The sequence below is a fragment of the Lontra canadensis genome, unplaced genomic scaffold (assembly GCF_010015895.1).
Source record: "Lontra canadensis isolate GAN:19392208 unplaced genomic scaffold, GSC_riverotter_1.0 scaffold3, whole genome shotgun sequence".
Taxonomy (NCBI): Eukaryota; Metazoa; Chordata; class Mammalia; order Carnivora; family Mustelidae; genus Lontra; species Lontra canadensis.
In genome coordinates, this window is record NW_022630997.1 from 53,510,957 (window position 1) to 53,583,045 (window position 72,089).

Below are 72,089 nucleotides of genomic sequence, written 5' to 3' on the forward strand. Positions count from 1 at the left end.
TCAGAGAGGGATCATGACCTGGGCTGAAGGCAGACGCTTACCTGACTGAGCCACCCAGGTGTTCCCTGAAGGTTTTTTTTTTAAAGATTTTATTTATTCGAGAGAACACAGTGGGGAGAGGAGTAGATGGAGGGGGGAGGCAGACTCCCCACTGAGCAAGGAGCCTGACACGGAGCTCAATCCCAAAACCCTGAGATCATGACCTGAATCAAAGTCCAGACGCTTAATCGACTGAGTCATGCAGGTGCCTCTCTTCTGTAGTTTTTAAAATATCTTAAAAACTTGAAATTTACTCTAAGGTGCAAGATTAAAATATCTTCTTTTGTTTCCCAACACCCCATTAAACTTCACCAAATGAATTAAAATTACAATGCTTGCCAATACCATTACTACCCCACCTTTGCCTTCTCTTAGATGTTACTTTTAAGTCGGAAATACCTCTCCCTCTTCAAGGTATTTTACTTTTTATCCCTCCATCCTTCCCTTTTCCTTTTGTTATTTAATACTCTATCCATTTTGGCCCAAACCTATTTAAACAATGTCCACTATTCTCTTCACTCCACACATCTTCCCTGCTGTCTCTGTTCCATCCACATGCCAAATGTCTCCATGATCCTATGGAACCCCACTGACTCTAGTTTTAATGTGGCAGTTACTTAAGAGATGGGCCTGAGTCTGATACTATTATAAAGTACAGTTTGCTAAAGGCACCAATGTAAAAAGTTTGTTCCATACAACAGAATTTCCCAGTTAAAAATTACTTTCTAATTAAAAATTATTTAAGCCTATTCAATCCAAGTCCCCAAAAGACCTCTTATTGGGACATTAACTCAACTCTAAAATACTCTCATTTTTTTCCAAAACATTAAATTTATATATGTCATGTCCCAAAGATTTTATTATACATTATGTATTAACCTCTGTATTAACTGCTTATATATTTAAACTTAAAAAGTTAAAAAAAAAAAAAACTTCTGTAAAGACTGGGGACAATGCTAACATATGGCAATTGTCACAGTGCTATGCTCAAGTATATGAAAATCTTACACTGGTGACAAAATACATAGCCATTTCCCCTCACTAAAGAGTACAGAGTGAAACAGAAATAGAACAAGTTAAAGATACTGCACGATGTGATGAAGTTTTAAGACAAATAAAACTAGATGTAGGTTCAAATTTGTTAAACTCAGCACCGACTGATAACTGGCATTAGAATTAGTTTGGGAAACTTCTAAAAAAGTTTCCTGGAACACATTTCCCAGTTTCAACTTCAGGATTGTTCATGGTAAGACTAGAATTAGTCTCAGGTATTTCTAGTGTACAACAGATTTAAGAACTATTGGCCCAGAGACACGCTCCATTTTAAAATTAATCAGAAGCACCATAGCACAAGCCAATTAAAAAATATGCATAAGGGGCACCTGGGTGGCTCAGGTGGTTGAGCGACTGCCTTTGGCTCGGGTCACGATCCTGGAGTCCCGGGATCGAGTCCCACATCGGGCTCCCTGCTCAGAAGGGAGTCTGCCTTCTCCCGCTGACCTCTCTTCTGTCATGCTCTCTCTCTCCCAAATAAATAAATAAAATCTTTAAAAAAAAAAAAAAATGCATGAGATGAAGGAAGACCCAGTTCAGTAGCTTTCCACCCAGCCATGGAAGTTGACGTGAACACTTTCACCGGATTCCACAAATAAACAGGACTCTCATTGTTGCAGTCGATCACGCTGTTGTACCATATCATTTCCCTGGTCCACAAAGTAGGTTCTAATTGACAGCTTATTGACCTTTCAAACTATTAGGCTCCATGGAGCAATCACAGTGAGGTTGCATGCTGCTTCTACCAAATCCACAAAGCCCCAAACATTTGTAATCTTCATGTATCTATACATTACTGAAACCGAAGTACAAAGAAATAATTGTAGGATATACAATGAGTTTCTGGTCTACATTGGGGAATGTCATGATTAATACTAGTTCTGGACCACTATAGGATTGCAATCCACAATTTGAAAAACAGAGCCAGTTCAACATTTCACTTTGTAGGTAAGAAAACTCTAGTCTGTAGGTACGGCATTTCACCATCTCAATTAAATCTTTTGTGTGACCTTTCATTTACCAAATTCCCACCATGACATCTTAACTCTTTACAATGTGACCTCAAACAACTTCCATTTCTAGGTTCTGCATTCTCTTACTGCAAGCTGGCTTCTACCAAAGGACCTAGAACAAGGCCACCAAACTTTTCATCTTACAAATCCCATTGCCAAAGAAAATAACCCATACTTTCTCTTGCAGAGTGCAAAAACTCCAAGATAATATAGATTATGTAGATCACACATTACATATGCAACCAATTGGGAAGAAAAACAGATGGTTATGGTTAGACGACAGACAGATGTACACTAAAAAAGATAAAAACTTCTCATAGACATTTCTCTTGGCTATAATGATTTAAATTAGGTTCCTTATAGATAGGAATCACAACAAGCAGCATTATTAATTTAACAATTCCTAAAGCTAGTGATTTTAGCTAGATACTTGTGTATTAGAACCTTCTAAGGCTATTAAAAGGCAAAATTATGTCAAAATTTGCAAATAGATTCGAAGTCAGATTTGAAAGCCAAGATGAGCAACTCCTTTTTCTGATTATTACCTCTGACCAAGGCCTAAGAATCCACTCAGACAAATAGCTTTCATAACCTACCTAAAAATAGGCTAGTTCATAAATTTTCTAAACTATTCTTCCCTGCTGTGAGCAGCCCTTGATCTCAGACTATAAAACTTAGCAAACTCTGGCATGCTCTAATGTTAGTTTTATAAGTTACTGAAAACCTCTATAAATTTAGCATCATTTCTCAAATCTGGATAGTTTTCTCATTCTGAATGCTTCAACATTTAGGTCACAAATTGAAATACCAGCAGAAAAAAACTCATCTTTAGGCAGGTTGAACAGTTACCAGTTGGCAAGAAACTGACAAAATTCAAACATTCAGAGCATCAGAACACTTCAAAGCTTTATGAACTTTGAACGTAGCACACTTTCCTAAACTTTAGTGGTTCCAACTACAGGAAAACCAGACTCTAACGTTTGAGAGGATTTAAACTAACTCAAAATTTTTGCAATTCCTGACATCAATACTAGATTTATAGTTTTACTACGGTAACAAATAGCTGTCAGTGAGACCTATAAACATATACAGAATTATTATATTTAAATTCATATAGAACAATATTTACATTTTTAAGTTACACTTTTGAAATCAGAAGATGAAGTACAGCTTAAGTTTACAACAAAGAAAAGAAAAATACACAAAACAAAAACAGACAAAGTTAACAGTAAAAATACAACTATCTGTTCTTGATAGGTGAAAACTCTTTGTCAGAAAGCTACATCTTCTTAATCTGATTGTCCAAATCATTAAAATAAGGATGATTCAGTGCCATTTTGCCAGAAATTCGTTTGGCAGGATCATAGACTAACATTTTCTGGGTGGGGGGGGGAGGGGGAGATAAAAAGAAAAAAAAGGTTTTTATTTATTTAAGAAATGAACCATAAAAAAATTTCCATAAAGCCTTAATTTTTCTACAAATAAGCCATAGCTAATAATGTTAATAAAAAACTACTAAATGAACATTTCCATCAGTTCAATACCAAACCACATAAATGCCTCATCCTCCGTACTTCACCCTCTAGCTCTAAAATAACCTATTCCTTAAATTATGGATATCTCAATAACCTTTCTGCTACAAATTATGCTTTAAGACACAAGCATTCAGAGATAGCTTTAAAACCAGGACATAAATTTAAGAAAGATATCTAGTTAATTATATGTACTTTGAGAATTAAATGGCCATCTGAGTTATTTACAACATTCTTGAAATGGCGGCAATTAACTCTAGTGGTTTCTAATATAGCTTCCAGCAAGTTCCAAACAAAAACAAAACTAGAGCACAATGTGTTATAAAGATAGTTAAAATGAGTCAGTAAATGAATTACAGTCAGACAATCTAGTATTAAAGTTTTAATTCACACATCACCAGAAAGACTGCATATTGTTTAATATTGATCTTAAATTTTATCTTAAACATCAATCTTAAAGAAAACCAAATCAATAAGCAGACTAGATATACTTTTAGTATCTAGTAACCCCTTGAGCTCTTATCATGTATCAAGCACTATATTAAGTGGCTGGCACATCCAATGTTACTTAATCCTCACAACAAATGCTAAGTACTGGTCCCATTTTACAATGAGGACACTGAGGCTCAGAGGTTAAGTAACTTGCCACAAGTTCTTACAACTAAGGAGTTTAAATTTGAAATCAAGTCTGAGGATTTACAGCAGTGGTTCTCATCTGGGTGAGACTTGGCCTATCAGGGGACATTTGACAGTGTCTGGAGACATTTTGGGTTGTCACAACTGAGAGGAATATGATCCTGTACCTATGGGGCAGAGGACTGGGATGCTGTTAAATGTCTTGCAATGTACAGGACAGCCCCTACTCTCAAAACATGATCCAGTCCAAGAGGTCAATACCAGCTAGACTAAGGAACCATGATTTACAGTGTTTGATTTTTGTTTCGTTGACTGAAGTGAAAGTCTTTGTGTTCAAGAATTATAGATGTTAAACAAGACAGACTGGGCCCAGGATACAGAAGACTTTCTAAGTCAAATCAACAACACTGATATATAACATATCTCAATGACAGATAAAGGACTTTGGACTTCAAGTATTTGGAAATCTGAGCTGAATTTGGTGGAATAATGATTTATAAATTCTGAAAGGAGCCCAAAAACCAATTAGAAGTTTTATAGGATAATAGAGCAATATATTCTTTTGTTCAGTAACCTACCCAAACCTTTTCTTTTATAATTACATTAGCAGAGATTAAAAAAATTAGTTCCGTCTAAAAGCTTAATATTTAACTACTGTTCTAAAACAATTTTCTTAAAGCAGGCCTACCTAGGACAATTTATACTCTATCCTAATAGATTTTTTTTATCTTGCTTTTAAAGAAAACAACTGTTAGTTGGGAATGGCAATGTAGTAAAGGGGAAAGATTTTTAAGAACTATGTTATTCCTTCTCCTCTCTTTCTGATGTACAAATGAGGCACAAAGTGAGAAATTATAGTTCATGCAGTAAAAGGCTTTAATACCTAAAAATATCAAGCAATAAGGAAAACACCTATGTCTCAGATAAACTAGAAAGTAGTAAACACAGAGACAAAAAGTTAGAAAGGAAGGCCACTATGAACCAGCTACTTAAAAACAATAAAGAAGTATTAACCCTGCATTTTCCTTCACAGAGCATCTATAGCTACCGCAGATTAAAAAAAAAAAATCAAACAAAAAACTAATGCTAAAACCTCCTCTCAAAACCACTCATGTTTCTTGGTATCTAAAATGGAGCTAGTAATACTATAAATATAACAGGCATAATAGTTATATGCCTAGCTCAATATATATTGGTTTTCTATCTCCCAGGTAAAGGAAATGAATTGAGTACATTCAGAATCAATGAGGTTGAAGTCAGTATAAATTGTCTCCTTACCGAGAGCAGATCCAAGCCATTTTCATCCAAGTTTTTAACATGGGATGCCAGACTTCCTGGTTTCCACTTGGGAAATGTATTCTTATAGTCCTGTAAAGATTCCACTTCTGGCCACACTTCATTATTGGGAGTACCCAAAGCTCTAAAAGGGTAGAGCAAAACTATTAAATTATTAGTTTAAGTGTAACTATAATCTTAATATTACTTACATGTTGCCTCTATTATTATTTCACTTGAAATTTTAAAGTTCTTAAAAAGATAAAAATACCTGAAAATTCTGAAGAGTTGATCAATTTCTGAATCCCCGTGGAAAAGTGGTTTTTTGGTTGCTAATTCTGCAAATATGGTGCCTATACTCCAAATGTCAACTGGAGTCGAGTAGCGAGCTGACCCCAGCAATACTTCCGGAGATCTGTACCAGAGTGTTACCACCTATTACAGAGCAAATTTTTACACTGAATAAACGTAGTGCATATTTATGCATAAATATGCTTAAATACAAACATATTTCAGTAGCACTGTCCTTTAGAAGGTCCCATGGTTGCCTCTGATAATACTGTTTGAAAGTCAATTAACAATACACAAGATAATAAATGGAAGATAAATATTTCATTTGTAAGTTCTAGTCATGAGGGGGTTAAGGAAAAAACAAAACAAACAAACATCAGATAAAAGCACACAAGCTCTTTTCTTGCTTTTAAATCATTAAAGTGCAAGAATCAAAATAGTCATGACAACAATCACTTTTAAAAAAAAGCCACTGAAAACAGATTTGGTCATGACACTGTACAACGCATGTACATATACTGCTCACATGCTAAGAACATGAATAAGTAAATAACAATTTATTAGTGGTCTAGAGGCTGATCTACTATTTTAGTATCTATAAATTATCACGATGGTAAAAATACCATCTCTAAGTTAATGAGATCAGCAGTATCTATTTAAGCCAATGGGAACCAAATAATCTTTACTTTTTTATAAAGCCATGGGAAAAATGATGAAAAGAAGCCAATACATCTGACCAAATAAACAATGTTGTAAGTTCTCATCTGGAGATAGTCTTTGGGCTCAGGGATAGACAACGCCATAGAAAACCATCAACCAGAAGTCCTTTACTATAGAAGTCAACACTCCCTTTTCCCTCTGGAAGTAACAAATGAAATGCCAAGTCATCTGTAGAACATGGACAAAACTTGATTATATTTAGTAGTTTCTAAATATATACGAAACAGTAACCCATAAGCAACAAAACCTCTCTTTTACAAATTTTATTGTGTACCAATCAGGAGACAGAAACCACATGGTGATTTGCTTGGGGAAAGTTTACTAAGAAGGATTATTAAATAATAGGGGGTTAGGAAAAGAGAATAATTAATAAGGAATAAGTCTTAAAACTGTAGCAAGGAAAACCCCTTACTTCCGTAGTCCCTCTCCTGCCCCTTCTACTGCCATCACACCTGCTGGCAAAGAAAAAAATATTTAAAGGTCTCCGTTAGATTTTCACACAGCATGAAATGAAGAATGAGTTTGGAATTGAGAGGCATTAAATTCATGCTAGCAGGACGGAAGTCTTTCTTACTGGGTGTTTCTTGACTCAATGAACAAATACAGAAAACAAACCAGCAATCACACATATTCAAAAGCACCAAAACACACTAGTCTACATACCTCATGTGTGTATACTCTAATAGGTATTCCAAAAGCTCTGGCAAGGCCAAAATCAGCCAGTTTAATTGTTCCTTTGTCATCAATCAATAGATTTTGAGGTTTTAAGTCTCTGTGCAGAACTCTTCTGGAGTGGCAAAACACAATCCCTTGTAGGATTTGGTACAAATAACTCTGGAAGAAGGAAATAAGTCAGAAACTTAACAGTCCCACACAATGATTTTCTAACTAATCTTGATGCGTTTGTCTCTAAGATATAAGAAATTATAATGCAGGGAAATAATTTAACTGCCACAAAAACTTTCAGGCATTTGAGACTAACAAGCAGCATTTGGGGGTGGGAAGCCCATTGATATACAGTATCATGTTGGTATACCCGAGACAAAGATATTTTCCTTATGGATACATCCATATCCATATGAACTCATTTAGTCTTCTATTATTTTTTTCTCCCCAATTCTGAATTCCTAAGTTCTGTACAGTTTTTTTTATTTTATTTTAAAGATTTTACTTATTTATTTGAGAGAGAGAGAAAGAGACAGAGCACAAGTGGAGGGGGAGGGGCAGGTGGAGAGGGAGAAGCAGACTCCCCACCGAGCAGGCAGCTGGACAGAGGGCTCAATCCTAGGACCCTGAGATCATGACCTGAGCCACAGGCAGATGCTTAACCTACTGAGCCACCCAGCGGGCCCAGACTGTTTATAAACTTTTGTCTATATACTTATAGTAACTTTTTATTTTGAATAAGGTTGGTCCATTTCTATTTCTTATTATTATATATTAATTTCGTCTTTGGAAACATTGGTTACAGATTCTAAAAGAAATGACAAATATGATACTGATTATATATTTAAATAAAGGCAATTATCATAACATGCAACTTAGTAGTTCAGAGAAAAATATCATACAAGATAGGTGTTGCCAAGACAATGTAATTGTCATTTGAAGTAACATGGGTATTACAGAAATATAAGGTATACATAGTATTGACTTATGAAGCTCCAAATTATAAAATAATACATAAAATCAACTGTTAGAACAACAACAACAAAAAAGACTATGTATTAACTGGGGCATCTGGCTGGCCCAGTCAGAACAGGGTGCGACTCTTGATCTCGATCTTGGGGTTTGAGCCCCACATTGGATGTACAGATTATTTAAATAATACTATTTTAAAAAAGAATTATGTATAGGCTTATAAATAGCCAAAAATGAAAAATTATTAGATGAGATACAAAGTACACTTTTTTCACATAAGAGACTGAAAAATATTTACAAGATTGATAGAAGTAGGTGCTAAAAAAATAACTGTCATATACCATGATGAGTAAACTGCTACTATTGTTTGGAAGGCAATTGGCATTATCAAGATTTTAAATGTAAATAAACATCTTCAAACCGCTGATTAAAATTATAAGAATTTATTCTAGGGCACCTAGGTGACTCTTGGTTGCACCTCAGGTCAAGATCTCAGGGTTGTGAGACTTAGCCCCAAATCCAGCTCTGCGTACAGCAGAGTCTGCTTGTCCCTTTCCCTCTGCTCTTCCCCACCACTCTCATGCACTCGCTGATACTCTCTCTCTTAAATAAATAAAATCTAAAAAAAAAAAAAAAAAAAAAAAAGAATTTATTCTTTAAGGATTCACTGGGGCATGGTTCATGAGAGCACGAATCACGGAGCTGGAAAACAACTTCAATGTCTATCAGTATGGAATTGGTTTAAATAATTAGATCAGGGACACCTGGGTGACTCAGTTCGTTAAGCGTCTGCCTCTGGTTCAGGGCTCAGGTCATGATCTCAGGATCCTGGGTTTGAGCCATGCCTTGGGGTGTCTGCTCAATAGGAGTCTGTTTCTCCCTCTCCCCGTGCCCCTACCCCAAGCTCGTGCTCACTCTCAAATAAATAAATTAATTAAATATTTAAAAATAAATAAATAAATAATTAGATCAAGTATTTAGACAGGCAAACCTATATGTGGAAGGTCTCACAGAAAAAAGGTTTTACAACAGTGTGTTTATATACACAAAGGTAACATACAAGTATCTATAAGACTACTAAAAAACTAATCATTGGCTACCTAACCCTGAGGACTGGTTCGGTACTGGTAGAGTTAAAGACACATCTACTTTATATAGACTTCAATGCTTTTAAAAAAATTATACATTTATAATTTAACTGAAATATAATATCAATAATAAATTAAACATTCAAAACCAGAATAAAATAAAACCACTTCCTGTCATTACCCTACCAAGCTTTTGTTACATTGTTTTACACATATCTGACTGCCAAATAAAGACCAAAATATCCTAGTTTCCAACAATGGAATACATACTTAATGGTTTTTGGTTTTTTTTTAAAGATTTATTTATTAACTTGTTAGAGAGAGAGAGAGAGAGAGCATGAGCACAGACAGACAGAGTGGTAGGCAGAGGCAGAGGGAGAAGCAGGCTCCCCGCCGAGCAAGGAGCCCGATGTGGGACTCGATCCCAGGACGCTGGGATCATGACCTGAGCCGAAGGCAGCCGCTTAACCAACTGAGCCACCCAGGCGTCCCATACTTAATGGTTTTATGTTATCCCAGGCACTACTTTTCACTTTATAACAAGAAGCACTATCTAATAATAAAAGGGGTAACTTTAATCTATAGACTATGGGAGAAAAACAAAATATTCTTTTCCTCCTCATTCTACTAACATTTTTTCTAAGCCTATTCCCCAAAATACAGAACTTCGATGCAATAGACCCTTAACATTTAGTGGATACATACTAATACAATTAAGTAAGATAAGTACTAATGCATTTAGTACGTGGATAAATACTAACAAAATTAAATAAGCTTCTTACCTTAACAAGTGAAGAATCCATGAACTGACCAGGAGGGATGGAATCTAAGTATTTCTTAAGATCCATGGAAAGGAATTCAAAAATGAGATATAACCTGGAATCCTGCATAAGCACATCTTGAAGACTAGAGAATAAAATACTCATGTGAAAAAAAAATCTACCACTTTTGACCTCTCATAAAATAAAACTTCCATAAATTAAAAAATGGCGATCATAAAAAGTGGGACTATAAGAAATTTTCTGTAACAAAAAATACATACTGTTTTGGGAAAGAAAAGATGGCAGCTTCCCTAGTAGTGAAAACCTCAGTACTAAAATAGAATTTAGGAAAGGAAATTCAGGGCAGCAAATGAAAATTAAGTCGTATTATGCTGAAGGTGCTAACAAACCACTTACATATCAAAAGAACATTTCTTTAAAAAAAAAAAAAAGACATTTAGAACATTTCTATGTTGACTACTTGTTGCACAGAGCTTGTCTTTTCAGTGGAGTAAATTATAGGAATAAATATTAAAATTTACTAGGAACCCGTAACAGTAGCTATCTCCAGCCCCAGAAAAATGCAATTAAATCCTAACTTGGATTATTAGGAAACAAACCCCTCAAACACTAGTCCAAATACTTAGAGAAAGAAAAAAAAATCTTTTTCTTTTTCATCTGACCTAGCTACCCAACTGTGATTAAGGGGTCTTCAAGGACCAGAGCTCAGATTGGTGTAGGTGATAAAGGTCTGTGAAAAAGGATTTCCTTTTCTCCCTTGCCCAGTTTACCTTGATTTTCCAGCCCCCAATACTAATCTCTTATTACCAAGCTCCTCTAACTCTGTTCCTGCTTTAAATCTATTCTTCCTATGCCTGGCACTCCAACTTCACAAAAATAATAGAGTTCTATTCCGCTCAGCAAAGTTAGACCAGATATTAAGCAAATGTAAAAATTTCCACATTGAAATTCACATTTGAAATAGTATGCGGAAAATGGTTTAAATTCAGATATACCATACCTGACTATATTTGGATGACGAAGTTCTTTTAATAGAGAAATTTCCCGAATTGCAGTACTAGGAACCCCTTCCTCTTCACTTTCTAGTCTGATTTTCTTCATGGCTACCACTTGACCTGTAGTTTTGTGTCTACCCTTATACACAACTCCATAGGTACCTGAAATAGACAAAGTAAATGTCTACTATATGACACCCTCCACAAACTAAGATTTCAAAAAAGGACTGAATCCCATGAAGTGTCACGTGATAGAAATGTCTACTGTGACCAGATAGGAAGTGTCTTACTCAAAATTATACCCTCATCACTTCCAAAAAGAAATTGAGGGTAACTACAACCTATGATGTCTATAGAAATAAAATTCATGTAGTTGTCACAATTCTCCCATACATTTAAATTACCAGTAATTTCCCAGCACATTTTAGAGAAGAAAATGATGGCTCCTTTGCCAATTGGAATTTATCTTCTTTCAAATATTCAACCCAACAATAAAGCAGGCATAAAATATAGGGTGAAGATGATTTGGGCTGAAGAATTATTAACAGGAGCCACTGTGACACTTTCAGAAAACTGTACAGAGTGCTTTATGCATTTCAAATAGTCAATCCTCATCTAGGAAAATCATGGGGCTAAAATATTTTACTATCTGGTAAATCTATTAAAGTTCAAAATATCTATTTATAGTATAAAAGTCTCACACCCATTTGGAAGTTAACAGGAACATGGATTCTGATATATAAGCTTCAGATAATGAGCAACAATGTCAACAGAAGGGATCATGGGCAGGAGGAGGGTGGATACAGAGAACAGAAGCAGCAATATTAAGGGAGATGAACTAGTCAATTTAAAAAGTTCATGTACAGGGTGCCTGGGTGGCTTAGTTGGTTAAGGTCTGCCTGAGACTCAGGTCATGATCCCAGGACCCTGACAGCAAGCCCCCCATAGGGCTCCTTGATCAGCAGGAAGCCTGCTTTTCCTTCTGCCTGCCACTCCCCTTGCTTGTATGCTTGCTTGTGGCCCCCATCTCTAGACAAATAAATAAATAAATAAATCTTAAATTTTTAAAAAAATTCATAAACAGGACACACTTAGTCCCCAGATAGGTGCTCTTTTAACGGTGGTTGGAAGGGTGCCTGGCTGGCTCAGTAGGCAGAGCATGACCTTGATCTCAGGGTCAGGAGGTTAATTAAGCCCCATGTTGGGTGTGGAGCCTACTTAAAAAAATAAATAAAATCTTAAATAAACAAATACATAAAATTTTTAAATTCAGTTTGGAAAATATAGGAAGATCTTGAACCTCCTGACTCTATATAAAATTTTGAATAACCTGCTATTTTTCTGTAACAATGGTTTAACTTTAGAAGTGATTAGAGTGCATTTTTCTAAGGAGACCCATTCTAAAGCTTTTATCAGTTTCTCTGAAGGTAGCAGTATTTCAAAAAAGGCTAAGAACTACTATCAAATTATCTCCTGGCTTAATTAGAATATTAAGGATGGTTTGGTGATGTTAAATAAACTTGGTTCTAAGTTTGTTTTAAACAGAGAAATTCTATACAATTGTGTCTTCCTAAATACTGGTATCATTTTAAAGACATAAATGACCTAAGAGCCATTTTACATTATTTTGATTAAATTTGGATTAGGGGCACCTGGGTGGCTCAGTGGGTTGAGCCTCTGCCTTCGGCTCAGGTCATGATCTCAGGGTCCTGGGATCGAGCCCCACATATGGCTCTCTGCTCAGTGGGAAGCCTGCTTCCGCCTCTCTCTCTGACTGCCTCTCTGCCTACTTGTGATCTCTGTCAAATAAATAAAGTCTTAAAAAAACAAACAAACAAACAAACAAACAAACAAACAAACACAAAAGTAGGTAAGTCAGTAGCACAATTACCGGGCACACTGTTAAAGCAAACTCAAGATTCATCAACTGCATAATGTAGTCTAATCAGTTAACTAATTTTTCCCCCTACTATTCCTCTCTCCTTCAAGTGTACAATCTCATCTGGGCCTAAAATTTACTCATAACAATAAACTAACTTATACCTAACACTTAGTATTTATTCAATTTTAGACATCACAAGTGCTGTCTCTTTTCTGACTCTTTGAACCATTATCACTCATAACTACTAGGATAGAGCTCTAGTTAAACAAAGCAGAATGATTCTACTGGTTAAGCACTAAAAATTATTTATGAAATGCATAGTATATACTCTGAAATAAACTACACATTATTATTTTTTTAAGATTTTATTTATTTATTTGACAGAGAGAAAGCACAAGCAGGGAGAGCAGCAGGAGAGGGAGAAGGAGAAGCAGTTCCCACTGAGCAGGGAGCCTGATGCGGGGCTCTATGCCAGGACCCTCGGATCATGACCTGAGCCAAAGGCAGATGTTTAACCAACTGAGCCACCCAACTGTCTTGAACTACACTTTATTAAGTTTAAACAATAATAATGTTAGCTATGGTCATGTTCTGGAGACTCTGAATGTTAAGCACAAAAACTTAAATCAAATGTTTATTGAGTGAATAAAGGCCAAGTTAGGTCCTCCATCATAGATATAGGTACTCTCTATGATCGAAAAAGACGTTTTCTTAAGACAGAATGTAACACTCAGATATTTGTAATTTAGAAGAAACCAGAGAACACCTTTGTAATAACTGAAACAAGAAAAGTCTAGATGTATTTAAGAAATGAATCAGGTTGTGGGGCACCTGGGTGGCTCAGTGGGTTAAAGCCTCTGCCTTCGGCTCAGGTCATGATCCCAGGGTCCTGGGATCAAGCCCCACATCGGGTCTTTGCTCCGTAGGGAGCCTGCTTCCTCCTCTCTCTCTGCCTGCCTCTCTGCCTACTTGTGATCTCTGTCTGTCAAGTAAATAAATAAAATCTTAAAAAAAAAAAAAAAAAAAAAAGAAAGAAATGAATCAGGTTGTCAAAAAACTCAAGTATCAAGGTGGAAAAGTCAGGAGGACTATTCTTTTTTTTTTTTTATTAATTTTATTTTTTATAAACATATATTTTTATCCCCAGGGGTAACAGGTCTGTGAATCGCCAGGTTTACATACTTCACAGCACTCACCATAGCACATACCCTCCCCAATGTCCATAACCCCACCCCCCCAATCCCCCTCCCCCCATCAACCCTCAGTTTGTTTTGTGAGATTAAGAGTCACTTATGGTTTGTCTCCCTCCCAATCCCCTCTTGTTTCATTTACTCTTCTCCTACCCTCTTAACCCCCCATGTTGCATCTCCTCTCCCTCATATCAGGGAGATCATGATAGTTGTCTTTCTCCGATTGACTTATTTCGCTAAGCATGATACCCTCTAGTTCCATCCACGCAGGAGGACTATTCTTAATTAGAAAAAGGTTAAGGAGATATTAGTCACCAAATGCAATGCATGACATTGGCTAGTTCTCAAGAAGATACATGCAGAAGTATTTTGAAGTAAAGCACATCACTACAACTTACTTTACATGGGTCAAAAGAAAAACAAAATGCTAAACACACACACACACACACACACACACACACACACAGATAATAAAGCAAATGTGACATAATTAACATCTTGGTAAAAAGTATTATAGGTCGGGCACCTGGGTGGCTCAGTGGGTTAAGCCGCTGCCTTCGGCTCAGGTCATGATCTCAGGGTCCTGGGATCGAGTCTCGCATCGGGCTCTCTGCTCAGCAGGGAGCCTGCTTCCCTCTCTCTCTCTCTGCCTGCCTCTCTGTCTACTTGTGATCTCTCTCTGTCAAATCAATAAATAAAATCTTTAAAAAAAAAAAAGTATTATAGGTTCATTGAATTTATCTTTCAACTTAGCTGTTTGGAAATAATCCAAATAAAGTTGAGGGAAAGAAATTTAACTTTTCAAATTGGTATTTTAATGCTAGAATTTGACCAGGTATCTGGCAAATCAAAAGAAAATACTGTGTGAAAGGCCTTAATTATTCACACAATTTATTTTTTCAAAAACAATGTTCACCACAAAATTCAAAACAGCCAGGCACTGGAGTAGTCAAGACAATACAAGCCAGAAAAAAGAAACAGAGGAAAACAGATAATGTTACCATCAAACATATGAATATCTCCCGTGGTGCTAGACACTACTGCCAAGCCCTGTTCAAACACTTATGAACAAGACAAAATACCAAACTTCAGAAAGCTTACATACAGTGTAGTAAAGAAAAAGGATATTAAGGATAACAAAAAGGGAACTATAAAATGCACTTGGACTAGAACAATGAGATGAAAGTGAAGGCAGCAGAGTGGTTAACAAGGTGACAGAGCACCCATTGCCAAAAGCCCAAGGATCAACAAATAGGGAATATGAAAGGAAATTGTGTAGTAGAACAGGAGTCTTTTAACTCCAGGAAGTAAGACCACATTTGAAATTATACTCTTTACTGATTGATTTCAACTAGAGTACTTTTCTCAAGAGTCAAATCTGTTGTCTCTTGCATGTTTGGAGTTCAGAGTTTTAAAGAAAAACACACTGAGGGCGCTTGGGTGGCTCAGTTGGCTTAGCGACTGCCTTTGGCTCAGGTCATGATCCTGGAGTCCCAGAATCAAGTTCCAGCATCAGGCTCCCAGCTCCACGGGGAGTCTGCTTCTCCCTCTGACCTTCTCCCCTCTCATGCTCTCTTTCTCACTCTCTCTCTCTCAAATGGATAAATAAAATCTTTAAAAAAAAAAAAAAAGTCGGGGCGCCTGGGTGGCTCAGTGGGTTAAAGCCTCTACCTTCGGCTCAGGTCGTGATCCCAGGGTCCTGGGATCGAGCCCCACATTGGGCTCTCTGCTTGGCTGGGAGCCTGCTTCCCTTCCTCTCTCTCTGCCTGCCTCTCTGCCTACCTGTGATCTCTGTCAAATAAATAAATAAAATAAAATCTTTTTAAAAAATAAATAAATAAAAATTAAATAAATAAATAAATAAATAAAAGTCACTATAGTGGAATGATTAAAATAAATGTTTAAAAAAAGAGAGAGAGAAACACATTTACGCTGTAAGAATAACTTTTTATTCCAAACTAAAAATCAGCACTCATTTAATTCTCTGGGGATTAAGAAAAACTCAAAGCAGAAGACAGTAGATTTGTAAATCAAACTTATTTTCAACTCAGAAACAAAATTAGCTTAGATGAGCGGGTTTAATAGAGTATTTTTTGGAAAAAAAAAAGTCATATATTTGTAAGTTAAGAAAAAGAACAGATCCCTAAACCAATCATCACCTAAACTTATCATTACTATCTTACTAAATTCTTTCCAGTACTCCACCCCTGGACTTTTAGTAGTATTCCTTATACAAGCATGGTTTGGGAACACACTAAAAATATACTAGTCAGAAATGCCCCTCAAACAGAACCTACATATATTGGACTCTAATAGCAAATTACTTTGTACAAGTTGTACCATTTGTTCCTAGAGTGTACAATATAAATACCAACTCTTATATAGAAACTTAGATATTCTGTTGGGGAAAAAAAGGCAAAGGGATATTTTTACTCTTCCACTTATGCCATATAAACATTTAAAAATTTTAAGTACTCTGAAAGGAAATGAATGATCATATACAAGAGTTACTGGTTTTAGATTTGCTTAAACATGTACACATGACAGGTCACTTAAATCTAGGGAAACTTAATAAAAATTTATTTAAATTAGTTTAATAGTCTCTTGTACTAGTTCACAAAGTTTAGGTAAAAATACTGCTCTTAAAAATAATTGTATGAAACTAAAAATACACTATTTTTTTTTTAAAGATTTTATTTATTTATGTGAGAGAGAGAGACAGAGAGAGCAAGCGAGCATGAAAGGGAAGGTCAGAGGGAGAAGCAGAGTCCTTGCTAAGCAGGGAGCCTGATGCGGGACTCGATCCCGGGACTCCAGGATCATGACCTGAGCTGAAGACAGTGGCTTAACCAACTGAGCCACCCAGGGACCCTAAAAGTACACTATAAAACTTAACATAATTCTACTGCCCTAACCTCTCCCCACCAACACACATACAAGATTATCAATAGTCTTCTCAAAATATAAATACTGTTAAGTGTTTAGTATTTTTAAAAATGTAAGATTATTAGGGGGATGGAGAGGGTTGGCAGTGAATCATATCAGAATAATTTCAATTTTCTTAAAATCTGAACATTTTTGTTACCATATAAAGAACATATAATTAATGCGTATTAGCACAGGATACCTTAAAGATTGGATTTTAATAAATATTTACATGTTTTCATGTCCCAGACTTATAGCATTACTAAATTATTTTTTAAAAGCTTTTTTTTATTACGAAAACCACTCACCTTCTCCAATTTTCTCTATTTTGGTATAATCTTCCATAGTTAATCAGCAGACTTGGTAGATCCTAAAATGAGAGGAAAAGCTGATTTGATCTCATGCCACTAACTCAAAAGGTGGTTTTAAGTTTTTAATGAGATACAATACATAAAGCATTTTCCAGTGTCTAGTGCAGTATTAATTTTCCTTAAGTATTAGTTATGTTAAAACAACATTTACAAAGGAAAGAACTTCTGCAATAAGATTTTTCTACCTTTCTTAGCTCTTAAAACATTGGATTTGTATATCTTAGCCAATGTAACATTTAGCTTCTTCCAATCAAATTAACTCTCAAATTCAGCTATCAATTCTTCTATCCTTCCCAAACAAAACCCAGAAGTATGTTTTATGTAACACTTCTAAGGAGTACCAATGTGTGTCAGTTATACCCAAACATTTCTACAAATAATGTTATTTGACTGAATTTGTACTTTATGATTTCTTTTTGAAAATTCAAAAGGAAAAAATTTTAAAGACACAAATGGAGAGCTAATGTAGACACACTGCTCAACCATTAGCCAAGATTGCTCAAATATCAGTTGAAATGCTGACAATAAGACATTTCAAGACTTCCTCAGCTGAGAAGTGTGCCAATGAAACGGAACTTCAGAAGCCCAAAGCATAATTACCTTGATTTTCTGACACACTAATCACTGATAAGATCATATATAAAGGTCACTCTGAGTAATTGACACTTAGTTCATTCTTCACAATCATTCCAGAAGTAGAGACAAATCTTTTTAAATGAACAAAATTGCACTACACTGGCTATACGTGCCAATCTTAAATATTTTTTTAATTTTACAAAATGGCAACAATTAGAATAATCTATTTAATATCGATTTTTTTCCTACAATATCCAGATTTAATATGCCTAAAGAACAATAAAATTGTTGAGCTCTACAATATCCAGATTTTTACAATATCCATACTATTGACAATATCCAGATTCTACAATATCCATTTAAAATGCCCAAAGAACAATAAAATTGTTGAGCTCTACAATATCCAGATTTTTACAATAAGCAGATTATTTACAATACTCGGATTCTACAATATCCAGATTTAATATGCCTCATTTAATATGTTGAGCTCACTTTTAACAATAACTTAATTTCCAAGCTGGGTTTCATTACCCTCTCTCCATTTTCCTGTTCTAACAATTCAAAATAAAGGATGCAGCTTTAAAATGTCTTTTGAATGCCTTCTGGGGCTCTGTACTACCAGCAGCAGGATGTAAAACACCAATAGCTTCATCTCCTAACCAGAGACCTTCAGGTCTTTAAAGGAAGCAAGACGTGCACCTTGGTAACCCTAGTACTAAACAAAAATTAAGGGGTACTCCAACACACATATCTCTCGGCATTTCTTAGCTTTCTACCTTGGGCCAACTGCATAGTGTATAACAGCTACCAAGCGCCAAGTAAAAACAAACAAATCCAGATTCCCTCTGGTTTTATCCTTGGCCAAGCGTTCTTAAAAGCTCTGGGAGCACAAGGACCTTGGGCACGGAGGGAAGCCCGAGAAGGCCCACAAGTTGGTTCATCCGATCGGTGTTCCGGGACGACCTGGCTTTGGGAACTGGCGCGGGTACCTGGCCCAAGTGCGCTCTGGCTTTCCGCCGCCACGGAGGCTAGAGCAGGGCGCACGCGGGACAGGCCGGAGCCTCAGGGCCTAGAACGGAGCCTGGCAATCCGCGTCGTCGAACCAATACAAGGGTTTTCCTCAGCCAGGCCAGCGGCCTCTTCGCAAGATCTGTCGACCGCGACCCCAGACTGCAACTCCGAGGCCAGGGCAGACCCTGCCCTCCCCACAGTACGCCCGCGGGATCTGGGCTCCCGCGAGCCTTCCTGGAAAGGCGGGCTCCGGCGTCGCTCACACGCCCAGGCCCCGGGGCCCGAGTGAAGGCGCGGCCTAGCCTCCAGAGGCCCGGCCTGGCCCCGCGCAGACCCCTGCTGCCCAGCCCGGCCTCCTAACACCACCCGGTTCCTCAATACTTCTTCTCCGGGGCCTCCGAGCCGGCCCCGCCGAGCAGACGCCCCGTAGGCATGACCCTGACCTCAGCAACTCTACCCGGCTTATTATCCCGCGACGAAAGCGGCGGCGGCTACCACGTCGGCGTCGCTCTGGCCTTAACTTCCAAGACCCAGCTTTGAAGCTAAGTGCGAGCTGTTTCAAACTCACCGCGCTAAAGGGCCCGGGACCCACCAATCAGATAGTCCGTAGACTTTCAAAGGAGCCAATCGGAGCCCAGCGACGCTTGGGGCTGGGCTTCCCGGGTAGCTAAAGCGCGAAAGAGAGTGGAAACGGCGGCTGGAGAAAAAGCAGGAGGGCGGGCGCCAACTGAGTCTGAGCGCAGGCGCTTTCTTTCATCGCAGGACAACGTCGTCCTACTGTTTCTGCTCGTCGGAAATCTACTGTTCCTCCTAGGTCGGGATATCCCCCCTCCTCCACCCCGGCCAGTATTGGCACAATTAGAACTTACTGCACTCAATCTCATCACAACAGTGATACTACATTGACATTCAAATTCCATTATTTTCACTTTTAATACTTAAAACTACTGTATATTTATGTTTTTCTCTAAGTGGGTGATTTTCCCGCTCTGCCAAAGGAGCACATTTCACAAGTATACACATATATTTTTACCTTACTTTTTAAAATTTTTAACGTTTTATTTGAAATTCTATTTATTTAAAAATTAAAAACAAAATTTTACATTTTTTAGTTTTAAATCACTTTCACATCAGAATTTTAGTTGTTTTTTAAAAACGCAAAAATTCCCAATTCCATGAGAGGAAGAAAAAGAGATCTAAATTATACTTTAAATAATACAGTATCGGGCGCCTGGGTGGCTCAGTGGGTTGAGCCGCTGCCTTCGGCTCGGGTCATGATCTCAGGGTCCTGGGATCGAGTCCCGCATCGGGCTCTCTGCTCAGCAGGGAGCCTGCTTCTCTCTCTCTCTCTCTCTCTGCCTGCCTCTCTGTCTACTTGTGATCTCTCTCTGTCAAATAAATAAATAAAATCTTTAAAACAAAAATAAATAAATAAATAAATAATACAGTATCAAAAACTCTCTCTCTCTCTCTCTCATTGCCTCCACCATAACCTTAGAGAGATGTCTGTTCTTGAACATCATTCTTTAAGTATCTAAGAAAATAAGAGTGAAATAGAAGTGGTGGTAAGAAGAGTCCCCTAATAAGGGCTTGTCTTTTCACTATCTTAATGGGATGTAGGACAAGGACTGATTACCATGAACGTTGCAAAATACATATTAGAAGACCCAGATTAGGTGCTCACTTGGGCAGCACAATTGGTGAAATTGGAATGATACAGAGATTAGCCTGGTCCTTATGCAGGGGTGACATAAATTGGTGAAACGTTCCATATTAAAAAAAAAAAAATGACCCAGATTAGGATAAAGAATGGAGCTGGTATATCACATGTATTTAAGTGTTTAGTACCTTCTTACACAGTGAGTAGCATCTGTCATCTGAAACTATTTGTGGCACAAACACATGGCCTTAACAATTTTATGCTCCTAGGTGACAGAACATTTGGGATTCGCATTGGAGGTAGGGGGTTCTGAAATCTCTAGTTGGACCTAAGGACAAAACTTACTTTTAAAACCTCCAGTTCCCATTTTATTTTTATTATTTTTTAAAGATTTTATTTACTTATTTGACACAGAGAGAGAGAGATCACAGGTAGGCAGAGAGGCAGGCAGAGACAGAGGGAGAAAGAGGCTCCCTGCCAAGCAGAGAGCCCGACGTGGGGCTCGATTCCAGGACCCTGAGACCATGACCTGCAGTGGCTTAACCCACTGAGCCATCCAGGCGCCCCCACAGTTCACATTTTAAGTGAAAACTGACTGCTCCAAAGAAGTGCTCTAGGGAAGAAGGCTGTTCTCTGCCAGCTCAGGGTACTGATTTTAATGAGTACATATATATCTCTCCAGGAGGCATTCATTTTATAGCATCTAAAAACAGCTAGTAAATCATTATACCCATTTTACATTTTACATTCAACATAAAGAAGACCACTAACTTCCACAGCTGTGATGCTAGATTTTTCAATTTATCTCAATTATCTTTGTTTTTAAACTTTCAGGGGTTTTTATAAGTTCATGCTACTATCTTCCCAAATACAGTTTTTTAATTCTTTGGGCCAACTTGAATTTAGTGTCTCTAAAGTACTTTATAGACACAAAATTAATCAGATACAATTCTGATCTGTAGGTGATGGGGGCAGGAGAACACATGATACTTAGGATTTTATTCTGGCATTTACATTGTAACTTATGCTGTAAAGTGAAATGAGAACATAGGGGGCAAATTACAAATTCGAACAAACATTGGAGAAAGAATTGTGGGGTGTGGTTTCCAAACAGAGGAAATTCCATGAGGTAAGCATTTAAAGTCTGCCCAAAACATGCAGGGTGCCGCCATTGTAGGGTGTGGGGCATGTGCAGGTGCACTGCCATTGTGGGGAGTAGTGTGTCCCCCAGTGTTAAGCAACAAAGAGTTTGGAACAAGAATCTTAAAGAGTCCTAAGGGGTTGCACAGGAGAGGTGTAGAACTATTTTAAAACTATTCTCTAAGTGCTATGAAAAATCAACGGAGGACGAGAGGATGGAAAGGCACGTGCTACAAAAAATGTTATATTTATATTTTGGTAAGCTCCATTTAGAAAAAAAAAAAGAGTGGGTGTCACTGCAAACAAGTTTGCTTCATTATATAGCCTTCACTATGGGATTAGTGCTCTTATTAGAAGAAAAACTAGAGAACAGGGTCACTCTCTCTCCTCCTTGTGAGGACACAGCAGGAAGGTGCCATGTATAAACTTGAAGCCTCACCAGACCTCACCATGTGGGCTCCTTGGTCTCAGACTTCCAGCCTCCAGAATTGTGAGGAAATACATTTCTGATGTATAAGTCACCCATTTTGTGCTATTTTGTTATGACAGCCCAGGCAGACTAAAACAGGTATTTTTTCAGATAAAAAGGTTAAGAAACACTTGTCTGTAAACACATAAAATAGCCTAGAAGGAAATGCTACAAATAATAGTGTGCCTGGAGGAAGAGTGCCTGGGGCACAGAGGTGGGGAGGGAGACTGTTGTATCTTTTGAAGTGTTCACTGTGTGAATATATTACCTAGCGTAAAAATGGATGGGTGGATGGATGGATGGATGGATGAGGCCAAAGACTCTTTTCTGTTACTGGATAAAATTCTTGGAAGTTGCTGCAAAATTTACTCAAAAGGAGAAGACTGATCTCCCTTGACATAATTCAGAAAGTAAAGTGGTTGAAAAAAGCAAGACATGAAGTTCCAAGATCTTTTCATCACAGCTGAAAATATGGAACTATCTCGGCTGTTCCTGAGTTAGGCATTTTTGAATTATAAAAGTAAGGTGGTTTTTTTTGTAAAATGTTCAAACAATTCCATAATAAAAGTCTGTCATATATAATCTCTAAGCTCCCATCCTCATTCCTCCAACTAAAGAGACAGAAAGAGAAATCACGGGTAAGCTTTTGGCATCCATACTTTAAATCCACATGTGTCAACTTATCTCAATCTTTCACTGGAAATTTGAGAACTGAGGATGGGGTAGAGAGGAGAAATTCATTCATCAACCAATGAGGATCAAAGACAACAGGTGAACAGATATGTGTCTTCCCGTATAGGTGCAAAGCAAATGTTTACAGTGCAGTAAGTGAGGCTGTTCTGTGCAGAACATGCTGGTTACTAGTAGCTGTGAGTGTGGTGGAGGGCAGAGCAGTCAGGCAAGGCTTCACAGCAGAGGCAAATTCTAAACTCAGTCCCGAGGAATGAAGAATTTGCCAAGCAGACACATGCATGAGGAGAGATTTCTAGTCCACTGAGAAGAAATAATAAGGCATCTTTGATGGACTGAAATTAATTCAGTATTCCTGGAACATAAATGGAGTTTAGGGGGGCTAGAGAAAGGATCAAAGAAATGATGTTATGCAGTAAGGCAATACCCATGCCTGAGAAGGCCTTTCAGGGTCCTCGCAAAGGATTTGGATGAAGGGTGGAATTGGGAAAAAAAAAAAAAAGTTGTAGTGGGTGACGTAGTCAGATGTGGGGTTAGGAGGGAAAAGTCAACTGAAGAGGAGATCTGAGGAGGGACAATGAGGTAGCATCAGAGCCAGGAGACCAGTGGAGGGCTCTGCTTCTATCCCAGCAGAGGCCGAACTGGGGGAGTGGTAGTCAGTTTGAAGAGGAGGAAATGATGATGAGTTCAAACTATAAGGTCTGAGGCGTGGATTTGGTGTGTGACTAAGGGAGAAAGCGTCATCAGGGATGACTAGGATATATGTTTGACAGTGGATGGATGCCACTACACTTCTGGAGAGAAACTGAGGGATACTTATGGTTGGAGGGGGAGGGTAGGGGGGGAGGTGTTGGGGGGAGTGCTGATTTGGGCATGTTGATTATGAGGTGCCAATATAATATCCATGTGTCCTCAGATGGACAAAAGCAGATGTAGGATCCACGAGGCCTGAAGTATCTACCATTTGGGGGCCGTTTTAAAGTAAAAGGATGCTGGATTTGGTGTGATAGGGAATATATTTTGAGAATAAGAAATTGTAAAATTACAAAATTTTAAAAGTTGAAAAGTACCATAAAATCACAAAATTCATAGAAAATTCTATTTTTATTAATTGTCTGACATATCCTTATAATGCTTTTTGTCCTACATTTCTGGGGAGCAACAACTTTTGGAATCCATATTCTAAACGCTTATTCATCCTTCCAACTGGCAAATTCTTTATCTTTGTCTCGTTATATGAAACACAATTTTGTAATATTTACTATGAAGAGAAAAAAGATAATTCAGTCTTCCCTTTAACATGGTTAATCCGAATTGGCTTTTTATGATTAATTATTCCAAAAAAGTTTTTATGACTTCTTACCCCCTTATTGATAACATCATGTAGATTGTTTAGACTTTCTATCAAATTTGAGAAAATATTTATCAAGTTTCTTTCACATATGAGCTGCTTTTAAGACTGGTCTAAGCTTATACCTTACAAACACAGGTATTATGCTAAATTCTTATTTGCATGATTCTAAAGTTTCCAGATTCCAAAGATTTTCTGATGCATTTATCGTTGTTCATGCTGTGTTAATAAGTGCATTCCTGACACAAGAGAATTTCGGTTTTGGATGAGGTAATGATAAGCATTTTACACATCTGCTAATTGGAAGAATTTCCCACAGGTTAGCTTCTCCTCTATTACCCACTTACTTCCAGTTCAGATAAGACCTCAGACCCTACACCTTCATTTTCATATGCCAGGAGCATTCACAGAATGGGTAGAAGGAGTATTTCCAGGAGCTGTTGCTATATTAGGACTGCTGGCAATGACTTGGAAGCGTTGGGGATGAATAACTAGATACCACTAATCCTCAACTAAATGTATCCTCAGCTCAACTTCCCCTGAGCTGAATCCCCCACTATGTTCTGGTCCTGCCAGTACCACTGGGCAGATGGGGAAGTTTGACTAGTGGGGAGTTGAACTGGAAAGAAACAACCACCTTAAAGACCTGTGGCTAACCTACCCTAGTGTATGTATTTATCAAAAACCTATGATTATGGGAACACCCCTGTCAGAGCCCAGGAAGGGGCCTGTGCTAAGTAAGGCAGGATCTTGACACTTCAGCTTCATGAGATTCATGGTAAGTCTAAGTGTTAAACTGTAGATGATTTTAAACATAATCGGGGCCAGGAGAAGTGAGCAGCACTGCCGAGATGATCAGGGTTCTTGTTTTAGTTGAATCTCTGAGGTGTTTTTGATAATCTTTTATGGACTTCTTCGATTTTATGACAATACTCTTTATGCCTAAAATAGGCCCTTCTGCTAGAACTAAAAATTGAGAGGGAGAAGTAGTTCTTTAAATCCTGATCTTTGTAAAGTTGTCCCAGGGCAATGGATTATGGATGAGTAAGTTAAGGAATTAATATAAAAGTTTATTTTCTAATGGTGTTAAACAAAGGAAGTTCTAATTTAACTCAATACACTGTCATCTAGAATGATACAGGCCTGGGGTTTCACCTGCAATATTCTGCTTCTTTTTAAATTTTTACTATAATTGACAGATTCCAAAGAGCAGAGTGGCAAAAACACACTCCTCCTGTTAAAATGATAGAGATGAAACATAATTTACTCTTTCTTAAAAAAATGAGACAGGCACTTTCAGGTATGACAGGAAATTAAACTCTTTCAGTTCCACTCATCAAATATATGAGTGTTTTCTGTTCTCTTGGCATTATTTGGGGGACACTAAAGATACAAAGATGAATTAGACTTCCTGTCCTCCTTGACTTGAAAGGAGGAGCCAAGGTAAGAAAAATACATCAAATGATTACACTTCTTTTAAGGTCACTAGTTAAATATCTTCCTTTAGCTGATAGCTTACATCAAATACTAAGGGAATACAAAGTATAGTGATGTGGTACCCAGATAAGACAAAAAGGAAAAAATACCTGCTGTTTTCAACATTTGGTCACTATATGGAGCCTTTATTATGTCCCAAGTGCGGGCTTAAATAATGGGTATACAAACAAGAATCAGACCCAAGCCTGCCCTTCAAAGCTTCAGGGTCCAGATGGAGAAAAAAGTACAAAAGAAAAAAAAATTTTAAAGATGAAACAAGAACTTCTTCCTACTCCAGGGATCCTGCATGAGTCTTTCCACAGCCTAACCCTAACTACAGACTCAAAATGTAAGGTAGGGCCCTCAACTCTCTGGTCAACTAATCTTTAAGAAAGCAGGAAAGAATATCCAATAGAGAAAAGTCAGTCTCTTCAACAAATGGTGTTAGGAAAATAAGACAGCAGCATGCAGAATGAAACTGGACCATTTTCTTACACCACATACAAAAATAGACTCAAAATGGATGAAAGACCTCAATGCGAGCCAGGAATCCATCAAAATCCTAGAGGAGAACACAGGGAGCAACCTCTGTGACCTCAGCCGCAGCAACTTCTTGCTAGACACATCTCCAAAGGCAAGGGAAACAAAGGCAAAAATGAACAATTAGGACTTCATCAAGATAAACAGCTTTTGCACAGCAAAGGAAACAGTCAACAAAACCAAAGACAACAGAATGGGAGAAGATATTTGCAAATGACTTATCAGATAAAGGGCTAGTATCCAAAATCTATAAAGAACTTATCAAACTCAACACCCAAAGAAAAAATAATTCAATCAAGCAATAGGCAGAAGACATGAACAGATTTTAAAAAATGTGAGGCAGGAGGAGAAATGTTGAAGCTGTGCTGTCCCAACAAAAGCCCTCCAGGAATGGCTGTAGTTAGAAGTTCAGGATTGTTGGGGCACCTGGATGGCTCAGTTGGTTAAGCAGCCAACTCTTGATTTCAGCACAGGTCATGATCTCAGGGTGCTGTGATTGAGCCCCACCCACATCAGGCTCCCGGCTCAGACTGCTTCAGATTCTCTCCCTCTGGCCTTCCCCATGCTTGTGTGCTCATTCTGTCTCTAAAAAAAAAAAAAGTTCAGGATCAAGACTGCATGGCCTCAAATCCTTTCAACTCCTGGTTCTCCCCCTTAATTTATCTGTGGCTTTGAGCAAATCACTTTATTTCTTTGTGCCTCATTTACTCAAATGAAGATATGAATAGTACCTGGTTGTATCTTTTTGAGTATAAAATGAGGTCATCCATCTACTATTTCCTTAGATCAATGCCTAACCCACAGTAAGCACTTCACAGGTGTGATTTATCACTGTCTATCTCTCACAAAAATTGCTCTGGTGGTGAGTGATGGAATACGCTGCTATGGGGTCATAGGAGAGGGGGAAATAGACTCTGGGGGAGGCAGATAAGGCTTCATTAATGCTGTGACCCTTGCTTTGGGTCAGATAGGAAAGCTGATATTATCCGTTTAAATGGGAATGAGGGAGAGGAGCCGGCCCGGAACATCTGGGAAGGAAACAGCATATGCAGCAGACAGCTCAGCGTCAAAAAGGCACCTGGCGTGCAAGGGATTGATGAAGGGAGCTGGGTAAAGCTGAACAAAGAGTGCATTTGAACTAATTCTTGAAATATAAGACCAACTTTGGCAAAGAGAAATGGAAGAAGGATATTGGCAGGAATGATCAGGTGGGAGACATTCTAGGCAGAAAGAAGAAAAACAGGGGCCAGGTTTGGAGAACATCCAGCAGTGGGATTTGGCTGGAGGGTAAAGTGGGATAGGAGGTAGAGACAGAAGAGGGGAAAGAAGAGTTAGATTCTTATCATGAAGGGTTTTAGAAGTCACTGCAGGGAAGTTTACCTACAGCGCTTCAAACAATGCAAAGGGAAAGACTAAAAGGTTTTTTTATTTGATTGAGCAGGGAGTGACAGGATCACATTTTGTATTTAAACAGATTAATCTGGCAGTACTATACAGAGAGGACGAGTGTGGGAAGGAGAGATGCAAGATTGCCAGCAGAAAGGTAATTCCCTCCAGGAGTTTATCATATCTAACTCTGTGATGCTGAAATTGACAAAACTCTGTATACATGGTATATTAGTAATCTGGAGGCAATGCTGTGAGGATATTATGACTATGATTCCACTAGAGGGTAGTAGAGACAAATTGGTAAAATAGATGAAGCCACTCTCATCCCTACCAGCTACAAACCAAGTTATATCTTTTCTTATCTATATTTTGTAAAGGTTGCGGCTTAATTCAGTTATCCCATGACTGAGGAAAATATGACAAGTACATTTAGTGGGTTGTAGCTCTAGACAATTTAATAAATTCAACGTATCCATCTTCAAACAGCAATAAAGCTGAACTGGCCAGACCAGGAAACTAGTTGGGATTTAACCTTTTGACAATAACCAATATCTCATAATGGCCTTGAGTGGAAACTCTCCTTTTAAATTGAATCCCAAATAGTACATCCAAGTCTCTTAATTGATTGTGCTTTTTTAAAAAAAGGTGACAATGACGAAGAAGACAAAAGTATGATTGGTCAAGTTAACTTCAACATGTAGTCTCGGTTAGATAATTTAAGTTGAAAAAAAGCATATCTTTGGTACACTCATTTTCAGATAAGATCCTAAAATATATACTGCTATATTTTATACACATATATACACACACACTTTTGGAAAGTGGTACAGCAATGAAGAGTGATAATGCCCATTCTGTGTTTTTTTTTTAAACTTAATATTCCTCTAACATTATTTTGTCATAAGGAAATAATGCTATACAAATAAGTCATATGCTTGAAAAAACCTGCTATGTTGTAATAACATTTTCTATAATAACAAAAATTTAGAGTCAACTTAGAAGTCTAATAGGGAAATGGTTAAATACTTAAATTATGGTATTTCCCTTAATCAAATACCACACACTCAGACACAAACACTGTGACTGCAAGTTTATAAAAGCATGGATTTACACTATAAGGAAATAGACACAGATTGTTCTCTTAGTGTAAAGGGATGTGTGGTCATTTAAAAACATTGCCATTCAACTAGTTTTGTGCTGTTTTTACAATGACCACACACCAAAAGGGAAGAATATGCTGCCAGTATCATTTTACTTGTAATTTCAAGGTACTGCTATTTAACTAACACTTTTCAAAGCTTCACAGTGTAAAGATCATTATATATTAAACCTTTAATTAGAATAACTCTCTTCAACTACCTTAAAAAAAAAAAAAGGAAGAAGGGAGGGAGGAAGAAATGGAGGAAGGAACTAAAATGAGACTTCTCGAATATACCTGCTCTTGTATCTATAAACAAAGTATCTCTGGAGTAAAATATAGCATTTTAAAAGATCTGTGAACACCTTCCTTGATAACTTAAGGAAAGGAAAGCAAAGAGGCTAGCAAAACACCATATGATTTCTTGCATGTATGGAATTTGAGAAATGAAACAGATGAACATAGGTAAAAAGAAAGAAAAATAAAATAAGATAAAAACAGAGAGGGAGACAACCCATTAGAGACTCTTAATTTTATGGAACAAACTGAGGGTTGCTGAAGGGGAGAGGGTGGAAGGATGGGGTAATTGGGTGATGGGCATTAAGGAGGGCACTTAATGTAATGAGCACTGGATGCTGTCTGCAACTGTTGAATCACTAAACTCTATCCCTGAAACTAATAATACACCATATGTTAACTAACTTGAATTAAATAAAAATAAATAAGTGAAATGGAATTTCTCCATATTTCAATATAAAATAGACAAGTCTTGGGGTAAGGGCAGAAGCTCTGTAGACTTATTCAGTCATGAAAATGTCCAAGTTGAACATTCTCTTCCATCTTTAAAAACATAAATCCAAAACTAAAATAAACTCATCTTTAGTTTAATGGCTTCTAAATGCTTGTAATGGCAATAATCATAGGGTTTTTAAATAGTAAAATGGTAGAGTCAATGAGAATTAGAGATCATCCAATGAGAAATGTGTTAAGGAAATTCAGTATTTACATTTACCAGTGTTCAGAGTTTCACATATTTATTTTATTTAAGTTCCTATTTTATTAAATTCACGTATTTATTTTATTATTTGTTTAAGTAAATTTGTCAGTATGTAGGAAATACACATACATATATATATTAAAATGTGTGTATAGATTAACAGACAGATAAAGTAAATCAATTTAAATTCAGAATGGTAACAATAGCTACCTTTTACCTTTTATAACATTCAGCCATGCCATGAGCTGAGCGAAGAACTTTAAATGGACTATCTTTAAGGATGGAACAATCTTTCTGATAAAGATTCTGCTTCAGAGGAGGAAACGGAGTTGTAGAGAGACCTAATATTTGCCCAGTGTCAGACAGCTAGTAAGAGGTAGAATGGAGGGGCACCTGGGTGGCTCAGTCGTTGAGCATCTGCCTTTGGCTCAGGTCATGATCCCAGGGTCCTGGGTTCGAGCCCCGCATCAGACTCCCTGCTCAGTGGGAAGCCTGCTTCTCCCATTCCCCCTGCTTATGTTCCCTCTCTCGCTGTGTCTCTCTCTGTCAAAATAAATAAAAGCTTTAAAAAAAAAAAAAAAAGAGGTTGAGTGGAGACTTGAACCCAAAGATTTTCTGACTCCAAAGCACAGCTTCTCTACAACTGTGCAATCTTCCACTTAGATGCAATAAAATAAATATACACTCTAAGATGATAAATTATTGGAAATATTATTAACACTAATTTTGTTAAATAGAAGTTTATATTTAGTCTTCTTATACTGTGTATCTTCGTGATAATTTCATCCTTACTCATGTCTCCTTAAAGAACAGTGGAAGTGTATCATTTTCTTTAAATAAGAATGTGATTAAACAAGGTTGAATCATTGGTTAATGATAGAGTATTTAAAATAGTTGTTCATTATTCTCGGAACACCACAATTATTAGCTTCAAATGAAAGGGATGAAAAATTCAGAGCTCATTCTCAAATAACTGTAGGTCCAGCTTTTCTCCCATCACTAGAATTTTCCACCCAAGGTACATGGTTATTTTCAGTGTTTCCGGGGTAGCAAGCTGGTGGTGACTTAAGAACACAGAAGTGGAATAATGTAATGCTTGGTTCATGATGCAGTCTCATCATTGGTGCACTTATGCCCCTCTTTATTCATATAATTATTAATTTATAGTAATAATGTAATAAGCATTCATGAAACCATAACCCAACATTAAAACTTTGACTTTAACAGTACTCTACACATATGGGACGCTCTTTTCCCTGTCGTCTTGTTCTGCCACCACCCCAATGCCAGGTAATTGACATCCTTAATCATCATTTCTTTTGCTGGTGTTCCTACAAAAAAGTTTAAGAGTAATAATAATAAAACCTATATATTCCTCTCCTAGATTCATCAATTATTATTATTTTGCCAAATTTGCTTTAATCTTATCTTTTCTCTCCCTTCACCCCCAACTCCCTCTCTTTCTTTCCATTTACTGAGTTATTCATTCTCACACAAATTACAGACCCATGACTTTACCCCAAATACTTCACCATGCATCTTTTAAGAACGATGTTTTCCAGGCCCCTGGGTGGCTCAGTCATTAAGCATCTGCCTTCGGCTCAGGTCACGATCCCAGAGTCCTGGGATCAAGCCCCACATCAGGCTCCCTGCAGGGTGAGGAGACTGCTTCTCCCTCTCCTGCTTCCCCTGATTGTGTTCCCTCTACAGCTGTCTCTCTGTCAAATAAATAAAGAAAATCTAAAAAAAAAAAAATACATCAATTTAATTTACATATACTGTATTATCAGTTTCGGAGGTAGAATTTAGTGATTCATCATTTGAATGCAAAACCTGTGCTATTACATCAAATACCGCCCTTAAGGCCCATCACCCAGTTACTCCATCCCCTAGCCCCTCCCCTCCAGCAACCCTCAGTTTGTTCCCTATTGTTAAAAGTCTCTTATTGTTTTTTTCCCTCTCTATTTTCCTCTTATTTTATTTTTCCTTCACTTCCCCTATGTTCATCTGTTTTGTTTCTTAAATTCCACATATAAGTGAAATCATATGATATTTGTCTTTCTCTGTCTGAATTATTTCATTTAGCATAATACCCTCTAGTTCTATTCATGTAGTTACAAATGTCAAGATTTCTTTCTTTTGATGGCTGAGTAATATTCCATCGTATATAGTCTTCTTTTGGTGGCTGAGAATTATTCCATTGTATAGAATGGAATATATACAACTTCTTTATCCATTCATCTGTCAATGGACATCTGGGCTTTTCCCATACTGTTTTATTTTGGTTTCAATGATATTTTTTGTAAGCCAGTTGTCCTGAGACAATATCCCCACGATACATCTGATAATTTCTTCATGGTGTCATTTACCTTGTTCCAACATTTCCTGTATTATGTAAAGTATCTTCTGTACCTGGAAGTTAGATCTAGAAGCTTGATTAAATTCAGGTTAAACATTTTCGGCAAGGATACTTCATAAGGAAGTTGTGTACCTCATGTTACATCGTGTCAAGACGGACATAAGGCAGGTTGCTCACTTAATGTCATTGATAACTTTTAGCTCTTTTCCTTTTTAAAGATATATCCATAAATTCTTTGATAGTCTTCTGCTCATGAGATAGATCTTAATTTCCCACCCCTAGCTGCCATGGCACGGGGACCCTCAGGCCATGAATGGAGCTAAGTCTCTGACTAACAGGGAGCACTGAAGCCTTGCTAGTAGGTGAGCTTGGAAGTGGGTACTCTGTCAGGACTTGGTTAATAAGTTATATGTTTCAAGGAATTTGTTTACTGAGTCCAATTTTCCAAACTGTTGGCATAGGTAATAGTAGTGCTCTGTTATGATATTTTCTCTCCAATTACTATTTGTGATTTTCCTCTTTTTTTTTTTCCAGTGCAATCTTGTCAGATATTTAAATATTTTACTTGTTTTTGAAGAATTGATTTTTAGCTTTAACCTTCTGTTTTTTCTTTCTTTCTTTCTTTTCTATTTTTTTAAAGTAATCTCTACACCCAGTGTGGGGCTCAAACTCATGAACCTGAGATCAAGAGTCTTATGCTCTACTCACCGAGGCAGGCAGGGGGTCCTTTATAATCTTTGTTTTATATTTTGATTTCTGCTCTTATTTGTATTACATCTTTCTTCCTAACTCATTAACTTTTAGTAACTGGTCTTTCTAATACAAGTATTAATATCTCAAATATCCCTCAGGAGCCTGGGTGGCTCAGTTAGTTAAGCATCTGACTTCAGCTCAGGTTATGATCGCAGGGTCCTGGGGTCAAGCCCCGCTTCCAAGCCCAGCTCACCATGCAGTGGAGAATCTGCTTCTCCCTTTTCCTCTGTCCCTCCCTTCATTTGTGCTCTCTCTCAAAGATATAAAATCTTTAAAAAAAAAAATTAAAAAATAAAATGTCCTTCATGTGTATACTTGAAACTAATATAACATGTATGTTAATTATACTAGAATTAAAAAACAAAACAAAAAAAATCATCCCTCATAATATCATTAACTCTGTATCCTATAAGCTTCAACATATAGTGTTTCAACTTTCTGAACATATGGAATACAGTAAAAATAACTGTTTAAATGTCATTGTCTGCTAATTCTAATACCTGTGTCTGTTCTATTTTGGTTTCAGATCATGTTTTTCTTCAATATAGGTCGTATTTTCCTGTTTCTTTGCAAGCTTGGTAATTTTTTTTTCACTGTGTCAGACATTATGAATTTTACATTGCTGGGGGCTCAACACTTTTATTTCTGAGCTTTGCTCTAGGCTGCAGTAAGTTCCTTGGAAACAATTTGATCCTCTCCAGGGCTGCCTTTATGGTTTGTTAGGCAGGACCAGAACAGAGTTTAGTCTGGGACTAATTATTCCCCACTACTGTGGCAAGGTCCCTCGGAGTACTCTTCCTGTTGTCCCAGAAATTATGAGGTTTTCTAGTCTGGCAGGGCCTGGATGAATATCTTTTAACCCTTTGATCTTTTGGTAGTTGTGTAAGGGTTCTCCAGAGAGAATGGATAGGCTGTATATATGGATTTTTGTACACAATAATAATATGATTATATAATATAGAGTAATAGTACAATAATAATAGAACCAATAGGATGTATATGTGTATATGATATATATTATTATTGTCAGGAATTATAATTATATTAGTTAATTATTTTTATGTCATGCAATTATATTATTAATATAAGGAATTGACTCACATGGTTATGGGGGCTGAGAAACCTCAAGATCTGTGGTCAGTAAGCTGGAGACCCAGGAGATCCAGTGGTGTAAATCCCAGTCTGAAAGCTACCAAGCTAGAGATGCAAGAAGAGGCAGTGTTTGTATTTGAGTCTGATGATAGGAGAAGACCAATGTCCCAGCTCAGAGGCAGACGAAAGGACTTCCCCTTTGGGAAGGGTCACCCTTCTGTTCTAATCAGGCCTTCAACTGATTATGTGATGCCCACCCACATTGCAGAGGGCTATCTGCTTTATTCTGTCTACCCATTCAAATGTGAATCTCACCCAGAATCACCCTCACTGACACACTCAGAGTAAGGTTTTACCCAATACTGGGCACCCTGTGGCCCAGTCAAGTTAACACATCAAGTTAAGCATCATAGTGGTTCTTGTCTTGCCCTTTTATGGGTTCCACACATGCATGTGCTGTCCATACTCTCCTGAATCCTTGAGGGATCCAGTCTGCAGATTTCCAGGGTTCTCTGTGGATGTGTCTCCATTGAGGCTTCAGTCCTGGGAGGGCCAGCTGTGTTACTTTGACTCCCAGAACTCCCAGCTTTGTCTCTTTGACTTAGTGAGTCTCCCAGTCTCCACCTGTGTCTCCCCTCCCTGCACCACTGACTAGAAACTCTCAAGGCAGCGGACTGGAACAATCTTTGGATTTATCCCATTTGATTCCAATCTCTCATGGATCACCATCTGAAGTTGCCTAATGGCAAGGGTTTTGAAAACTGTTGTTTCATATATTTTATTTTTTATTATTTTTTGGTGTTTTAGGTGGGAGGATAAATTCAGGACCTGTTATTTCAGGTTGCCACAAGGAAGCCTGTACAATGTTCTAGGTTTTATTTTCAAATTTCCAGTATGATTTTTCTCTTTAACTCAGGGTTATCAAAGAGTAGGTTTTTAAAATTTTAAATATGAAAGGACTTTTCATTTATCATTTTCAAATTAAATTTTAAAAAATTTTATTAACATATTATTTGCCCCAGGGGTACAGGTCTGTGAATCATCAGGCTTACACATTTCACAGCACTCACCACAGCACATACTTTCCCCAGTATCCATAACCCAGCCACTCTATCTCTACTCTCCTACCTCCCAGCAACCCTCAGTTTGTTTCAGGAGATTAAGGGTCTTTTATGGTTTGTCTTCCTCCCAATTCCATCAACAGATGAATGGATAAAGATGTGGTATATATATACAATGGAATACAATGCAGCAATCAAGAGAAAGGAAATCTTGCCACTTGCAACATGTGGATGGAACTAGAGGGTATTATGCTAAGTGAAATAAGTCAATCAGAAAAAGACAATTATATGATCTCTCTGATATGAAGAATTTGAGAGGCAGGGTGGAGGGTCGAGGAGAGTAGGGAGGAAAAATTAATCAAATTAAAATTTTTAAAAGATTTTTGTCTATTTATTTGACAGAAAGAAAGAACACAAGCAGAGGGAGAGGCAAAGAGAAAGGGAGAAGCAGGTTCCCTGCTATCAGGGAACCAGATGTGGGACTTGATCCCAGGACCCCAGGAATATGACCTGAGCTAAAGGCAGACACTTAACCAACTGAACCACCCAGGCACCCCAATTCAATTCGTTTTTTTAACAAAACGGAAAACATATTTTAAAATGATATTTAATCTTTGCAATTTGTTGTGTTTATTTTATTGGCTTGGTGCAGGATCAATTTTTATAAATGTACCATGTGAATTAGAGGATGCAGGTTATCCTCTAATCTTAGATGTAGATTTACATATACATTCATTAGTGCTCGCTTCGGCAGCACATATACATATACATTCATTAAATTTGGGCTCATTAATTATGTTTTTTATCTGACTTTTTAATCACTGTTAAATTTTTGACAACCACATCTATCAATAGTTGAGATAGATGTGTTGATATCTTTCAATATGATAGCTGGATTTATCAATTTCTACCTGCAATTCTATCAAATTTTGTTTTAATTTTGGGGGATATTTTATTATGTACTTACATGTTTAGTTATACTACATCTTGGTTAATTGAAACTTTCATCATTATGTAGTAACCATATTTTTTTTCCTAACAATGCTATTGCTCTTAAACGGTCTGATGGAAGTTTTATATGAAAAATAACATGTATTTTAAAATTTTCTAGTAGCCACACTGAAAGGATAGAAGGAAAGAAAAAAAAGATAAGAAAAAAATAAAGTAAAAAAAAGTAAAAAGAAACAGATGAAATTTACTTTATTTTACTTTTTATGTTTTCCATTCCCTGAGAAAGTTTGCTTGGCAATTGAAATAAATTTTTTTTTTTAAATCAAAATTTTTTAAATTAATTAATCATTTTTTATTATTATGTTCAATTAGCACATAGTACATCATTAGTTTTTGATGTAGCGTTTAATGATTCGTTCATTGCATATAACACCCAGTGCTCATCACTACACATGCCTTCCTTAATACCTATCATCCAGTCACCCCCTCCCCTCTGTAACCCTCAGTTTGGTTCCCAGAGTCCAGAGTCTCTTACGATTTGTCTCCCTCTCTGATTTCTTTCCATTCAGTTTTCCCTCCCTTCCCTTGTGGTCCTCTGGACTATTCCTTATGTTCTACATATAAGTGAAACCATATGATAATTGTCTTTCTCTGCTTGACTTAATTTCACTTAGCATAATCCCCTCCAGTTCCATCCATGTCGATGCAAATGGTGGATATTCATCATTTCTGATGGCTAAGTTATATCCCATTGTGTATATGAACCACATCTTCTTTATCCATTCATCTGTCGAAGGTATCTTCGCTTCTTCTGCAGTTTGGCTATCAATTTTAAAAATACATTTATTTAACCCAACATATTTAAAATGTTATCAAATTAAACATATAATAGAAATAATTATCAGAGAGATATCATACATTTCTTATTTTTTGTGATAAGTCTTTGAAATCTGGCATGTGTAGAACACTTATGGAACATCTCAATTTAGACTAACCACATTTCAAGTGCTCAGAAGCAGTATGTGGTTAGTGCCTACCATGTTGGACAATGCAGGTCTACATGGGACTACAAGGTTACCTTCATTTAATATTTGTCTGTAGCTCCTTTTTTCATCTTCTAGTTTGAAACATTCTGTATTCATGAGCCCTATGTCCTTGTAAAAGCCATATGCATTGTTTTATGGAGTTTAAGATATATATAAAATCTGGCATTTAAACTACTTTGAAATCAGGATTCACCTTACAATCAATGGAGCATTAATAGTCTCTGTCATCCTGGTGATATTTGCATCATAGTTGTCATTGTCTGAACATGTACAAGCATCAAAAGTACCTCTAACTCTGTGGCTTGGCTGGCAGAGCATGCAACTCTTGATCCTGGAGTTGTGAGTTTAAGCCCCACATTGGGTCTAGAGCTTAGTTTAAAAAAAAAAAAAAAAAGTACCCATATCAAAACTTGAAGAATGGATGTCAGTGGCTCAGAATCAAATCCCAAGAGAACATAGTGGGACTTTCTTTTAGTCCCTAAGAACTAAATGGTTGTGGGAAAGGAGTGAGAAAGTGTGAATCAGACATATTTGGCAATATTCACAAAAAAGAGTAAACAAAATAGACTAGACTATACATAACTGCGAAGCAGTCCTAAGAGCCAGAACCCTGGCTTTCAGTTCTTCTTTGGATTATTTTAGGAAGTGCTGAGTCACCAATGCTCTTGATGGCACAAACCATAATATTGTATAGATATTGACAAATGGAAAGGTGATTCATGAGGGTTGGGTGGATGTGAAGAAATTTTAGAAACATTTTAATCAATGTATTTTGCTTCTATTTTACTTTTTATATGCACACAGTAGTTATGTATGATAAATTGCATGTCTAAATAAATCTAAAAGAGCTCTTTAAATTAGCATTGAAGTCTAAGTGAAGAAAGAAAGAAAAGAAGAGAGAAAAGAAAAGAAAGAAAGAAAGAAAGAAAGCTTTTGTTGTAATTTAGTCGATAACATTTCTTCTTTTTTATTTAGATTTACGAAATATAATATATCTTTTCAATTCCATGGCATGTTATGTTTGATTAAACAAGGTTTCTAAATTTCAGTTTTGCTTTGATACAATATGATGACCTCTTTTAATGACCAAGTTCTGTTCACTTACATTTATTGTAATTATTAATTATTTAAATGATATTTCTATAATTGCAATTTATTATTTCAAAATCTACCCCCTTTCTCTGTGCTTCTTTTAACCCTCTCATTATATATCTTGCCATTTTGGCATGCTCTCACATGTCTTTAATATCTAGAATATTAAATCTGGTATATTTATGGATACTCTCTCTCTTGCCCTCCCTTGCCATATATAAATATTATGATGGGCAACATAATGGCTTCCCAAAGATGTCCACATCCTAATCCTTGAAACCTATGAATGTGTTTTGGCCTTACATGGCACAAGGGACTTTGCAAATGTGATTAAGGTTAAGGACCTTGAGGTGGGGAGATTATCCTGGATTATCCAGGTTGGCTCAGTCTAATCAACTGTCCTTAACAAACGTCCTAAAGGTGGAAGAAGTCAGAGAGTCAGAAGAAAATATGACTATCTGGAAAGGATGGTTAGAGAGATACAAGGCTGCTGGCTTTGAAGGTGGTTTACAAGCCAAGGAATGCAGTATCAGCTTCTAGAAGCTGGAAAAGACGAGGAAATGGATTCTCTCCTAGAGCTCCAGAAGGAAATGCAGCCTTGCTCTCACCTTGATTTCATCCCAGTGAAATATGTGTTATACTATTAACCTACAGAACTATAAGATAATAAATTTATGTTATTCTAAACCACTATATTTGTGCTACAGTAGCAAGAGAAAACTAGTACAGGTATTTTATTTTATTTTTTATTTTTATTTTATTTTTATTCTTTTTTAAGGTTTTATTTATTTATTTGACAGACAGAAATCACAAGTAGGCAGAGAGGCAGGCAGAGAGAGAGAGAGGAAGAAGCAGGCTTCCTGCTGAGCAGAGAGCCTGATTTGGGGCTCCATCCCAGGACTGTGAGATTATGACCTGAGCTAAATGCAGAGGCTTAACCCACTGAGCCACCCAGGCGCCCCTAGTACAGGTGTTTTAAGGTAAACACAAACTTTACCAATATTTGGAGATCTTTATGTTTCTTATCCTTTTTAGACTTGTTTCCTTTTATTTGTACTTTATCTAAAACTATTTTCAAGGGTGGGTCTTTACATTAAAAATTCTCTGAAGCCTTAAACATCTGAGAAACTTTATACCAAGCCATTATATTTAGCTATTAAAAAAGTCTAGCTCCTTAGTTTTTTTTTCTTTTTTTAAAAATATATATATCTATTCTTTCTGCAAGATTTAGAATTTCTTTTTCCTATGATATTTTAAAATTTCAAAAAGATCTACGTGAAGTTTTTTTTTTTTCCTTAATTTGAAGCTTTATGGGCTTTTTGACTCTAGGTCTTTCATCCTGTTTTAATTTGAAGATTTTGTCTCCATTATCTCTTCAAATATTCACTCCACCTTATTTCTATTTTTCCCTATTTTGGTGACTGTTTTTACTCATATGTTAGCAATTATATTCTTTCTTTTTTTTTTCAGATTAAAAAAATTTTTTTAAGTTATCTCTACATCCAGCATGGGGTTCAAACTCACAAAAACAACATCAAGAGTTGCATACTCCACCAATTGAAAGAACTATGCACCCCACAATTACATTCTTTCATATCCTCTGGCTTTATTTTTTATTTTCTTTTGCTTTTTTCCTCTCCTTCCTTTGTTGAGAATTCCTCAATATGATCTTTCCATATACTATTTTCTTCAGCTGGATCTTATTAATATTTATCCCGTCTAGTATGTTATTTATCCCATCTATTGTATTTCTCTTAACAACTTTTAGCACTTGTTTTTCTTTTTAAAATAAGTTTCTTTTTTTTTTTTTACACTGTTATTTGTTTTCCTCTTTTTTGTGAGGGTATGTTTCAGACTTATTTTAAATTCTTTGTCTGTTGTTCTAACACATGCTTCTAAGGAAATCTGTAATCACTTGTTATTTTTCTTTCCATATAGGCATCTGGTTATTTTAGCCTGTGAGCTCCTACTCTCCTGGAAGTATTGCCTGCTTCACGTGCTGGGAAAGGCCAAAGTCCATCCCTGACTAGGTGCTGGGAAGTGGGATAAGCCCCAGGATAGAGAGCCCTGGCACCAGAACATCACAATGAATTATTTCTCTCTCCATGAAAGGCAGGATGAATCTGCTTTCAAGGGAAGTACTCCTTAGCCTGGGTAAGTGACTCCGGGGAGTGTCAAGGGGGAGTAGTGGGGAAGCATCCGCTCCAGACAGGCTTGTTCCCACTGTTTTCTCTGCTCTCCACCTGCAGAACTCTTGCATCCTGCCCTTGGGTCCAACATTCCCCCACAGCGACTTTGTGACTTCTACTTGTTTGGTGTAAGGTGACAAGAATGGATGACGAGAATACAGACTAGGTAAGCCTGGACACAGGACTGTTTATCTCTGAATCCACAGGCACAGGATGGGGTTAACACATGGTAAGGGGCCAACATATCATTTTGTAGTGAAAAAGTGGTAAGTGGGATGAGGATGGCACAAGGATGGTTTTTACATATTGATTACAAATACATATTGGCTACCTGCCAAAGAGTGAAGATAGAGGGTAAGGATCAACAGGGAACTTGAAAAAAAATGTTAACTTGAAAAAAAAGTGTTAGCTCCATTAGGTTACTTTACAGAAACAGAAATTATTCAGTTTGTTATTCATACACACAGAAAAGTCAGACAAAAAGTACTTATTTACTAAACATACATGTAATTTTATGTGACTTCTATGAGGCATTTGATGCTGTTGGCAAAACATTTTCTTTCGAAACTGTCTTAAAAGATGCATCCCTCCTAACACCAGCCTCCTTGTGTGAGTGGTTTTCCGCCTACCCAGTGGTTTCTGCTTCTCCATGTCTCTCATTGGCTGATTTCTTTCTCTCCCTCCTCGTTCCCAGGATTTTATCCTAGGCACTCTCTTCTCACTCTGTTTTTTTTCCTTGAATGGTCTTGTTGAACCCCGAGGTCACAGCTACCACCCATCTAATGGTGATGTCCCCATGCACATTTCTAATCCTCACCTGTCCTCTGAGATGCAGGCTTACTATCTACGGGTTAGTTCTACCTGGTCCTCCTCCTGGCGTCTTCACCTCAGCTATCCTCCCCAACCAAGTACTGTTTCCCCATTTCCACTCCAGAAGTTTCAAGGTTGATCTTGACATTTTCCTCCCCAGCCACACCTAATTCAACATGTCCATTCTACCTTTTCCTTCACTTCCATTATGGATGCTACTTTTCTAGTTGGGGCTCTCATCAATTGCTAAGTGTACCATTTCATTAAATGCCTAGCTGGTTGTCCTCCCTCCAGTCTCTTGTCAATCTCCACAGCCATATGATGACGTTCCTTAAAATTATTCAGGAGCTCTCCACCACAGAGATAATAAAGCCCCAGCCAATTAGCATACTACTCCATTTTCGTCCCAGTACAGTCCCAATCTATCTGATCTGTCACATCTCCTGATATCACCCATGCTCTACTCTGTGGTCCTGGAGGTTCAAAGAAATTGTGATTCTTCAAAACATATCATATTGCATTCTCTCTATCTGCAATGTCTGTCTGCTTCGTTGACACTTTTTTGAGTCAGAAGGGTCAGCCAATGTACTGGCTGAGAAGAGAAGAAAAGCTGCAAGTTTAGCTGGTAGAAATGGAAGCAAAGTGTTCAATAATTTCAAGAGAAGTTGAAGGTCATCCAGAACACAAGAGAGAGAGCAGCTTTGAAGGTGGGAGGCAAGGAGAGGAAATAAAGCTATTAGTTCAAGTTTCATTGCCTATTATCCAGTTCTTGTTGACGTGGCAATGGGATCACCGTCTAATGGTAATTGTACCATAATAAGAAAATCTACATTCAAATGAAATAAATAGTAATCAGGGATCTTGAACTAGTTACCCTTTCTTGGAAGTGAGTCAGGGGATGATTTTGGGAGGGGTCTGTGCTGTAAACAAAGGATGAAGTCACAGAGGGGAAGAAAATGGTTTATGTATACACAGGATTAACTCGATCCTGTGCTTGGGAGAGCTTTCTGGTATCATCCACCTGTGTTTTCCCCACTATTTTTGGTCAGAGTCCGTATAAACTAATAAAGCATGTGGTTGTAAATGTCTCTCATAGTCTCATCACATGTTTCTGTTTGGAAGGAAACCCCAGAAACCAAGAACCTGGATGGGGAGACGGTAGACACTCATGGTCCTGCATGGGTTTGTAACAATCCAGGCAGTTTGCTCACTGACTTGCTCCTCCCATCCTTCTATTACTCAGTAAGGAGGGGTAGCGGTAGGGAGAGGACAGGATCAGATGTATCCAAACCTATCCTGGGGATTCGAACAGGGAGCCAATGTATAAGAAACGTATTTAAATGATATCTCCCCCAAATATAATCTATGCTACTGTTTAAAAAAGAAAGCTGGGGGGAAGGAAGGAAAAAGAAAGAAAAAGTTTTTATGTACAAAAAAGGTATCTCCAATGGAAAAAATGCAAAGCACTGCGTGTACTATGCTAGCTTTTGTTTTAGAAATGGGAAAAAATATGAATATATATGTAATATTTGCATAACAACACTAAAATTTACATAATAACCTAATAAAACTGGTTTCCTACGATGGAAGGAAATGGAAAACAAGATGAATGGATTCAGAGTGTTAGTAAGATATCTCGACTATGTTTTTTTACATTGTTTTCATATTTGAAAGTACAAATGTTTTATTTATTAAAAAAATAAAATAAAATAAGTTTAGTTGTTGCTGTATATTTGTTACCTTCTAGAAATAAATCAGAAAGAAATGATCAGACAATTGATTATCAGACAACTCAGGGAGAAGGAGGTGGAAGAGAGAGAGGGAAATGTTCATTACAGTGTTGTTTCTAATATAACAAAGAAAATAACTCAGATAGACAAGTATCTGAATACAATAGTTTGCAATTGTATAATGAACACATGGAACTATCAATGTTTATGAGGTAAATACATATTTGTGGACAGTAATAGTGGGAAAAATGCAATACAAAATCGTATGTATAGCATGATTTCTACATAGAGATATAAAGCCCTGTAGAACAGTACACACAAAAATGTTCATTGAGAATACAGCTAATTTTAGTTTAAACTTTGTGTCTCATGCAGTGAAGTAGTGAGGTTTTTGTTTTTGTTTTTAAGATTTTATTTATTTATTTATTTGACAGAGAGAGAGAGATCACAAGGAGGCAGAGAGGTAGGCAGAGAGAGAGGCGGAAGCAGGCTCCCTGATGAGCAGAGAGCCCGATGCGGGCCTAGATCCCAGGACCCTGAGACTGACCCGAGCCGAAGGCAGAGGCCTAACCCACTGAGCCACTCAGGCACCCGTAGTGAGGTTTTTTATGTATTAAATAAATGTTTCTATAAAATCACTCTCACTGTCCCTCTCTCTCATTAAGCAAGATGTCCTTCCTTATTTTATACTACTGAAGTCATGGCAGTAACAATTGATTATTTACCATGTCCCAGGCATTGTTGTGAGTACTTTAGAAGGATTAGTTAATAGTCAGAACCCCGATATGAGGCAGGAGTTATTAGATTTCCATTCTACAGGTGAGGATCCTGAGGCTTGATAGAGTAAGTACCCTGCCCTGCCACCCGGACACTCACGAGTGGTGAGGATCTAGAAGGCGGACACTGAGTCTGGAGCTTCTGATCTCATCACTGTGCAATCATCTCGCGTGAACATTTATTGGGTCTTATCTCACTTTGTTATGACTGTGTAGTCTCGGCACTCTCGACGCTCTCTTTAATCTTTGGTTCCCTGCACAGTTGCTCAGCCTCTGGCTTTTAAAACACACCAAATGTTTATTGAATGAACGAATGAGTTTATTTTAAGCTGGAGCTGTTGTTCGACTGCAGCAGCTCTCTGGATGTTATCTCCTGTGGCAGTTTCTAATCATGTTGGTTGGTTCTCTTCGATTTGTTACTGTGAATTCCATGATTTTGATAGCTAGGCATTCCTGTACTGTAAAGTTGAGGAATGACTATGAATTGGTACCCACCATGTAGCAGGATCTGTCCTAAGCACCAGCTGTAGGAAGATAATAAAAAGACAGTTGTAAGGAGTTCATAGGCTGGGGCAAAAGGCAGGGGAGAGGGTTGTTACCCCAGTTGTCACTCCTTTGCAATGGAGATGGAGGGATACACAAGTCACCAGAAAGCCCAGAGGGAGAACCACTCCTTCCAGCTGAGAGTGGAGCATCCTGGAAGACTTCCCAGAGGAGGTGGCAGTGATTGAGCTGAATTTTAAGGAATAACTAAGAATGGAGCTGACAGTAAGTGGTGGGCAGAAGGAGAGCAAATCAGGCAATACTTTTAGGAGCTTGATGTCAAGACAACCCCATTACAGTTTTAAGAAAAGACTTCCTGCTAAGAATCCTAATAACATGTATGTGGATGGATCAATAAAAGTAGTCAGGAGAATGGGGATTTAGAAATTGTGTGTGGGAGCACCTGGGTGGCTTAGTTGGTTAAGTGTCCTACTCTTGATTTGGGCTCAGGTCCTATTGTCTCGGTGGCAAGATGGAGCCTGGAGCCCCATATCTGGCTCTCCGCTAAGCATGGAGCCTGCTTAAGATCCTCTCTTGGGGTGCCTGGATGCCTCAGTCAGTTAAGCATCTGCCCTCGGCTCAGGTCATGATCCCAGGGTCCTAAGATCGAATCCCAAATTGGGCTCCTGCTCAATAGGGAGTCAGCTTCTCCCTCTCCCTCCACCCACCCCACCCCACTCAGGCTCTCTGTCTCTCTCAAATAAATAAAATCTTTAAAAAAAAAAAAATAAAATATCCTCTCTCTCCCTCTGCAACAACCCCCACCAGCCCCTGCTTCCACAATCTCTCTCTTAAACAAATACAATTGGATAAATCTAAAAAAAGAAAAGAAAAGAAAGAAAAAAAAAAGAAATTGTGTGTAAGGAGAAGTGTATGCCTATGTGCACTAAGGCAAGCCTGTGTGATTGTGTAAGATCAGAGAAAAAAGAAATGGTTCCATTTAGTGGAAGATTAAATCTTATTTTAGATCACATCTTTGTTTTCTGACATTCTTAACAGTAATTGCATTAATTGTGACTAGGCTGGTCCCCTCTGTGCTAACTTAGGCACATGAATTCCTTTCCCTGACTCTGGTAGCCCTGTGCAGAGCCAGAGTAATTTCCTCGTTATTACTCATTACTCAGTGACCAGGAAAAAATTAACAAGCTTCAAAGTACGTCTATTTTATATCCAGAAAAAATTTTAAGCCTTGTGATTTTATCAGACCAAATAAATCTATAACCAAGTATATTAATGGCATTTCTTCTTTCCAATTCTAAAAACTTCTTTTAAAAACAAGGGAAGTGAGAGGAGCGTCGCGCTGGCCAAGCGGACAGGCACCTCAGAAAACATCTAAATATGGTGCCCTCTGGAAGAAAACATACAGGGAAATCTGGGAAGACATCAATGGAGGATCAGGTTGTAAGAGCCTATGACTTTGAGAAGGAAGATAAAAAAGATCTGAGTGGTTCAGAGGAGGATGTTACCGAAGGGAAGACTCCAGTAATTGAGAAGCTTGGGAAGAAAAGGACTTCTGCAGCAGTGTTTGAAGATATGGGGGTGTGAAGCACAAAATATGCTGGAAAGATTTGGAGCTGACATTAACAAGGCTTTTCTTGCCAAGAGAAAAAGACTAGAATTGTATACCAAAGCTTCTCTCAAAACTAGTAACCAGAAAATTGAACATGTTTGGAAAACCCAGCAAGAGCAAAGGCAGAATCTTAACCAAGAATATTCTCAGCAATTTCTGACTTTGTTTCAGCAGTGGGATATAGATGTGCAGAAAGCTGAGGAACAAGAAGAAAAACTAGCTAACATGTTTCGACAGCAACAAAAGGTTTTTCAACAATCTAGAATTGTTCAGAGCCAGAGACTGAAAACAATTAGACAGTTATATGAGCAGTTCATAAAAAGTATGGAGGACTTGGAGAAGAATCACGATAGTCTACTTACTGGTGCACAAAATGAACTTAGAAAAGAAATGGCTATGTTGCAAAAAAAAAGTTATGATGGAAACTCAGCAACAAGAGATGGCAAGTGTTCGAAAGTCTCTTCAGTCCATGTTATTCTGATGACTCTTTGAAGGAAGAACTTGAACCTAAGTAATATGATACAATTACAACATTAGCTAAGAGGCATGTAATTCTTTTAGAGTGGTTTAAAAATTCTAGTTTAAAATACATAGTGTTAATTGTTAGCTTAAGTTTAAGACCCTTCCTTCTGTTAATCTTCAGATAAAGCTGAGCAGTTATGTGAGTCCAGATCTTTAATAGTAATAGTGAATTTTTCTCTTTAACACTTGTTAATTAACTTTTAGCAATAAAGATGATTTAATTTCAAAAAAACAAAAACAAAACCAAGGGAAGTAAGTAGTCTCATCCTTCATGGATTCCAGAGGTCCTGAGGCCACAGCAAAATTTCCACCAGGGGCTCTGAAAGGTGGGGAAACAGGAAAAAAATGTCCTGAGAGAGACTGTCAAATCTAGTCTTCTAGTCAAATCACCCAATTAAAACACACACACACACACACACACACACACACACACACCCCCCTACAGCTGCTGTAATTACAGTTTACATATTGAGAGCCATACCCCAGATTTCTTTATCTTGACCACTTTGTGAAGTGGAGGAATTAATTAGAAATTAATTAAATTGCTGGCAATTTTAATTAAGGGGTTAAAAAACAAGACATACTTAGAAATGTTGCACAACTCTAATTAGGAGAGCAGTAAAAAATCAACAAAGGAATCCAATAAACATATTTTATCTGCAAATTTTGACATCATCACTACCTAATTAAGTAGACCAAAAAAGCGGGGCGGGGGCAGGTAGTGAAGTATGAGTAGTCTGGGGGAAAGATGCCAGAGATGGGTAAAATCAGATTTTTTTTTTTAAAGATTTTATTTATTTATTTGACAGAGAGCGATCACAAGTAGGCAGAGAGGCAGGCAGAGAGAGTGAGAGGGAAGCAGGCTCCCCACTGAGCAGAGAGCCCGATGCGGGACTCGATCCCAGGACCCTGAGATCATGACCTGAGCCGAAGGCAGCGGCTTAACCCACTGAGCCACCCAGGCGCCCAAAATCAGATTTTTTTTATTTCTTCTATACCTTTAGTGAATCGCATTCAAGTCTCTCTTAATTAAACATCTGGAAGCCTTGGGTGATTCTGGATGGGAAGGAGATAGATCTTTATGTTTTTTTTTTTTTAATTTAAAAAAAATTTTTTTTGGGACGCCTGGGTGGCTCAGTTGGTTGGACGACTGCCTTCAGCTCAGGTCATGATCCCGGAGTCCCGGGATCGAGTCCCACATCGGGCTCCCAGCTCCATGGGGAGTCTGCTTCTCCCTCTGACCTTCTCCTCGCTCATGCTCTCTCTCACTGTCTCGCTCTCAAATAAATAAATAAAATCTTTAAAAAAAAAAAATTTAAAAAAAAATAAATAAATAAAAATTTTTTTTTATAAACATATATTTTTCCCCCAGGGGTACAGGTCTGTGAATCGCCAGGTTTACACACTTCACAGCACTCACCAGATCTTTATGTTTAATACACAGTGCATTCTTGGCATACATTAAGTGCAAAGTAGTAGCCTCCTGGATCTCTCATCACACAAGGTCATGGAGATGTTCATTACAGGGCTCCTTTTATAATGAATAGGCTATACTTTCACTAGTTAAATGATGAAATCGTCCTGGTGATTCAGGCTGGTGTAATTTGTGTTTGGTGTTCGGAGCAGATAAATAGCACAGTTCCCATCCCAAAGTTATATGTGTCCTCGGGTCCCGCCCCCTTGCAAGGCTGGCGTTGCCATTGTGAAGACAGCCACTGCCCACACACAGGGAAAGGACTAGGAGAAGGTGACTTCCTGATGGAGAAGATTAGGGGGTGTTTCTCTGACCTGTTCACTTAATTTTCTCTTCTTGGATCCCAGCCCTCAGTCTTTACTTCTTCTCCATCACTACCCCCAGATCTCCCAACCACTTAAAATTGTTCTCAGTCATTCTGACTCAGTCTAAGTATGCAAAGGTACAACTTGTGCTGCCTGCAGACGTGAGGTTTTCACTGGGAAGCCTGATACCTAATGTGGGACTGGGGTGGGGGAGTCTGCAGGATACCTTGCCCTGGAGCAGGGTTTCCTGATCTCGGCACTCTCGACCTCTGGGGCAGAATAATTCTGCGGAGGGCTGTCCAGTGTTGGCGAGGGTGTTCAGGAGCCTCTCTGGCCTTAATTCATTACGTGCATGCTGTGACAATTGAAGATGCCTCCACATTGTCAAATGTACCCCAGGGAACAAACTGTCCCCCGCTGAGAACCACTGCCCTAGATCCATGCTCCTTCAGATGGAAGTTCTGCTCCTTGGAAGTCTGAAATCGTATCTTCTCTCTTCACATTCCACACCCTGACCTAAGAGGGGAAAGGAATCCTTCTCCGCTGTTCCTCCCACCTATAACCAAACTGCATTCAAGCTGCCTCCAGTAGGAGGAGGCTGCCAAATTGTTCCTCGGTTAAACAAATTTCTGCTTGCGTCACCCTGTCACTTGTCCATTCCTCTGGTGATGATTTTGCTGCTGGGAATCCATCTATCTTTCCTTACTATTTTTTTCCCTCACTCAATTCCTTTTTTTTTTTTAATTTAATTTTATTTTTTTCAGTGTTCCAAGATTCATTGTTTATGCACCACACCCAGTGCTCCACGCAATACGTGCTCTCCTTAATACCCACCACCAGGCTCCTTACTCTTGTGTTCAAAGATAGAACTTTGAAAAAAGAAAAAAAAAAAAAAGTGTTTAGGTCTCTGGGCTACTGGGAAGCAAGACATTTTTTCTATATATTTCAATTTTCTCTATCATACTGATTGAAATTGAAATTGTTCTTGCTGTCACCCCAAATCTTCTGGAATCCTTTCCACAGCATTATCCACACAGTTTAATCCTTTGTCAGTTCCTTTTGTCCTGTCGATCACCACGAAGAGAGGTCTCTACTCCAACACACCTTTGAAGAAAATATATCCTTAACTATCATAATTTCCATGGTCAATCTCAACTTGGGAAGCGAGCCCTACTCTCCTCTTTTCTCCTGCCCATCATCTCCTTCACCCAGAGAAGGCTGACTTTATCTTAAGGACATGGTTCTCATTTTAGCCTATATCAGAATCACCTGGAGGGCCTGTTGAACCATAGATTTCTTAAAAAAAAAAAAAAAAAAAAAGATTTATTTATATATTAGAAAAAGAGAGAGCAGGGGAAGGGGCAGTGAGAGAGGACACAAGCAGACAGCAGGGAGCATGGCTTGGGGCTCCATCCCAGGACCCTGAGATCATGACCTCAGCCAAAATCAAGAGTCAGATGTTTAACTGACTGAGCCACCCAGGCTCCCCAAAACATGGATTTCTGAACCCCAACTCCAGGTTTCAGATCTGACCTGAGGTGAGGCCCAATAATTTGCATTTCTAACAAATTCCAAGTGATGCTGATGCTTCTGCTCCAAGCACTGTATACCTTGAGGGCAGAGGGAAAAGTCCTCCAAGTGACTCTGATAGGGGCGGGGTCCACTTAGTGCAGAGCCACTGGTTTATTTCCCCTCCCCCTGCAGACATCAGTATCTTTTGACAAGTTCCATCTTACAAACAATGCCAGCTAAGGTTATTAGAAAGTTTCCAGATGTTGGGGAACAAAGGTGGGCTCAAAAAAAAAAAAAAAATATATATATATATATATACATATATATATAATTATATATGTGTGTGTGTATATATACACACATATATGTGTGTGTGTGTGCCTATATATATAGGCACACACACACAAACACAACACTACAACTCCTATGCATTTCAGGTGCTCAGACAGGTGAATTTCTACCTGCATGGGCTTTCAGAGGGCTGTTTTGCCATGCTCCTTCCATGAAAGAAATAACATTTGCAAGCTTACAGACTTACAGACATTTATTAAGTAAACGAATTGCATTGAGATCTGTCTCAAGAAATAGAGGAGAGAGCATGAGACTTGGAGTGTAAACATCTGGGCTCTAGTCTGGTTGAATAATCTGGGCAAGTTACTTCATGGCATTTTGCAAAAACTCAGTCTTATCTCTAAGATAAAGGACCTCGATCTCTTCACAGAGATCGAGTGCTATGATTCTAGAAACTCTTCCTTAGGAAGGAACCTTTTAAGATCCTGGCCCTACGACTGGAACACACCTAACTCGGTGTGACTGGTCTCCCTTGGTAGGCTCAAATGTCTCTACTGTCTCACACCTAAAAATGAAGCAGTACATGCCATTTTTTAAACATAACCACTCTGGTAGGCTGAGAAATGGCCTCAAAAGCTATCTTGATCCTAATTCCTAGAACCTGTGAATGTTACCTTATCTAATGGGAACTTTGCAGATGTGATTAAGTTAAAGAATTTTGAGATGAAGAGATTGCCCTGGATTATCCACATGGGCCCCAATTGTAATTACAAGTGTCATTATAAAAGAGAGGCAGAGAGATTTGACGACAACAGAGGAGCCCAGAAGAGGGGGAGAAGAGGCGTGTGACTCAGGGCCATGAACCAAGGAATTTTGGAGGCCTTTGGCATTTTGTGCTGGAGAAGGTAAGGGACAGGTTCTCCCCTAGAGCATCTGGAAGGAACCAGCTGCTGACACCTTGATTTGGCAACATAAGACTCATTTCAAACATCTGCCCTTTAAAACTACAAGAAAATAAATTTATGCTCCTTTAAATCATAAAGTTTGTGGTAATTTTTCACAGGCAGCCATAGGAGACACCAAACTTAGGCCAGTATGACGCGCCCCTAGTTCCCAAATTGGAAGCCTTTGGCAGAGCTGACCACAAGTGGTAAATTGCAGGCTTGTTCCAATGAATGGCATGGCCTGCCTTTTGACATGAGAGCTGCCTTTCTTTAGTTCATACAGTCTCTTGATTCTCTGTTCAAATGGCAATATCTCTGACAGGAACTCTGCCTCAGTCACTCCCAGGTTTAGTCCCAGACATTATATATTGTGGGCATTTCTTACATGCTATTACAACTGGCTCCCAGCTGAGTGCCAAGTACCATGAAAACTAGTGTTGGGGGCAGGGAGAGGGAACTGTCTAGAAGGAAGTTGAGTCTTTGTTCAAGCTCATTTCCTGCATTCCCTGAGTTCCTGCCAAGTCCACCCTCTGGCCAGGTACTCTTGTCAAGGCCCCAGAAGGACATTTTTTGTCGTTCTTAGGAGTAAGTGGGGGGGAAAAACTATACATAGAGAGGCCCTTAAGATGAGCCCCTATTTACCTGGCATCCTGCCAAATTGATTCCCTGTCTCGCTCCCTTTAGTGGCCTCATACAGTTTTGTTTTGTTTTGTTTTGTTTTGTTTAAAGATCTTATTTATCCAATTGCCAGAGAGAGGAAGAGAGAGAGAGAGTGCAGCAGGCAGAGGGAGAAGCAGTCTCCCTGCTGAGCAAAGAGCCCCATGCGGGACTTGACCCCAGGATCCTGGGATCATGACCTGAGCCGAAGGTAGACACCTAACTGACTGAGCCAACCAGGTATCCCTTTAGTGGCCTCATACAGACCTCTCTGGCTGTGTTAGAGGCACAATATAGAAACTTCCACATTCTCACCTTCAGCTACACACATCCTGCTGTCCAGGAAGCAGAGCAGTTGAAGGGTGGTGGAATTTGGGGAGAATGTGAAAAAACCCTTTCCTGAAAACAAACACCCATTCTTATTTTCTTCTCCCATCTTGGTAGTAGAACACCTCAGAATTGGCATAACTTAAGGAGAAGGTATTTTTATGTGAAAATACATAAAATTTGAATTGGGACAAAATGTTCTCATTGTGAGGTGGAAAAACAGGTCCCTGGGAGATGTGAGCAGGTAAGACAAGCATGTGGTACACACGGTTCCTTTCCCCTGTCTCTGATCTCATCACCAGCTGATCATGACAGTCTTCTCCAATGAACCCAGACCAATCAGCTAGAGATGGCACTCTGGAGAACCATCATTTGGCATGCCTATAGTACCCCATGGCTTGGAAGACAGAGCTGCCCTGTGAACTCTTTCTGAGCTGTGAATTCACTTAAACAGTTTCTGAATTCTATTCACCCTTTATTCTTTTTATATAAGTCTCATTCTGCTTTTTGTTTATTTGGGTTTTTTACATTTCACATATGACTGAAATCATATGGTATTTGTCTTTGTCTTACCTATTTCACTAAGCGTAAGACTCTCTAGTTCCATCCATATTATCTTAAATGCCACAATCTCATCTTTTTTTATGGCTGTGGAATATTTCATTTTATATATGTTGAGGGTTTCTTTTCCTTTAATGCCCATGGTTCTTGGTCATGCCACTTTGTTAACATATAATGTATTATTCGCTTCAGGGGTACAGGTCTGTGAATCACCAGTCTTACACAATTCACAGCACTCACTATAGCACATACCCTCTCCAATGTCCATCATCCAGCCACCCTAACCCTTCCCCCCCAACCCGTCCCGCCCTCAGCAACCCTCAGTTTGTTTCCTGAGATTAAGAGTCTCTTATGGTTTGTCTCCCTCTCTGGTTTTGTCTTGCTTCATTTTTTCCTTTCTTCCCCCATGATCCTCTGTCTTGTTTCTCAAATTCCACATATCAGTGAGATCATATGATAATTGTCTTTCTCTGGTGGACTTATTTCATTTAGCATAATACCCTCTAGTTCTGGGGCGCCTGGGTGGCTCAGTGGGTTGGGCCGCTGCCTTCGGCTCGGATCATGATCTCAGGGTCCTGGGATCGAGCCCCACATCGGGCTCTCTGCTCAGCGGGGAGCCTGCTTCCTCCTTTCTCTCTGCCTGCCTCTCTGCCTGTTTGTGATCTCTCTGTCAAATAAATAAATAAAATCTTTAAAAAAAAATACCTTCTAGTTCTGTCCACGTCATTGCAAATGACAAGATTTCATTTTTTGATGGCCACATAATATTCCACTGTATATATATACCACATCTTCCTTATCCATTCATCTGTCAGTGGACATCTGGGCTCTTTCCATAGTTTGGCTATTGTGGACATTGCTGCTATAAACATTGGGATGCGGGTGCCCTTTACTCACCCTTTATTTATTTATTTATTTTAATTTAAAAATATTTTATTGCTAAAAAATGCTTACAGTGGATCATCATCTTTTTAATGGTATTTTACACTTTTATTTTTTTTAATTTTTTTCATTTTATTTTATTTTATTTCTTTTCAGTGTTCCAGCATTCATTGTTTATGTACCACACCCAGTGCTCCATGCAATTAGTGCCCTCCTTAATACCCACCCCCAGGCCCACCCAACCTCCCACCTTCACCCCTCCAGAACCCTCAGTTTGTTAAAGCCCACATCTCATCCTACCCACTCTGAGAAACCTTCTCTAATTATACTGGTTTGTCTTCCCTAAATTACTCTTCTACTGATAAATCCTGGGAAGAATCTAGATTTTGTGGAGATTGAACTCTGACAACAGCCCTGTAAAATGTTCTGTAGAGAAAATGGAAAGAATTCAATTTTTCCCCCAAGTTGATCTGAATTTGTTTAGAAAAGTTTATGTTGATGTCCTGTAAATTTTTCAGGATGTTCTCTACTTTGGGAAAACCACTAACAATTTTCTTTCATACATGAGCTCTCGGATTTCAGGGCATTTCAAGCTTCCTGTGTGACGTCTAATCAGAAATAGCCTTATAATTGATGAAGTTTGTTGACCAGTTGTCCCCATTGCCCTCATATCATTAAATTTTATTTCTAGTAAGGATACATCTAAATATCTAAAATGTTGTGGCTGATGCAATCACGTCCTGGCAGGGGGAACTGGGCAGCTTCTGTGGAGTACCAAGTTAGGAATGTTTCTTTCTGAGCTCTATGGACTAGAACCAGGTGTATATACTGCAAGCCTTGTGCTTTCTTTCCTCTTTCTTTAGAAAGCTTAAAATGCATCGGATATTTTAAAAATATCTCCAGGATTCATTCCTCTCACTACATCTGTGACATCTGTGACATTTCAAAAATGCATTTCTGAAAGAGTGAATGTAGAAATGAGTAAATGAAGAATGGAAGTCCAAGTATCTTCAAATATTCTGATTACTCTATTTTCCCCCTACATTTCTCATACTAATGTGTTAATGGCAATGTGTCTTTTTTTTTTTAAAAGATTTTATTTATTTATTTGACAGAGAGAGATCACAAGTAGGCAGAGAGGCAGGCAGAGAGAAGAGGAAGCAGGCTTCCCGCTGAGCAGAGAGCCTGATGCGGGGCTCGATCCCAGGAACCTGAGATCATGACCTGAACTGAAGGCAGAGGCTTTAACCCACTGAGCCACCCAGGTACCCCGACAATGTGTCTTATTTAGCTGAATCTCAGGCCTAACTTTTCAGCTGCTGGGATTAAAGTCTTGGTGAAATTGCGGAATGCTGACATTGGAAAGGACCGTACAGATTACATAGTTTAATCCTTTTTCATTTTTAATAGAGGCAGTCAAGGCTGAAAAAGTTATATCCAGGGCCTCAGAGTAGTGAAGGGGTTCAGGACAGACGCCCCTCACCCCATGCCCCCGTCCCCGGAATGTGCCACTTCGGCATGTGGATTATTTTGAGCTAAAGGCACTTGAGACCCTGTGGGCTCAAGAGAAATTTTGTTCCTCCCTTAACCACACAAAGAATCTAATTTGGAGGTCTTTCCCAGAGTAAGGGCTATTAACCAAGATCAGTTTTATCTGAGTGACCCATCTGTACGGCAGGGCAAATGTCTAATCACTGAACATCTGCTCTTCTTATCACCCTGTGAAATGCATTCCTCTCCTCTGAAATCCCAGACCCCAATCCCCTTCTCCTTCAGGATGACATATATACCTCAGTCTGCCTGACTGTCTTTGGAATTTCCACGTCTAAGTGGATTCCCCGTCGGTATGCCTATTACATTTGATTTTTTTCCTGTTACTGTGTCTCATGTCAGTTGGATTCTTAGTCCAGCCAGAAGGACCTGTGAGGGGACAGGAATTCTTGCTCCCAGCAGTCGGCATGGATGGCAAGATACTTTAACTCGCTGGACTCTGCTTGCCCCGACCTTGCTGCAGCTGAAATCCTGGGACCACTAGACATACAGCCGGCAGAAGGTGAGGTTTCTTACCAGGTCAGTCTCCTGGAATCTCTCTCTGCGGAGCCTAATGGAGTGAGAGGGGTAAGAAGCTTTTCTCTCTTTCTAAATTTAGATAGCAGGAGAAAAATATTTGTGGAACTAGTCTGGCGACTCGTTGGTTAAATCTGGCCCAGCACTCTGGTTACTGATCCATTTCCTCCCAGAGAAAGTCTTTGTTTTCCTTTTATGTTGTTTGTTGCTAAGGGATAGCTTGGAAGCCAAAGCCACGAAATTGGTGGTCACAAGTTGGCCACTGTAAAGCTGTAGGAGGCCTCGTCCCCTCAAGAAGACTTCCCCTCAAGAAGACTTAACCGACTTTAAATTGGTTACAGAATGGGTTAGGTTGACACTAGGTCACTTGCTTATTTCAAGAAAACTTCCGTGCAGTGAGGTCCGTTGTAGAACAACACACAGCCTCCGAGTGCCCGGGGGGCTCAGGCAGTTAAACGTCTGCCTTCGGCTTAGGTCATGATCCCAGGGTCCTGGGATCGAGTCCTACATTGGACTCCCCGCCCTTCCCCACTTGTGCATGCTCTCTCAAATAAACAAATAAAATATTTTCTTTCTTTCTTTCTTTCTTTCTTTCTTTCTTTCTTTCTTTCTTTTTTTTAGGTTTTTTTTGTTTGTTTGTTTATCTGTTTGACAGAGAGAGGTAGAGAGCGAGAGAGGGAGCACAAGCAGGGGAGTGGGAGAGGGAGAAGCAGGCTCCCTACTGAGCAGGGCGCCCCATGCGGGGCTCGATACCAGGACTCCAGGATCATGACCTGAACTGAAGGCAGATGCCCAACGACTGAGCCCCCCAGGTGCCCCCAAATAAAATCTTTAAACACACACAGACAAACACGCACACACACACTCTCCCACACTGTGGTACTTCCCTTCAAGTATTAGTGTGGCTCCAAGAGATCCAAGGCTTAAATAAAGCTGCTAGACTTTTCCTTTCATCTTGTTCTTTGTGACCAATGAGAATATTCTTTGCCATCTCCACTATTCAGAGAGTGCACTTACTGGGGTGCCCCTTGGTGTTCAATCAAATAGAGTGGGATCCTAGTTTCTCTCTGCATTTGGCTACACCAGCTCTCAGAGGCATTTGTCATGAGAGTTTCCAGCCCATAGGAACATCGGTTATCTAAACCTTTGTTGCTTATTATTGTTAAAAAGTTCCAGAAGCACATGCCTGATGTCACAGATTAGTGGGTCTGTGACTGGAGACATCACATGTTTTCATGGGAGACTGTGGACACTGATTTCATTGCGTGGTCCTTACTACCTGTGCAATGAAGGTCTTTGCTTTCTTAGACTCATAGCAGGAGTAAACTTTTGGATCATGAGGGCTGGATCATCTATGTCTTCTCTGGACACCTCTTATGCCTTTGGTTAAGGCTTTAAAAGGCTTAATGGTTTGAGTTACTATTAAGAGATCCTACTTGTCAATGGCCAGAAAATGGATCCCTTAAATTGGTTATATTTAAAAAAAAAAATACACACACACACATATATGTATGTTCTTAATTGTCTTATTAGTGTAATAGCTTGCCTCAGGGACTCCCTTGACAAGATAAAAGAACAGAAATTAGACATCAGACAAAAAAAAATGTCCACATCCAATATAAATTCCCCTTATTAAAATCAAGTGGCATCTGTCTGCTTGAACTTCTGTTTCCCTACAGGATTTACGGAGATCATTTTGGCCTAAACTCTAGTTCGAAGTGTATAGGTTGCTCACATAAATGCTAAAAGCCAGAAAATGAATTTAACGAAAGCACTTGAAGCTGGCTCACTTTGCTCCTGCCTTCTGGGGCTCTAACATCAGGCTGTGCCTACCCTCAGGCATTCCTATACAAAGTCCTTTACAAGAGTATCATAGACCTCCCCACTACAAAAAAAATTTGTGTCCCTTGGACAACAGTAGAGCTTTTAAATTATAAAGCCCTTTTACTTTCCAAAAGATCCTGCTAAATTTAGAGAGCAATTAGAATAATTATTTGGCCATATTCACTACCTTCCCTTCTGAGGAAATAGATGACCAAAATTCCTCCTGGGCCCTCTTACAACTGATTTGCCTAAGGTCAATATTCAAGGGCTAATAGAAGCCAAGGTTAAATTGTGTACCCAGAAGAAGGGCTTTTAGTAAAATGCTCTATACAGGCTTTACAAAGGCATAAATCTTTTGGCTCTCATTTTAGTTATAATTCTCCCTTATATAAAGAAGTAAATTTAGGGACGCCTGGGTGGCTCCGTGGGTTAAACCACTGCCTTCAGCTCTGGTCAGGATCCCAGGATTCTGGAATGGAGTCCCGCATTGGGCTCCTTGCTCAGCGGGGAGCCTACTTCTCTCTCTGGCTCTGCCTGCCACTCTGCCTGCTTGTGCACTCTCTCTCTCTCTCTCTCTCTCTCTCTGACAAATAAATAAATAAATAAATAAATAAATACATAAATAAAATATTAAAAAAAGAAGAAAGAAGTAAATTTAGTTAAAAAGATCAGGTAATCCTTTGATACTAATTGACATTCAAGGTATAATTCAGTTCTTTGGGGAATTAGGATCAACTGTCGTTATCTTATAAATCTCTACAAAACCAAACTACAACCTTAGAAACAAGTTAAAGCCCACCCATCTGATTAATCTCTAAACCTTGCCTATTTCTTTCAAGATGTTCGTGAATAAAATAATCCAGATAATGGATAAGGAGGATGTGGTATATACACACAAAGGAACAATACTTAGCCATCAAAAAAAAAAACAAAAAAAAAAACCCTCCCATTTACAAAAACGTAGATGGAACTATAGGTTATGATACTAAATGAAATAAGTCAGAGAAAGACAGTTATCATATGCACTCAATCATATGTGCAATTTAAGAAATAAAACAGGGGATCATAGGGGAAGAGAGGAAAAAATAAAACAAGATGAAATCAGAGAGGCAGCCAAAACATATGAAACTCTTAATCATAGGAAACCAACTGAGGGTTGCTGAAGAGTTGGTGTGGGGGGATGAGGTAATTGGGTGATGGGCATTAAGGGAGCACATGATGTAATGAGCACTGGGTATTATATAAGACTGATGAATCACTGACCTCTACCTTTGAAACCAGTAAGGCCTTATATGGTAATTAATTGCATTTAAATAAAAAAACCAATCAGGATATGGGTCAATGGGTCAAAGTTGTCTGTACTTTAAGAAGAGGGGAAAACTTTAAATAACAATTACCCTGAAACTCTGAAAATTTTTTTCTTTACCTTCTTTTTCTGTCCCTTGAAGTGATAAATCTTATCATGTCTTTGAAATGTAAACACAGCCCACAATTTCCTGAGACTGAAGAAAAAAAAAAAAAAGAGGGAAAGAGGTCTTCTAAAAATACAAATTGCTAAGAAGACTCTTGTGCCCAGATTCTAGCATATAACAGGCAGATAAGCTACAAACCTGCACCTTGCAAAAAATTTAGATACTCTCTCTGTCTTTGATAACAATTTTGGTACAAATATCTTCTCCAGGACCTAAGAGTCAATCTTTGATATGCACACTTTAGGGAAAAGTTTTTCGTAAAAATAAATAAATAAATAGAGGGACGTATTTAAAAATTGAGCCTATACTGTCCTTTCCACAAATATTAGTAGAAACAAAATTAAGATTTTTGTTTACATCTTGTCTGAGTTTGTGTGTCTGTGTTTGTGTATGTGTGTGTGTGTGTGTCTATGTATGTGTAAATATGAGATATTTTCTCTACCTCTGGGTGGTATTGCTAAAATTAGTATGTAAAAGAGCTCTATTTAGTTGGCTTGAAGACGTGCGCTTCTAAGGATTGGGCATTCTAAAATTCAGAAGGGTAGAAATTAACCCAAATGTTTTTCAAGCTCACATGATCTGGGAAAATATTTGGTATTAAAGCTCACTTAAGGTTGCTGTTTTAAATAAAATAGACATGTCTTTAGAGTTACCAGCATTAAGTACAAAACTTTTATTCTCTTTGTGTTTACTAAAAGTCAAGTAAGTTCATGGTATTTTTGTTGCAAAATTTGTCAGTAAAAAAGAAACTTAGAATAATGGTTGACTTGCCTAATGCCTCATGAAGTTTTCGTGGGTAGTCTAACTGTTAAGAACAAATAAATTAAATATATGTAAAAAAGTAAAAAGGTTTGTAGCTAAGCTTTCAAATAGCTTCCAAAATCTTTGGTAACCTAAAATTTTAAAGTTTTGCCAAGTTAAATGAGAAAAGTTAAGTTCGTTGATAATCTAGATTATTTCTGAATAAGATAATATTTTATCTTATCTAAACATTAAGTACTGAACAGGGTTTATCTACTTTTGTCTTATTACAGAAAAACTACAGATAAATTTGGGTCTGTTAATAAACATATTTTATGCGTTAGTGGAATATTGTACTATGAAAAAAATACATGTTTCCAAAAATTACAAAATGAAACATATCAATAAATCTGCCTGTCTAAAGAATTCTAATGTAACAGACAGTTCACAATTGGTTACTTCTTAGTTTCCACTGGAGACTGAGGTTTCTAAAAACAATATTCTTTTTTTAAAATGTTATTTATTGGGGTGCCTGGGTGGCTCAGTGGGTTAAGCCTCTGCCTTAGGCTCAGGTCATGATCTCAGGGTCCTGGGATCAAGCCCCGCATCGGGCTGGCTCTCTGCTCAGCAGGGAGCCTGCTTCCCCCTCTCTCTGCCTGCCTCTCTGCCTACTTGTGATCTCTCTCTCTCTGTCGAATAAATAAATAAAATATTTTTTAAAAAATGTTTATTTATTTGAAAGAGAGAGAAAATGAGAGGGGGGAGGCGCTGAGCAGGGAGCCAGACAGTATCCGATCTTGAGCCCCAGGACCCTGGGATCATCACCTGAGCCAAAGGCAGACGCTTAACTGACTGAGCCACCCAGGTGCCCCTAAAAGTAATATGCTTATAAATGTAATTGAGACTGCTAGAAATGATAAGGGAAGTGATTCTATGCAAGGAAAATAAGATGTATTTTGACAAGAAAGGTATGAGGTATGGGAATACATTTTTGTTGAGGGAAAGAAAGTAATTTTGTCCTAAAATGAGGTTGGTTATTTAGAGAGAAGGCTTAGGGCAAAATCTCAATGAAAAAGAAAGTTGTGGAAGGTTTGTCAAGGGAAATCTTTGAAAAAGAATTTTATGCATGATCCGGACCAAGATTAGAATTGGAAGAGTTTTGAAAGTACGCTGGTGTAAGACTGAGATTCAGCTTTTCTCTTCATAAGAAGTACAAAAGTTTTCTTAAACTATTGGTCCACTCTTCATAAGACACTGTAAACAAAAGCTTTTCTTTACCTTTTGTCTGCCTAAAAAACAATAACTCTAGGTTTGCCAAAATAATTTCCTATATTTATCAGGTCTTTGATTACTTAAGAAAACAGAGTCTTAATATTAAAAGCTAAATTTTACTCACAATTATATGACCTTCTGTATTTGCCTTTGATATCCTTTATTGCCACTTTGATGAAATGGATAATTAAATATTGTTTTCCAGCGGGTCCCTGGAACATTCGAGAGGAAAAAATTTGGTGAGAAATTAAATTAACTAAGCTTATTCAATATGTTAAATTACTTGGAAGCATTGTCAAATAAGTGGTATCAAATACTGTTAGATTATATTTACAGAGATATATTATCAAAACATGTGTTCTAAAATTAAATAAAACTCCTAAAATTCTGATGTCCTGGTATGCTACTGCTGCTCCTGTTGTTGTTATTATTATATTTTTATATTATATTATTATATTATATTTTTATTAATATATTTTATATTTAATCAAATATATCTTTGTAAGCAAATTAAAACATTTATCTTTTCTCCCTACCAGATCCTTCTAGAATTCAAAAACTCTCAGTGAGAATTCTCAGTGAGTATTTTCATGACAATATATTATTATTATATATTATATTATTATTTATATTTTATCATTATATTTTATTATATATATTTATTTATATTATATATTTATATATTTTATTATAGTTTACTATATATAATAATATATTATATTATTATATTTTTATTTGTCATTATATTTTATTTATTTATATATTTAATATATAATATTATATTTATTTTATTATGTATTGTTAATATATTATTATATTATATTTATATTATTATATTTTTATATTTAATTTATATTTAATTTTTATATATTATATTTTAGAGAGAGCACATACCCAAGGTGGGGGAGGGAGGTGAAGGGCAGAGGGAGAGGGAGGGACGCCCAGGGAGGAGCCCTACATGGGTTTCGATCTCACGACCCTGAGATCATGACCTGAGTCAAAATCAGAAGTTGCAGGCTGAACCGACTGAGTCATCCAGATGCCCCTATCCTGATATGTTACTCTCTTGAGGTTTCTATGCCACAAAAATAACCAAATCTCCTTGTCAGTTGCATTATAATGAACTCAAATCAGATGTATGTGTAGATGTCTTTGTGTTCTATTTGTGTTCTCGTATGGAGTGTGTATGGTATATGTGTAAATTGTGTGTGTGTTGTGTGTGTTTTGTATGTTGTGTTTTTTGTTATTAAGTTTTTAAATTTTAATTCCAGTAGAGTTAAAATAATAATGTTATATTATTTTCAGGCATAGAGTATAGTCAAATCAGATCTTTGGGGCGCCTGGGGGGCTCAGTGGGTTAAAGCCTCAGCCTTCAACTTAGGTCATGATCTCAGGGTCCTGGGATCGAGCCCAGCATCGGGCTCTCTGCTCAGCAGGGAACCTGCTTCCTCCCCTCTCTCTGCCTGCCTCTCTGCCTACTTGTGATCTTTGTCTGTCAAATAAATAAACAAAATCTTAAAAAAAAAAAATCAGGTCTTTAACCATGGCTATTTTCAAGTCTTTTATCATTAATAGTTATACTTTTACTCAGATGCCTCTATTCCTGCAAGTCTGCTTCATCTTCACTGAGACCCATGAAAAAAAAAAAAACTCTGAGTACAGTTTTCTGATAAGCTTAAGATCATAAAATTGAACCGGCTAAAAATTTCCAGAAGGAGTGGAAAAACTGGATTCACACAGAACAAGAATTAATAACATGAGACTCAATGAACTGAGGAAGATAATTATACTTCCAGTGACTTTTTGTTTGAGATTTTGCTGACCTTTTAAAAAAGTTTTTCCTCAGATTTAAGAAAACGTTTTCTCTTAAGCTAACTGACTTAGAGCAATTTAATCAAATATACCTTTGTAAGCAAATTAAAACATTTATCTTTTTTTCCTTCCAGATCCTTCTAGAATTCAGAAACTCTCAGTGAGAATTCTCAGTGAGTATTTTTATGGCAATATATTTATTTGGGTAAGTTTCTTTCTTTTTTTTTTTTTCCCCCTTAAGGACTCTATTTGTCAGAGAGGGGGAGAGCACAAGCAGGGGGAGCAGCAGGCAGAGGCAGAAGCAGGCTCCCTACTGGTCAAGGAGCCCAATGTGGGACTCGATTCCAGGTTCCTGGGATCATGACTTGAGCCAAAGGCAGATGCCCAACCAACTGAGCCACCCAGGCATCTCTTATTTGTGTAAATTTCAATAAGAATCTGTTATCCTTATGACATGACACAAATGATAACACTGGTTATATTCCCAAGGCTTTGATTGGAAGGTCATATGTGAAGGACCTGCATAGGCTAAGATATGACCAGACAGTTTTAAAGAACTAAGATTTGCTTTATGGAGCCAATAAAGCCTCCTTGGAAATATCAGACTTATACCTTGCTTATAGAGTTCCTAGCAGCCTTACCAGGAAAGTAAAGAAGGTCACTTCCTGGCAGGGCAGGAACCTCAGGATATTGGGCACTTCCGAGAAGAGAGAAATTCACCCAAATCTATAGGCATTGCAGGTGAAATCTGATGGCAACCATATGGCTTGGCTTCTGGCCTTAGGAGGCTATTAAAAGCTCAATCTAGAGATTCCTTATGAAAAGTTCCAACAAAGCAAGTTCTAAAGAGTCTACATGGTCAATTACTGTTCTTGATGCACTTATGTAAATAATTAGGCTGAGGTTTTTTTGCAGCTAGACTTATTTTGCAAGCAAATTAGTGCTAATCTGGCTATCTTTGGTGAAAATGAGAGTGCTTATATAGAGAAAATACATGTCATTGGCACTTCTTTGTAGATACTACATTTTTATTACAATTCACCATAAAATGGACTAGATCCTAATTTCTTCTAGTGTTCTTCAATGCCTAGCTACAAATCTCCGTCTAACATTTTGATTTTTCTCCTACCTTTCTGACTTGGAATCAGTTGAGGACTAAAACTGTCTTTTTCCTGAAACCCTGCAAGCTAAATTTAAATGGCTTGATGCGAAGCAATCATCATAAGAACTCACGCATAGACAATCTTTGCTCTATTGCTCTATGAGCCACTCAGAAAGATCACTAGAGACATTTGAACCAGGAAGATCTGCCAGATTGCGCTACCCACCCCCATTCTGTCTTAAGATTCTTCAAGTCTGACATCTAGAAGTCTTCTCAACTGGCAGCCCTCAGAACTCAGAAACTGTCTTGACATTTGATCTGATCATTAACCATTGTTTTTCTTTTGTTTTTAGAGAAATGCCTCTTTTTAAATACTTGAGTACTTGAACCATAGGTCTAACTTCGAGAATGTGCCTACATCGTGCCTCCCGAAATGAGTTTGTCTGAACTGATCTATTGTCAGAACTAAGAGACTGGATCAGTAAGATGAAACAACCACCACCTCAACTTTTTTTTTTTTTTTAAGATTTTATTTATTTATTTGACACAGAGAGAGAGACACAGGGAGAGAAGAAACACAGCAGGGGGAGTGGGAGAAGGAGAGGGAGAAGCAGGCTCCCTGTCAAGCAAGGAGCTGGTTGTGGGGTTCGATCCCAGGAACCTGGGGTCATGACCTGAGCCGAAGGCAGATGCTTAACCAACTGAGCCACCCAGGAGCCCCCAGCTCAACTTTTAATTGTGAAACTCCCATGGAAGTTTCAGATGAGGGAGCTGGAGGGGTTCAGACCCCTCACCCTCTGAATGTGGCACTTGGACATGCATTTGAGACCCTGCTCGTTCAAGGAAAACTTTGTCCCTCACTTAACTACATAGAAGAATCCAAATTGGAGGTCTTTCCTCAGATAAGAGTTTTTAACAGAGATAAATGTTATCTGAGTGACCTACCGGGATCGCAGGGCAAGCATCTAATTACCAAATATCTGCTCTTCTGTTGCTTGAAAATGAATTCTTTTTCTCTGAGGTTCCAGATCCCTACGTCCTTCTGCTTAGTTCAGAATGACATATATAACCTCATTTGCCTGACTGTCTTTGGCATTTCCATGTTTGTGTGGATTCCCCATCCGTATGCCTATTAAATTTGATTTTTTCCTGTTAATGTGTCTCATGTCAATTTGTTTCTTAGTCCAGCCAGAAGGACCTGTAAGGGGACAAGAATTCTTGCTCCCTGAGAGGGGTCTCTCTAAATCCTGATCCTGACTCTTTTTTTTTTTTTTTTTTTTTTAAATCACAACTATGCTCTTCAGTATCCCAAATCAAAGGGTTTTTGCTTCCTTTTAACGGGCTGGTGATTCAGAAGACTTTCGACTGCTTGAAATCAATCACTTCCACTGTTTCCTCCCCTTCCTGATTTTTTATTTAAGACATTAAGTATTTATTAAATGTCTGTGTGTTGAACATCACGGGAATGAAATGAAATGTGGTCCCTACTCGTGAAGACCTGTAATCAAGTTAAGAATTGAAATACATATGATCATAATCATGGCAAGACATAATTATGGAAAAAAATTCTGAACTTGGTGTGAAATGAAGGTTTTTTTTCCCCATACAGACCATACCTTTTTCATTTTTTTTTTTTAAAGATTTTATTTATTTATTTGACAGACAGAGATCATAAGTAGGCAGAGAGGCAGGCAGAGGCAGAGGGAGAAGCAGGCTCCCTGCTGAGCAAGGACCCGATATGGGACTCGATCCCAGGACGCTGGGATCATGACCTGAGCCGAAGGCAGCTGCTTAACCAACTGAGCCACCCAGGCGTCCCCCTTTTTCATTTTTTAATGAGACCTTTGAAGAATGGCATTCTAGGGTTAAACTGCACGGAGAGGCTGCTTATCTAAACAACAGAATTCAAGCGCTCTTAAGATGAGGCTGTCACTTTCAACAGTATTGTTCTTTAAAGGGAGTATAGCATCATCTTTGCATTGTACTAACTGGCCAACGAAGTTGGCATGGTTTGTTTTTGTCTGCTTATGTTCGTGGGGTAATAAATACAAGTTAAGGAATATGGATGGAACAACACAAACCAAATGATTTCCCAATCAACTGTTAGAATGTGACTAATGAGAAATAGCCTCAGCCAGTCCTGGGAAGTGGTAAATTGTGAGGAAGACCATGGGATTTTTGTTAATAAACTTTCATTAAGTAGATGTTTATAAATATTTCTTGAGTCCTTAATAAATACCATGCACCATTGGATGTTCTGATCATATAACAGCGAATAAAAAGGAAAAAGACTGTAGAGCTTATATTCTAGAGGGACAGACAGGCAATGAACAGAGAACTAGAGAGTTGGCATAGGAATGAGCGCTGTACAAAGGAAAACACGATTGATGAGGAAGCGTAGGCTTCAGGATCCTGGAAGGCTTCTGGGGAAAATGATCTTGAGGTTAAGATCTACTTGACAAGAAGGAGGTAGCAGGAAGACCTGGGGGAAGGGCCTGGAAAATGCTCCCGGCAGATGGTGCGTGAAGTAGAGAAGCCACGAGCCAAAGGGTCTGGGCACATTTCAGAAACAGAATTTAGGCTGGTGGGGCTGGAGTCCGCAGAAGAGTAATAGGGCTCTGGGTGAGGTCAGAGCGGCAGGCCGGGGCCAAGCCAATGGCAGGCTTCATAGGCAGGATAAGGAGTTTAGTTTTAATTCCAAAGGCAATCGAAGCCACTGGAGGGTTTTAAGCAGAGGAGTCATGTGTTCTAATTTACGTTTAAAAAAGAACATTCTCGATGTTGTGACAAGAGTGAATTTTAGGAAGGAGGAGGGAAGCAAGAAGACCAGTTAGGATGCAAGGGCAGGTACTCTGGGTCAGAGATGGTGACTTCTGAGCAAGGAAAGACCTATGATCCAGACAGACCCAACTACTTGACTCACCAGCAAAGCAAAGCTGGTAAAGTCAGCTTGTTGAGCGCTAATTTCCTCACCCGTTTTATGGAGTTTGGAGATTTGTTTGGGGGATTACCTGAGATGAAACAAAGTGCCTACTACAAAGCCAAAGGATAGCATGCTGGCAGTCTAGATTGGGAGTCAGTAAACCAGCTCGTGTGCCCCGCCACTTGTTCTCGTTAGTACATGGGAGCATAACCATGCCCACCTGTTAGGTATGACTCCTCTCATTGTACAACAGTGAGGTTGTACCCAACTTGTTGTGACAGAAATTACTTGGTCTGTAAGATCTAAAATACTTAATATCTGGCCCTTTACAGAAAAAGTTTACCAACCCTGGTCTACATTGTAACGAAGACTAGAAGGAATGTAAGACGGATGTACTCTTTCTATACACCTAGGAAGCAGTGCTTAAAGAGAAATACTAGTGGCACATCATGTGGTATATTTTTCAAGTGCTCTGCCAAAGAGGAGACCCACCTGTAAAGAAGTGATTAACAAGAGCAAGCTTTTAAAATAAGCTTCACATGTCATTGTCCTATAAACCAACAAATAACATCACATTATTTATATAACGTCTTTATGTTTCCTTTCTATTTATCAATAGTTTTATTGATACTAACAAAGACCAAGATGAGGAAGCCAGTCATGGGGATAAATGGAACAAATGATTCCAAGCAGAGGACAGCAGTCAGAACTGAGGTCTCGATGTAGAAGCTGGACCAGGAACAGCCAGGAGAAATAATTGGAAGTAAGATTTCTTTCTTTAGCCATGGCTAGTTCTGACGTGAAACCAAAACCAGTAAGTTGTGCCAAAAAATGGTCAGAAGACATAGGAAATCTGTACAGATTTCAGCAAGCAGGCTATTGGGATGAAATTGAATACAAACAGGTGAAACAAGTTTCTATGGTAGATCAGTTGGCCAGAGACAGGATATGTGAAGAAACTCCAGAGATGGGACAATACTTTCTATTACTACAACAAACAGAGGGAGTGTGATGACAAGGAAGTCCACAAAGTGAAAATGTATGTGTACTAGCCTTTGTTCTTTGTGTTACTTGTCATTATTTCTTAAGAATTCATGGTTTTGTTCTACATCATGTAAATGTCATTTTATAAAATGATTCAAAATGCAGACTTCAGTGGAATGTTTTGAAACACAAAAGCCATGAGACCTGGTATCAATCATCCAGTTCTGTTCTAAAAGAGAACTGCAGAAGCATCAAAGTTGAAAAAAAACAGTCTTGTTAAAATTGTTCACTATGGATTTATAAATTCAGTGTAAGAGAGGATAAGTAATGGAGAGGCCAAGTAATATATTTCTTTATTTTATTTTATTTTATTTATTTTGATAGAGAAGGAACACGAGCAGGGGGAGTGGGAGAGGGAGAAGCAGGCTTCCCGCTGAGCAGGGAGCCCAGTGTGGGGCTCAATCCCAGGACCCTGGGATCATGACCTGAGCCGAAGGCAGACACTTAACCAACTGAGCCACCCAGGCATCCCTACCAAATAATATATTTCAATGAACTGGAAAATCCATATGGAAAATAGAGTTCAGTCAGGCAGTCAACAAGTATTAATTTAGCATTAAGCCTGCGTTCGAGCCAGTGCTAGCTGCTGGGACCTGTGGGGATAGACATATACCACTTCCTGCTTTCTTGGTACTTTGAGTTTGATGTTCCCTTTTGGAGAAGACCTGCAGGACAGCATGTGAGTATCTTTGCGTGAAGAAAGGAAGACCCTGGGATGCCTGGGTGGCTCAGTCGGTGAAGCATCTGCCTTCAGTTCAGGTCATGACCCAGGGTCCTGGGATAGAGCCCCACATCAGACTCCTTGTTCAGTGGGGAGCCTGCTTCTCCCTCTGCCTCCTCCACTGTTTGTTCTCTCTCTCAAGTGAATAAATAAAGTCTTAAAAAAAAAAAAAAGGAAGACCCTCTTCTTTTTTTTTTTAAAGATTTTATTTATTTATTTGACAGAGAGAGATCACAAGTAGATAGGCAGGCAGAGAGAGAGAGAGGGAAGCAGGCTCCCTGCTGAGCAGAGAACCCAATGCGGGACTCAGTCCCAGGACCCTGAGATCATGATCTGAGCCGAAAGCAGCAGCTTAACCCACTGAGCCACCCAGGCACTCCGAAGACCTTCTTCTTTATAATACTGTATCTTCATCTGTAGGAAATATATTTTTTTTAAATACTGTTTTTTGTTTGTTTGTTTGTTTGTTTGTTTTTTAGGGCTGTCTACCAAAACCATGTGATAGAAATATTCAACTCTACTCTTAACTGTGATGTGAATGGCTCCTGGGTGCGGCACCCTTTTGCAGTAGAGAAACTTGCTCAATTATATGTGGAAGCACCAGTTTTCCAAAGGGGAAACCGATGAAAATACTATAAAGAAGGAATAGGACTGAACCTAAGATCATGAAGACTATTTCAGTAGTTATCGGTTTTAACTAAGTCAGTGATCCCTGAGTCTGGTTCTATAGGATCCTGAGTATCCACAAGTATTTCATATGGCTCTCTAAAACTTTCAGTATAAAATTTAAGCCAGCTACACACACTGTTCTTGAAAGAGTAGACAAAGGGGAGAGTGGGCAAAATCAAATGATCAGTTATAGGATTGACCTAGTGACCAAAAAGTTTTGGTGGTCTCAGAGGGTGCAGAAGTTGGGGGCAGTGTTGGGGAGTTGTGCTGGTGTGTTTCCATTTTCAACAAATTGAGTTTAGTTATTTACCTATTTTCTTTTTTTTTTTTTTTAAGATTTTATTTATTTATTTGACAGAGATCACAAGCAGGTGGAGAGGCAGGCAGAGAGAGAGAGGGGGAAGCAGACTCCCTGCTGAGCAGAGAGCCCCATGCGGGGTTGGATCCCAGAACTCTGGGATCATGACCTGAGCTGAAGGCAGAGGCTTTAACCCACTGAGCCACCCAGGCACCCCTATTTACCTATTTTCTTTTTTGGGTTTAAAAAACTCAGATTTGAAGTGCAAGGTTTTATATTACACTGTGGTATACAATTAGAATTCTTTGATGCGAAAGTCCCAAACAAGGCCATTAGAAGGCGTTTATAAAACACAGGTAATTCTATGGGAGCCGGGAGCAAAGCGTGCTTGGAGTAGGTCAAGGAGCTTCTTGGTTATTTTTTCCCTTGGCTCAAGACAAAGATGAAAACACCTGAATTAAGAGAGCTTGGTTCTGATTTAGCAGAATCAGGACAGAGAAGAGCAAAGGAAGCGAGAGAGAACTAAAAAGAGAATGTGGGGGAAAAAGAAAACATTGTAAAGGAAAGTCTGTTCCTTTTTATTTTCCCACATCTGGTTCTCAAGTGTCATTTCCTTTTTTTCTTTCTTAACTTATTTAATTCTTTCCTTCCTTCCTTCCTTCCTTCCTCCCTTCCTTTTCTCTTTCTCCTTCCTTCTGTCCTTCCTTCCTTCATTTCTTCCAAGATTTTATTTACTTATTTGTCAGAGACAGAGAGAGCACAAGCAGGGGGAGGGGCAGACAGAGGGAGAAGCGGGCACTTCACTGAGCAAGGAGCCCTAAGCTAAACTTGATCCCCTGGGATCCTGACCTGAGCCGAAGGCAGATGCTTAACTGACTGAGCCACCCAGATGTCCCTCAGGTATCATTTTCTTTTATTATCTTCCTCTTGTGACCTAGATACTACACCAATGAACAATTCGAAGTCTTCCTTTCCTTTGCTTTCCTAAGCACCCTCAACTAGAATCAACACAGATCATTTCAGTGGGAAGTTGGGCAACAGTAATAAGGAAAGCTTGCTTTGCTTTCTTAATATGGGCCTGAAAGTTACCAATTTATCTCCTACTGTTAATTAGTTTTGCTTTATGGAAACTTTTTCTATGTATTCTTTTTTAAAAAATTTTCAATTTTTTATTAACATATGATGTATTATTTGTTTCAGAGGTATTTCTATGTATTCTTGAGCATTGATGTTAGCATCATTCATATTATCATCACTTTATATGTTTTTGAAATCCCAGACCAAAGCTAAGAGGAATCGATGAAAAGTTGTCATACTCAGAATGTAGTGAGAAGGTAGAATTTACCACATTGGTCTTTTGTCTTCTGCAACTCTACTATGAAGTTTATTATAATTATGAAACTTATTATTACTATGAAGTTTATTATCCCATTTTGTAAACTACTATGTAATTGGGTTTCTTTTTTTTTTAAGATTTTTTTATTTATTTGAGAAATTTATGTTATTTATTTATTAGAGAAAGCAAGAGAGCACAAGCAAGCAGAGCAGCAGAGGGAGAGAGAGAAGTAGGCTCCCCACTGAGCAGGGACCCCCAATGCGGGGCTCCATCCCAGGACCCTGGGATCATGACCTGAGCCGAAGACAGTCGCTTAACCAACTGAGCCATCCAGATGCCCCAAGATTTTATTTTTAAGTAATCTCTACACCCAACCGGGGCTTGAACTCCCAACCCTGAGATCAAGAGTTGCATGCTTTACTGACTTGAGGCATCCAGGCATCCATGTGATTGGGTTTTTTAAATCAATAATTAGTTATCTCAAATACTTTGTTGAGTCACACAGTATTTCTCATTCTATAGGGGATACCCGAATAATTTCTATTTCCTTTCAAATGTTAAAGAAATTTAAGGAGTTAAGTAATGGAAATGGACACTAAAATAAGTTATTTAACCATATTTTACATGGGACTGCAAAACTTACTCAATAAATAAACATTGTCTTCTCATTCCAGTTGACCTTGATAAAAATATGGCTAAGCCATCATCTTTATTGTATATTAGGGGGATGAGTTTCTACACTGTTGAAACCATAAATAGGGAGAAAGGCCAAAGACCACAAGAGGGAAAATATTTTGGTTCAACTTTGTGCTTGGTGAGCCGCTTTCTCTCATAAAATTTACAAATTAAGGGACATATTCTTATACACAGTCACAGTCTCCATGGATAGTGGTAACCAAATATGTTTTTTATTTGAGAAATGTTTTTCTGTTACTTGCTAATCTTAGGAAACAAACACATATTCACTAACCATAATCTCCTGAACTTAATAAAAAATTTTCTCACAGGCAATAGTTTCCTGTAATAACTCTTATTTCCCAGGTTTTTTTTTTTTTTAAGATTTTATTTATTTATTTAACAGAGAGAGATCACAAGTAGGCAGAGAGGCAGGCAGAGAAAGAGAAACAGGCTCCCTGCTGAGTAGAGAGTCATGCAGGGCTTGATCCCAGGACTCTGGGATCATGACCTGAGCCAAAGGCGAGGGCTTAAACCACTGAGCCACCCAGGCGCCCCTCTTATTTCCCTGTTTATTGCAGATTTTGTAAAACAGTGTAAGAAATCAACTTTTCTCTTTTGCTCATGCCCAGGTGGGAAATTCCTACTGCTTAAACACAATTGTGAGTTAGAGTCAAACCACAGTAGAAATTGCTCTGGAAGGAATAGAGTGTCTAATTGAGGTTGTGAAGAAATATATAAATGTGGAAGCAGAGTGAGGATAAGAAAGTTCATATCATCCTTACAATGGTGGTTCTTGAGGTAACCTTAGGTGGCTTA

The 72,089-nt window shown here is 38.3% G+C and overlaps 2 protein-coding genes, 1 non-coding gene and 1 pseudogene across 5 annotated transcripts; 3 read left to right on the forward strand and 1 right to left on the reverse strand.

Moving 5' to 3' along the window:
- Positions 1–2,994: 2,994 nt before the first annotated feature.
- Positions 2,995–19,604, reverse strand: CDK1 (cyclin dependent kinase 1). Of its 3 annotated transcripts, none has more exons than XM_032842392.1 (8): positions 19,586–19,604; positions 17,368–17,429; positions 11,068–11,224; positions 10,068–10,191; positions 7,223–7,393; positions 5,820–5,983; positions 5,552–5,693; positions 2,995–3,483 (listed from the first exon to the last, which is right to left on the reverse strand). In XM_032842392.1, the coding sequence occupies exons 2-8, from the start codon at positions 17,402–17,404 to the stop codon at positions 3,385–3,387; spliced, it is 894 nt and encodes a 297-aa protein (XP_032698283.1). In that variant the 5' UTR covers positions 17,405–17,429; positions 19,586–19,604; the 3' UTR covers positions 2,995–3,384. The 3 variants fall into 3 exon arrangements, with proteins under 3 accessions (XP_032698283.1, XP_032698282.1, XP_032698275.1); XM_032842391.1 differs by lacking the exon at positions 19,586–19,604 and adding an exon at positions 19,475–19,578; XM_032842384.1 differs by lacking the exon at positions 19,586–19,604 and adding an exon at positions 19,461–19,578.
- Positions 19,605–20,693: 1,089 nt separating this feature from the next.
- On the forward strand, positions 20,694–20,795 carry LOC116858446. The gene has a single exon (XR_004380916.1). It is a non-coding gene; the product is annotated as a U6 spliceosomal RNA (small nuclear RNA).
- A 24,766-nt stretch (positions 20,796–45,561) lies between these two features.
- On the forward strand, positions 45,562–46,539 carry LOC116879677 (synaptonemal complex protein 3-like). The gene is given in 3 exon segments (XM_032878075.1): positions 45,562–45,805; positions 45,807–46,244; positions 46,246–46,539. Coding segments are annotated over 3 exon segments (711 nt in total). The 5' UTR covers positions 45,562–45,607; the 3' UTR covers positions 46,321–46,539.
- Positions 46,540–67,311: 20,772 nt separating this feature from the next.
- LOC116879688 lies at positions 67,312–67,579 on the forward strand (annotated as a pseudogene).
- Positions 67,580–72,089: the final 4,510 nt, after the last annotated feature.

Bases quoted from the DNA above. Each gene is read 5' to 3' on its own strand.
- CDK1 (XM_032842392.1), bottom strand. From the start codon at position 17,404: ATGGAAGATTATACCAAAATAGAGAAAATTGGAGAAG. The intron at 5,984-7,222 runs GTATGTAGACTA...GCTCTGTAATAG, and splicing joins TTAGAGTATACACACATGAG to GTGGTAACACTCTGGTACAG. The intron at 5,694-5,819 runs GTATTTTTATCT...CTACCCTTTTAG, and splicing joins CAACTCTTCAGAATTTTCAG to AGCTTTGGGTACTCCCAATA.